This window comes from Camellia sinensis, chromosome 5, assembly GCF_055761805.1.
Source record: "Camellia sinensis isolate YWXY chromosome 5, ASM5576180v1, whole genome shotgun sequence".
Classification (NCBI taxonomy): Eukaryota; Viridiplantae; Streptophyta; class Magnoliopsida; order Ericales; family Theaceae; genus Camellia; species Camellia sinensis.
Window position 1 is genome coordinate 26,399,298 of NC_138965.1, and position 72,089 is coordinate 26,471,386.

The 72,089-nt window shown below is 37.0% G+C and overlaps 1 protein-coding gene across 11 annotated transcripts; it reads right to left on the reverse strand.

Annotated features, from left to right (window-relative positions):
• Positions 1-3,541: 3,541 nt before the first annotated feature.
• LOC114297348 (protein SEMI-ROLLED LEAF 2) lies at positions 3,542-56,504 on the reverse strand. Of its 11 annotated transcripts, none has more exons than XR_014329258.1 (7): positions 56,026-56,504; positions 49,429-49,478; positions 10,899-11,039; positions 10,487-10,624; positions 9,505-9,549; positions 4,581-5,013; positions 3,583-3,966 (listed from the first exon to the last, which is right to left on the reverse strand). XR_014329258.1 is itself a non-coding variant. In XM_028241780.2 (7 exons), exons 1-7 carry the CDS (start codon positions 56,050-56,052, stop codon positions 3,937-3,939), a joined length of 537 nt encoding a protein of 178 aa, XP_028097581.2. In that variant the 5' UTR covers positions 56,053-56,490; the 3' UTR covers positions 3,583-3,936. The 11 variants fall into 11 exon arrangements, 10 of the variants coding, with proteins under 10 accessions (XP_082724570.1, XP_028097581.2, XP_028097630.2 ...); XM_028241780.2 differs by lacking the exon at positions 4,581-5,013 and adding an exon at positions 49,668-49,773 and having other exon boundaries at positions 56,026-56,490; XM_028241829.2 differs by lacking the exon at positions 4,581-5,013 and adding an exon at positions 49,668-49,773 and having other exon boundaries at positions 9,505-9,559; positions 56,026-56,490.
• Between the last annotated feature and the right edge of the window lie 15,585 nt (positions 56,505-72,089).

Below are 72,089 nucleotides of genomic sequence, written 5' to 3' on the forward strand. Positions count from 1 at the left end.
CCGTTCGTAAAAGATACGACCGCCAGCTCCTGGTTGCACCCTGGTATTCAGTTAAACACCTCATAATACCTTTTGGCATAAGCCCTAAGGCCCTCACTTTCGCCGATTTTCAAAGCCGTCAGGCAGTCTACCCTCAATTGTTGCAACTTGTTTGTGACAAACCTGGCCACAAACATCTCGGCCAGGCCTTCCTAACTTTTCACAGTTTCTTTCGGCAACTTGTGAAACTAATCTGAAGCGATTTCTCCAAAGGATGAGGGGAACACCTTGCAAAGCAATAGTTCATTCCCGGTATACAGTGCCATTGAATTCAAGTATAAACCGACGTGAAAGTTCGGATCGGACTTACCGTTATATATCTAGAACCTCGGCATATAGAACCTTTTTGGGGCCTCAAATCTATCCAACTCGACTGAGAATGGTGTTCTCGGTTTGACGGGTGATGTTATCTTGGCGTTTTGCCACTTTCTCTGGAGGTAGTCCCTTAAATCCTCCTTAGTGCGACCAAGAGCTCGGCTGTCAACCGATTTCAGTCTTTTCGGTGCGCTGTTACCGGTGTCGTTATACGTCCTCTTGGACTTCTCCTCATTCACTGTATCAAAGCAAAGTTCCTTCCCCTAAACATGCTGGTGTTCCTTGACATAATTTCCCTTAGTATGAGGTGTCCTCTGAGATTCTCCTCTCATTGACTCTGTTCGTCCGGCATCCCGCAAAGGTCGATGTGAGCGTTCTTTTACTCTATCATGCTGAGGGACTACTCGGAATACTTTATGCCCCCCTTTCTGGGCGTCGTTCTTGGCCACTGGAATCGGCATGTCCTTCAATGGAAACGGTGGCTGGATGACGTTATTTTGCATTATGAAGTTGACAACCGATTGCAAGTCTGCCAACTTGTTTGACATTTCCTTTATCTCGCCGTCCCTCTTTATGCATCTATCGTTCCATACCTAGAGGTCGCTTTCGTTGTAATACTCGTCTCGGCCTGACTTCTTCGGTGCATCTGTCTCTTGGCCGATGTCCTTCTCCCCGGGATTATGATCCCAAGCTCCTTCGTTATGGTTTTGTTCCTCTATGTTTGGGTCGACATGCTTACCACTCCCACTTAGGATGTCGTCCCCGTTCTTTTCTTTTGCTCATCGTTGATCATCTATTCTCCTTACATTTCCCACAGACGGCGCCAGATTGTGGGTGTTGATTTTTGACCACACAACTGAACAGGGAAACTCAGCAGGAGAGCGCCGGTAGAATAGATTAAGCCCGAACAACCTGTTACAGAAAGATAAGAATCCGGCAGTGGTTCATCCACCCAGGGACACTCCGACGATCAAGTCAATAATTATCTCCCAAAGATAGACAATAGTGCTTAACTCACTAGACAGAGCATAAAAAGCATACCTTAGACCCACGAGGGTGCCTTACCTTTATAGCCAGTACTAACCTGATCTCTGTAGAAGCCTAACTTCAATGGACTTTGGCTCAATACTTATCCCGGACTCCCAGCTAGATAGAGACAAACTCCTTGAGAGTTTTATCTTTATCCAAATTGAGGTCCTCCTCTGTTCTAGGATTCTTGTCCCTTATCCGCTGATCTCGAATTTTGATATCTCCGCAGATAATCTCGGCATTAGGATCAGGCCACATGGCACCTCGGCTGACACTCTGGCGTCACTTTGACCACGTGTTGTCATTCATGAAATATGTCCCCACAGATGTCAATAAAAATAGATATTATAATTTATACTTTTTTGAAAGAAAAAAAAAATGTTGGAATATATCTTTAACCCCTTAACGTTAAAATCTCGAGGCCACAATAGATTATGAAAAAAAGAAAAAGAACGAGTACACCTGAATTTAAGATGCGATACATATTATTAATGAAATCTTGGGTCCATCATTTGATAAAAAAAAAAAAAAAAGTACCGAATTTAAACAATGATATAGATTATGACCATGGAACATTATCGATATATTATATAATAAAAGCGACACCTTCTATGTGAGACAATTAATATGTTATCTATATTCAACTCTTGTACAGTAAATTTTACATTTAAAATGAATAAGGCTTAATTTTTTTATTTTTTAAAAAAATCAAATTAAATAATTTTTTAATATAAAAAAAGTAATAAAATAATTTTGATAATACATAATTTTCTTATATGTATTTATTAGTGATATTTGACAATTTATTTGATAATCTTTTGATTATGTTGAGTTGGATTATTATCCCAAAAAAATATATTGTTAAGTTGTTATATTATGTTCAAAATTTGTAAAATTTTAAATTGCAAAATCGATTCGCATTCATCCACTAATCCGCTCAATTCGGCGGATGGATGCAGATTGATTTTTTTCAATCTGCCAATTCGGTGGACAGATGACGGATTAGAAGTTTTCCAACTGTAACTGAATCGCGAACACCCCTAAGTGAAATGGAATGATTATTCCATGAAATTATCCGTTCTCATGTTTGGTTAACTGAAGAAAAAAAAAAATATGTTGCAAATGAAATTGTCACTCATCAGGGAATGATCATTGCATAGCAAGTGAGATTGAGCTCGGAAGAGTTCAAGTGCAAGTAATTAAACTTTTTCTATATTTAATGCTGGGAAGAATGAGCTGATTATAAAATCTTTCAAGATGGCTACCATCAAGTAGTGCTGAAAAGAGTTCTTGATGCGTTTTTTTTGTTGGTTGGAGGTGATCGATCTTGGAGTTGAAGCTAAACTTGAAGTAGTAGGAAAATCAAGAGTTAGTGGTGTCATCGTTTCACATTGTTAGTGAATTTCATTGATATTGAATTTGCAAGTTGAAACACCCCCCTTATGGAGTGCACATCATAACATTTTCCATCTCTGTGTCTATATATTAACTAGCACGTGCAAGCCTCAACTTTAATTTTTTTTTTTTTTTTTTGGTAATGTAATGCTGACTAATTTTATGAACAAGGATCATATTATATTTTTGTAATAAATCTACACTTTATGGTTAACACTGAAATTTAAATTAGACCAGACAAACACGATGTATTGATTTATTGTTTTAGAAGTGACTGTATCAAATAAGTATGCATGTTTGATTATAGATGCATGAATAGATTTTAAAGGATTTTTTTGTCCATGTTTTATTTATATATTTTAATCTATATTATGAATTTCACCCCTGTTCTTCACCATTATTTATTTTTTTATTTGTTTTCTAAACACACTTAATTACAAAAAGGTATTACTCACTCTAAAACAAAATAAAATCTAAAGGTGATTGAGTGATTGGAATGAGATGAAATGGAATTGTTATAACTTAAAATTTCTTATGGAATGATCATTCTTTGATAAGTGGCGATACCATTTGCAATGCAATTTTCATTATTATTTTTTTCAATCAACCAAACATGAGAAGGGATATTTTCATGGAATGACCATTCCATTTCACTTCATTCCATGGAACCAAACAGTAACCTAAGTTTATGTATCCAGAAGAATTTTACCCATAAAATATAAAATTCACCATACAAGAGTTGAATATAGATAACATATTGATGGTCTCACATAGAAGGTGTGGTCTTTATTAAATAACTGGGTGTGCGGGTAACGTGCTTTGCACAATGGCTTGTGCCCATAAATTGATGTAATATGTAATTTGGAATAATGTCATTAAATGACAGTAAACTGAAAAATTAATCCCTACCTAAATAAGGCATTGGAAGCCTGCATAAACTGATTCAACAAATAAGCCCTCAAAATGTTAATTTAAGTTGAAATCATAAACTAAGCTAAACGTATATATATCTGCCTATGACTTTACAAGTTATATTAACAGACACAACATATAGCCAACCTCTTCTTCTAAGACCAGGCTGCTCCGAGAAAGTTGTCAAAAGGGTTGGCTGGAGGCAGCCTCAGAGCCAAGCACTGATCCATCAGCAGCATTGCTCCCTCAACAAATCCACCTCCACCAGTTTGTTTTCTACGATGAACATCATCATCCAAAAGAAAATCAACATAGAACAAGATATGTAGGCCTCGTTTGGAAATAGTTCTTGGGCAGCTTTTATTAGTGGGCGGCTTTTTTTGGTCTTACTCGAACTTGTGCAATTTTATAATTCATCTTCTAAACCTTTTGAGGGACTCTCATGAGAAAAAAAAAATTCTGGTTAAAAAAAGCATGTTCCAAACGAAAATTTAGAAAGAGATGAGATTAATGTGTTTGAGATGACCTCTGGTTCACCTAGTTTATGCTCTTAGCACAGTTCAACTATAACAAATGCAAAATGCCTAGATCAACCAAGACTAAATTAGAAAATCCAGTAAAACTCACACACCCATCTGCAGAAGATGCTGGACATCGTTTTTCAGCTGTTTTGGTGTAATGACTTTCATGGATCGTCAAACAACTCGAAATCTTCTTTGTTGTGCATGTGCCAAGAGCTTCACATTGACTGGCCACAGCACTATATGGAAGGGGTGGTGTTGATGTGAAAATATATTGTGTATATTCTAAATTAGTCATGCTTGTGATTGTACATATTAGAGGCATGATTGTACGTGATTGTATTTTCATTTTTGGTTCAGGAATCTTACATGATATCAAAGCTGTTTGCAAAACCCTAGCGCCGTTGGTTGAAGAGTGTTGCAGTCGTTGGCCATGAGTCTTCTCCTTGGCTCGCGATCTCTATCTCTCTCTCTCTCTCTCTCTCTCTCTCTCTCTCTCTCTCTCTCTATGACCTGGTTGCCGATTGAAGCTTCTTGCTTCATTGATCATCTGGTTCGTCTAGGTCTAGTTCGTCTGATTCAAGGCTCATCTGGTTCGATCAAAGCCCCTCTCTCTTGTTGATGATTGTTGGTCTTCTCTCTTGCTACAAGACTCCCCTCCGACGAGGTTTGTTTCTTCTTTTGCTGGTTCTGCTTCTTTTGAGGGGTGACCCATCAGTTCGAAATCATCTGGTTCTGCTTCTCTTGGTCAACTTATCTGATTTATTCGAAGTTGACCCACTGTGAGGGTCATGACCTGGTCCTGAAATTCCCCAGTTTTCTTTTATTCTTGTTTGGACCAAACAAGTTCCTGATTATTACAGTTTGACCCTTCAAATTTTGAGTATTACACTTGAACCCCTAGTTTGGCTATTTTATTTGATTGCCCTTGAACCCCTCAGTTTTCTGGTTACTATAATGTCTCTGGCTTCTGATGAGTGTGCTTTCTGACATCAGAAAGGCCATTGGAAGTATCATTGTCCCAAGAAGGAATGTTTGTTTGCTTTGCCCGTGTCTGTCTCGTCTTCTCAACAGTTTCTGATCAAGTTCTGCACTCCTTCTTTGAGTACCGTTTAGCCTCCCGCCGGTTCTACTGCATCTGCTCCGGCTTCTTATCCTGACTTGGCTTCCTTGACTGCTCGGATTAGTCAGCTTCAGCATACATTGTCTACCTCCTAGCTATCCCCATCTGTCTCTATTGTTTCATCTCTTCATTTAGGTTTGCTTGGGTCTTCTTTAGGTATTTCTTCGTCTATTTGGCTTTTTGACTCTAGTGTCTCTCATCATATGACTCACCATCTCTTCTTACTTCAAAATTGTACTCCTCCTCCCTTTCCTATTATTGTCAATGCTGCTAGTAGGTCTGATATGTCTGTTATATCTGTTGGGTCTGTCCTACCATCTGCTATGTCTGCTATCTCTATTATCTGTCCTTTATGTTCCTCAGTTATCTATCAGTTTATTATCTATCAATCAGCTCGATGCCTCTGGTTTTGATGTTATCTTTTCTTCTTCTATCTATTATATGCAGGATCGGATGTCTAAGCAGCAGATTGGGACCGGCCGTAGAGTTAGAGACCTCTATGTGGTGGAGAGCTTGCATCTGCCTATGGCAACCTCTATGACTGTCTTTTCCTCTTTTCAGTTAGATTCTCTATCTAGTCATTTCTACTTGTGGCATTCTAGATTAGGGCATTTGTCTGCTGATTGCTTACTGTCTTTAGCTTAGTCTGGTATATTGGGTAAAGTTTCTCCTAGTGAACTTACTAAATGTTGAGGGTGTAAACTTGCCAAAATGACAGCCTTACCTTTTCATAAAAGTACTTCTATATCTAATACACTGTTTTATTTAGTTCATATTGATGTTTGGGGCCCTTCTCCTGTTCTCACCAAAAGGGGTTCTGCATACTATGTGTAAGTTGTTGATGACTGCACCCGTTACATTTAGGTTTATCTTATGACTCATAAGTCCGATTTCTATGAGATATACTATACCTTTCAATCTATAATTGTTACTCAGTTTGGGTTTACAATTAAAGTGTTACGATCTAACTTGGGGGGTGAATATTTTAAAAATTAGTTCTGTGAGTATTCGGCCAATTTAGGTACCATTCACCAAACTTCCTGTACAAATACACGTGCCCAAAATGGTCGAGCCGAGAGTAAACACTGTCATCTCCTTGAGACAGCTAGGCCTCTTCTTCTCTCTGCCTCAGTTCTGGCTCCATTCTAGAGGGAGGCAGTTCTTACTGTTGTTTTTCTTCTCAACCGCATGCCTACTCCCCTTCTTTCTGGTCGGTCTCCTTATGAGGCTTTGTTCTCCCAAATTCCTAATTACTCCCTTCTTCGTGTGTTTAGGTCTGCCTGTTTTGTCCTTCTTCCCCGCAAAGGTAGGACCAAACTTAGTACCCGGTCTGTCCTCTGTGTCTTTTTGGGTTATAATCCTACTCAAAAAGGTTATCGATGTTACGCCCCTGTTTCTCGTCTTTATGTCTCCTGTCATGTTTTTTTTCTCGAATGTCTACCTTACTTTCAACTTCCTCCTCTTACTGCCCCAATTTCCAAAGAGGATTTGATTCATATTGATCTGTTTCCTTCTGAGGTCCCGTCTGATGAGTACATCTCCACAGTTCCTCCTGAGCTTGTTCCATCTTCTCCTCCTGCTTCACCTCTAGCTGCTTCTTCTCCTCCTCCGCTGTTAGTTTATTCTCGTCGCAAGGCTCCTTCTCCATCACTGTCTTTGCCCCTACTATTGATCCTCCATCCTGCTGCACACCGATATCCTACTCGAGCGCATCATCCTCCAAACAAGTTGAGTTGGTCTAATACATGTTTTTTGCTTCCTATCATACTTTTTTGTCTATTATTCATTCTTTTTCAGAACCTCAGTCTTACAAGGAGGCCTATCAGGATCCTCATTGGGTTCAAGCTATGAAGGATGAGTTGTCTGCTCTACAGAAAACTAGTACTTAGAAGTTGGTTCCTTTGCTTGCTAGTAAGAATCTGGTTGGTTGCAAATGGGTCTACAAAGTCAACACTCATTCTAATGGTTCTCTTGAGCGCTACAAAGCTCATCTGCTTGCCAAAGGTTTTTTCCAAGAGTATGGTATTGATTATAAGGAAACATTTGCTCCTGTTGCTAAGATGACTAATGTTCGTGCTTTGATCTCGGTCGTTGCTATTCGTTCTTGGCCTCTTTATCAGATGGATGTTAAGAATGCTTTACTTGATAGCATCTCACTGAGAAGATTTACATGCGTCCTCCCCCTGACCTTCACCATTCCTTTGGCCAGGTTTATTGTCTTTAGTGTACTCTATATGGTCTGAAGCAGTCTCCTTGTGCTTGGTATGATCGCTTTCAGACTACTGTTACCGAGCTTGGGTTTCATCCTTTTGCTTCCGACTCTACTTTATTTCTGAGACATATCTCGGTTGGTTTTGTTGCTCTTTTACTATATGTGGATGATATAATCATCACGAGCTTTGACTCTTCTGCTATCTTCGAGGTCAAGTAGTATCTCTTCCGCACCTTCGAAATGAAGGATCTGGGTCCACTGCAGTATTTTCTTGGGTATTGAGGTTGCCTCTTCTCCAAAGGGCTATTTTTTTGTCTCAGGTTAAGTATGCTAATGAAGTCATTCACCGTGCTGGTCTTACTAATACTAAGATTTCTGGTACACCTATTGAGTTTAATGTGAAGCTCAACTCTACTGATGGTGTCCCTCTAGATGATCCCACTTTATATTGCGAGCTTGTGAATTGTGTAGTTTATCTGACTATCACTCGCCTTGATTTTGCCTATGTTGTTCATGTAGTTAGTCAGTTCGTTTCTGCTCCTCACTCTATCCATTGGGCTGCTTTGGTTCGCATTCTTCGCTATCTCAGGGGTACCATCTTTAAGGCTTACTGTTGTCCTCTACTTCCTCTTTGGACTTGGTGGCCTATGTTGACTCTGATTGGACTGGTGATGTTACTGATCACAAGTCTACGTCTAGTTTTTATCTATTTCCTGGTGATTCCTTGATCTCTTGGAAAAGCAAGAAACAATCAGCTGTTGCTCGCTCTACTGCCGAAGCTAAGTATCGTGCTATGGCTCATGTCACTGCTGAGATAGTATGGCTTCGTTGCCTCCTGTCTGATTTGGGTGTCTCTCAGTCTCCTTCGACCTCTCTCTATTGTGACAACCACAGTGCTGTTCAGATTGCCCACAATACTGTCTTCCATGAACGAACGAAACACATTGAGAATGATTGTCACTTTGTTCGCCAGCATCTGCAATCTAGCTCTATCTCACTTCCTTTCATCCCTTCGACTTTACAACTTGCGGATTTCTTCACCAAGACTTACACTGCCGCTCGGTTTCAGTTTCTTCTTAAAACTTTCAGTGTTTTCTGCTAAAACACCTTCAGTTTGAGCGGGGGTGTGAGAATATATTGTGTATATTCTAAATTAGGCATGATTGTGATTGTACATATTAGAGACGTGATTGTGTGTGATTTTATTTTCCTTTTTGGTTTAGGAGTTAGGGCTATATAATCTAGGGGTGAGTATGGTCCGGATTAGAGTAAAATCAGGACCAATCCGTTATCTACAGATCCTGAAAAATTGGAACCAATCCAATCCGTTTAAATCGTGGAACCAATCCGAACCAATCCATTTAAACACGGATTGGATCGGTTTAGAACTACGGATTTACATAATTAAACAACAAAAAATATATATATAACACTTTAATTTCATAAAAATATAAATATAGAACCATATTAGTTTCATAATAACAACATGTCTTTTCGTAATAGCGACAAACTGTTCTAAAATTTAAACAACCATAAGAAAACTAGTTCCACTATAAACTTAGACCATTACAAATTAATACTAAAAACTAGCAAACAAAAGTAATAAAAGAAGATATTATGCAAGTTTAGGTTTGGATTTAAGTTTTATATGAAATAAGAGAAGATACTATGCAGAAGAGTATATAATAAAAATATAGACTATTTGTATACGGTCCGAATCGGTTCCAATCCGGAACCGTGGGGTTCAATCCGGAACCAATCCATGAACTACGGATTTTTAATTTTTCAATCCGGAACCGAACCACGGATTCAAAAAACTAATCCAAACCTACTGGATTGGACTGGACTGGATCGGATTACAGATTTCACGGATTCCTTGCTCAGCCCTAATATAGTCTAAGGTTTGATTGTAATCATTGATACAATTGAATATACAAAAAAGCTTTCAGGAATCTTACAGTTGAAACAGATGTTACAACCACTTGATCAGCTACCTCGAGCGCCTGAAAACAACTACTTTTTCAAATGCACGATAAAATAAAACCAAGATAGTTTTCATTTCACAAGCCAGATTGAAGAGATAGGCATGAGCTATACAATATAATTCCCGTAAATGATTAGAAGATTGACAAATCAATAATTAACATGGTGAGAAGTACATAAAATGCGAATGATTGGACACTAATACTCGACAATGAGAAAAAAAAATTCTAGATTTTGAGCAGCAGTAGCAATAAGTTGAAAGATCTTAGACTATGGTACAATAACCAAACCAAACCAAACCAAGCCTTAAGCCTTAGACTATGGTACAATGATTAACTAAATTTAATGGAGTGCTATTATTGACACTTTGGTGGGAAAAACTAAACTGTCCACTTCTTTGTTCTATTTCTCTTGTTTTAAATTATAAAAAATGTTTGAAGAAAACAAATAGGAAAAAACAATACGACGAGCTTTTTCATCACAAAGAACTTTGGAATTCAAAAATCAAATTCAAATCAGCCAAAAAAAGGTCAAAACTTGGGATCTTCAATGCATTGTCCAAGAACTGGAACCACCACCATCTATACGATAGAATATTGAACGTTTTATCCATTATGTGTTTAGCAATACGAGAAATTCGCATGCCATATACACCCTTTTTCTATGTCAAATATTTATTGTCATCCAATTCATTCATGTTGGGTATATACTATTTTAGTAAAAAAGAAAACATTAAAATTAAAAATGGCGCATGGCATGTCCCAACATGTCCCCAGTGCGTCCGATGCATGTCTGACACCAGAACGTGAACCTCTGAATTGGTGTCTATGCTTCATAGCTACTCATGAATGAACTTATAAACCTTGAAAAGTTTGAACAAATAACAGGCATTCATCTTGCTTTGTTTTAAACTCATTTGCAAACATGCATGCACGCATTCACAGAGATTGGGATTACCGATTCAACAAGCTTCCCAACACTAATAATGTGACACATGGAAGGCACTGCTGGCATCTTGGGAATGAATTGAGAGAGGTCAGCAACAGAAGATTCACTCGTCACATCATCCTCGGCCATGAAATGTGTTGGAAAATCCTGCAGCATGAACAACAATAATATAACACACCTTCTATTTTGCATCACTATCAGGAAATGCCAATTAGGTATAAAATTTATGTAATGATATTCTAATTGGACTAATTGACTCAGTAAATCAAACCCAGGAAAGAAAAGAAAGAAAGAAAGAAGGAGAAAAAAAAAAGGAGCGAATTTTGTTAAAAAATGTAAGTTATTTAACAGGTAAAAGTACCCCCATCAAGCCCATGAACAGACACATAAAAAACTAGACCAGAACCATAAAAGAGCATACCCCATCAAAAGGAAGAGTGTCTATGAAATTTGCAGTTGTCTGAATGTGATCCAAATCAAGTACAGAACGTGGACCAAACATGAATGCATCGTCAGGTGTGAATGGTTCTGAAAGCTGCTTAACTAAATCATCTGCCTCCAGCTTAACAAGCAGAGAAGAAAAAAAAAAACATGGAAATAAGCCGATACAGACTACACACGTTGATAAAAAAGTACACACACACAGAGAGAGAGAGGTTATAATGTTGGAAAAATGGTTTGTGAAACCATAAGTTTTGGCAGGTTTGTGAAACCATGAATTTTGGCCAGCTTTGAGCCAAATTTGAGATGAGATCCGGACACCAATTGAGGCATGTTCAAGTAGAAATGCGTTTTTTCCCAGGCGGTGATTCACTTCGTGTTTATGGTTGTTCAAACCATGTTCTAAGTGAATGCGAAATTGACTCTGAAGAAGGCTTCGGTAACATGGTAGTTGAACGAATTTAAATTTGAATTCGTCTTTGGTTTCGTCCAGAAACTCCGAAGTGTTCTAATGGAAATTCAATTTCAATTGTGATTTGGTTTCTCCTTCTAGGAGCATCTATCAAATTCTTGATAGAGGTTCATACGGTGAAGGTCGATTTTACATTTGAATTTGGTACAGTGTGTTCACCGCGTTTCAGGCGTATTCTCGAAGATGAATCACCGAAATTTGAAAATATCTGAGGCTGTTCACACCGCCATCTTAGAGTCTACAAATACCCCACTTATCCCGAGTTGTAGGAGATAGAAATTCAAATCGAGTTAAAGAGTTTAGTCTATTCAATTTTGCAGTCCAAAATTGCTCTCTGTTCTTGGTGTTTCTCATGTAGATTTCTGCATTAGAGTCTTTGAGTCTTGGGGAGAGTACAACAAAAGTTTGATTTGTCATATCTAGGATCGTTGTGCTGCGGTCTTGGATTCTAGTCGTTGTATGTTGACGCCAATAACCTGAGCACCTTGGTGGGGGCAAATTAAACCTCAAGGAAATTTTGTCCAATACAAGCCTAGACTAATTTCAGTATTGTATTGTTTTGTGTTATAATTTCCAGTTTATATTTCCAGTATAATCTCCCTGCATATTTGTTTGAAGTATCGTTGTTATGGTTTATTGCTCTGTTTCTTTCTGAAATATTTTCAATATTTTCTTTCTCTTTTCTGCTCTGTTTTGATTGCAAGCCAAACCCACTATCACTGATTCACACTTTTGCCCACTTTGTAAGTGAATTAAATTACATCATTTGTAATAACTTCCCCAACATATAATACAAAAGTCTGTTGAAGCACTGGTTAAACAATTACAACTCGCAAACCACACCTCAGTAATGCCAGACAAACTCTGAACTAAGATATCCACAAGAATCTTGTCCGTTCATAGGTTTTGTTCCATAAATCAGTCAGTAATGATGTGTCCGCTTGAATAGCAGCTACAGAACCATATTCCCTCACATCTGCCAGATGTTTCACATATACTTGGAAGTCATCACCGATGTCCACATAGAGATCAACCTGAACATGTCTTTGTTTAGTATATGCTAAGGAAATTACATGACGTAGGACAAGTAGCGACAGCGCTAGATTTTGAAAACTGAGGTTATTTGAAGGTCTAAACAGTGAGGAATTTAGGGTTTTAAGGGCTGAATTGAAAGCTAATAGGTAGGGGAAGGGAGTAGGGTTGATTTGGGGATGATTGGATGGAGTTTTGAGGTTGAAAAGTGCATTTTTAGAGGGATAGCAAATTGAAATAAAAAAGAAGAAGATAAATATAGGAATCATTCCTAGAATCCCTTAGGCTACACCTAGGGTTTGATTACATCACACAATCCATAAAGAAGCTTCAAAACTCTCAAATTTTTATAAAATATCAACTCTAATAAATTATAAGCATTACATGAGTTTATATAGGATTAGGAGACTTCCTAAACCAACTACAACAAAAAGAGGAAACTAATAATATCTTTTGACTTCCAAAACTAATTTAAGACTAAATAAGAAACAAAAACAAAAGCTAATTAAATAACTTGACCCACAAGACGACCCATGGGCGACCCACAAATTACCAAAATAGCCCTAAGCTTAAAGGCTAGGGTTTCGCAAAGGGATCACAAGGCAGAAAACCAAGAAGAGAGTACTTCGGGTGAGATCGCAAGCCTTAGATGACTCGAACTAGAATCTCATAATGAACTATAGAGAGTCAACTTTGACTTTGAGATTCAAAGTCGAAACAGAGGGTGTAGATAGGGCATGACTCCGATGATGAATCAGAGGCAGAGATCGAAGCCAGAAATTGGAGTTTCGGTTCTAGGGTTCAAATGAAGGTGGCTTTCATACCATGTAAGATTTTTATATGAATAATCTGTATATTCAATTGTTTTTGTAATACAAGGGTACATCAGTTTACATAACAATCTAACCTAGGATTGAAAAGGAAATAAGAATATTTACTCAATCCCTAATACCAAAAATAAAAAAAAAATGAAGCCCAAATAGTACACATTAATGTGTGTTTGGGAGGAAAAAGATTGGGTACTCAATCCCTAATATATACATAAAACTGAATATTCTCACTGGATGATGGGGCAATTCACACTTAGATCAATTCAAGTGTTCACCTTCTACTTCAATTGATTTTGTTATTCTAGAGAAATTTAGCTTTAGAGTTGAAAACACCATGGGGCTTTTTTGGTTTGTATCTTAAGATACAATTTTCGAGAAAAATTTTCAAAATTTTGTTTGGTTCAGATATTTTGAGACAAATTTCCAAAATCACTCTCTCTCTCTCTCCTACATATCAATCAATCACATTTTCTCTCTTCTCTCTCCTTTTCAATCTATTTTTCTCTCACACACATCTATTCAACTACAACAAAATTCCAAATCATCCCAAACTCCCAAACTATTTTCAAAATATACAACCAAACAAACCAAAAAAAAAAATTCTAAACTCTCTCCTCAAAATTTTTTTTATAAATTTATCTCAAAACAGAAACAAAACACACCCCATATTGCTTCCATTGCTACGTCCAATGAGGAAGAAATGATGCTGCCAACTTTAAGATTTTAATGTGAAGCCATGGATGCAATTTATTCTTGTCTTCCAACGCTTCAAAACTCGAGGTCGAGTTTTTTTTCCAACCAAGGGAGAATGATGCAGAATGTAAGAAACTCAAGGAAGGCTAAATTCAAAGAGGAGATGATATTTGGACATTGGCATGATTTCATAGAGAAACTGATAGCAATCTTTTATAATTATGTTTCTAGTATTATTAGAGTCTTATTTTATAATTATATTTATGTTTTTTAGGATTTTTTAGCTTAGGGGTATTTTGGTAATTTGCAGAACAAGATTTTCAACATCTTTTTTAAAAACTTGTTTGGCAGCACTACAATTAACTCTTAATAAAAAATGTTGATTGAGAAGATCATCCAGAAATTTAATAATGCATTTAACAATAGAAAAACATTCTTTTGGTGCACCCTTCCATAGGGGTGCAACTCGGGCAGGTTGGCTCGAGTTGGAGGGTTGCCCAGGCCAAGCCCGAATTGTGTTTGAAAGTGCGCCCAAGCCCGACCATCAACCCGAGCTTGGCTACCCAAGTCCGGATTGAGCTACATAATCTGAGCTCGGGTTAGCCGAATTGCTCGAATTTCCCAATTGAATAGATAAAACAAAACAAAAAATTCATACCGGAAGTGATTCAATAACAATCATGTACTAAATAAAAAAGAAGAATAATTCATCTTCATCACACCCAGATAGAATTAAATCATAAAAGAAGGAAATTTCTAAACAATCCATTAAAAAATTAAATCATACCTACATGAAAATTTGCCTAAACTATCTGTAAGTAAACCATTACTTCTATAAAATTGATCTTTTAGTTTCTGCCTGCAAATCCAGTAAAACAAGCATAGAGAAGCTGAGGGATTTAGTATGGAACCCAACTCAACACTCTCTTTCAGAAGGAAAAAAAATACAAATTAAATCTACAGAAGGATACATCAGATGCCTCATGATCTTGTTCGTAAATCTCAAGGGGAATGAGGGATCATGTGGGTGAAGCTCAAAGCTTGAACTTCAATGGTGGTTAATGAGAGAGAAAGAAAGGGAAATGACAACAATGAGGAAGCGGGGGCTGGTCTCTCTGCCCAAAAGAAGACAAAGTGAAAGCAAATGTGGTTGCCTACTCCACAAAGCAAAATTCCATTTATAACCTCAGAAGCAAAATTCCATTTATACTCCACAAAGCCCATACTTATACATATATTATATAATTTTTATAGTACACAAAATGCAACTCGGGTTCGAGTTGCTCGGGCAACACACAACCTCAATCTAGGCCCAGCCCAAATTACAATTGGGCATCAAAAATTTGCCCAGGCCAGTCCAGATTACAAAATATTGATAAATTTAGAGAATACCAGATTAGGGAATGATGAGGATATCATCCCCTATTTATATTAATGAAAATTAATAATTACAAGGGAGCCTTAAAGCATAGAATAATTACAAAATAAGAACCCAAATAATAATATATTATTCTAATACTCCCCCTCAAGCTGGTGTGAAGATATCTCGCATGCCCAGCTTACCTAAGATGTCATGAAAGGGCTTACTCTCAACTCCCTTGGTGAGGATGTTAGCAAGTTGTTCACCAAACTACACAAAGGGAGTACATATCGTGTCACTAGTGAGTTTCTCCTTAATGAAGTGGCGATCAACCTCAACATCCTTTGTCCTGTCATGTTGAACCACATTGTGAGCAATGTTGATAACAGCCTTATTATCACAATATAATTGCATGGAGTCCGCCTGATCAATACCTAAATCACTCAACAATAACTTGATCCATAAGAGCTCACACATCTCTTGTGCCATAGCTCTAAACTCAACTTCTGCACTTAACCTGGCAACTACATTCTATTTCTTACTCCTCCAAGTAACTAGGTTGCCTCCAATAAAGGTGTAATACCCTGAAATCGATCTCCTATCAGTTACTAATCCAGCCCAGTCAGCATCTGTATAGGCTTCCACACGAAGATGATCATACTTTGAAAAATAAAGACCCTTACCAAGAGCACAATTCAAGTACCTCAAAATTCTCATGACAGCCTCGAAGTGAATCTGATGAGGAGCATGCATAAACTGGCGAACCACACTGACAGCAACAGCAATATCAGAACGGGAGTGAGATAGGTAAATGAGCTTACCCACTAATCACTGATAGCTCTCCCTATCAACAGTTGCTCCTCCTTCATCATCCCCCAATTTCTGATTGGGTTCCAGTGGAGTGTCACAAACCTTGCAGCCAAGCATACCAGCTTCCTTCAATAGGTCAAGTACATACTTCCTTTATGAGATAAAAATCCCATCCTTGGAACGAGCAACTTCAATTTCCAGAAAATACTTCAAGCTTCCCAAGTCTTTGATTTCAAGCTCACTCGCTAAATATTTCTTCAACAGAGGTATTTCCTCACTATCATCGCCAGTAAGAACTATGGCATCTACATAAACAATGAGTGTTGTAATCTTACCACGTGAGGAATGTTTCACAAATAAAGTGTGATCTGCCTGACTCTGTTTGAAGCCATATTTAGACCATCTCCAATGCATCACCAAACTTGACATCAAATTTAAATTTTGGTGAAAAAGTTATTGTTTGGTGCTCCAACGGTTGCACCAAATCGATATCAAATTGAGAATTCACTAAACAATTCATCAAAGTGAGAACAGAATACAGGTCTCACCAAATTGTTGTGCGTGACCGTTGGAGGAGACCAATCGGTCAACTGGTTGGTTGACCGGCCGGTTGACCAACTGGTCGACCGATTCCCTTTCAAATAAGTAGGTTCAAACCAGTCAAAAAGGTTCAAACAGGTAAAAAAAAAAAAAAATTTAACTTACCGGTTGACCGGCCGGTCAACCAACCGGTCAACCCACTAGCAAACTTACTAACTTATGCTTCCTCTTTTCAATTTTCTTTACAGAAAGCATCTGAAAAGTACTCCATTACGCGAACGGAACTCAAGGGAGGGTAGGTAACCTGGTTTCATCATTGAAATATTCTAAAAAATTTACATGGTTGAAGGAATCCTTTCATCATTGAAGGAATTTACATGGTTGATCCTCTAACTGACAAAACAAATTTAAGAAAACAATTGCAGCCGGCAAAATTGTTGTCTGTAGAAGGATTGAAGAAGGCTTTAAGGTTTGTCCAATTATCCTGGTTATCTTGGCTCATTCTGATGCACTTCGATTTCACCACTTAGACTGTGAGTCTGGATTCAACTTTGACAGATTCTTAGATCTAGTTCTTCAATTTTGGGATTTAGTTGACTCTAGTATACCTTAATCTTCAAATTCATCTTCAATCTCTGTTTCAAGTCCAGATTTTTTGATTTAATTTCTGATCAGTAACTCTTGGATCTTTGATCTGGAATGTGGCCTTACCGGTCGACCCGCCGGTCGACCAACTGGTCGCCCCTCCCCCTTTTGATGCTCACCTTTTGATGCACCGTTGGAGCCAGCGGTATCAAATTGAGAAAATCGTTATTTTTTTCCTCAGATTTGATGAAAAAAGAAGTTCACCGTTAGAGATGCTCTTAAGCATAGCCTGAGTGAATCTCTCAAATCAAGCCCTTGGAGACTGTTTGAGACCATATTATGACTTCCGAAGCCTGCATACTTTGCCTTCTGTCTTATAATCCTCAAAACCAGGAGGAATGTCCATATGTACCTCTTCTTCGTAGTCACCATGAAGAAAGGCATTCTTTACATCAAACTGATGAAGTGGCCAGTCTAGATTAGCTGCTAGAGAGAAAAGTACTCTGACCGAATTCATCTTAGCCATAGGTGCATAGGTTTCCTGATAGTCAACGCCATATGTCTAAGTGAACCTTTTTGCCACAAGTCTAGCCTTGTAACACTCAATAGACCCATCTGCTTTATGTTTCACAGTATACACCCATTTGCATCCTACAGATCGTTTGCCCTTAGGTAACTCGGTCAATTCCCAAGTGCCATTCTTTTTAAGTGCTTTCATTTCTTCAATCATGGCAAGTTTCCACTTAGAAGTAGCAAGAGCATCCTGAAAATGGTTAGGAATGCTAACAAAGAATATGTGACACAAACGCTCTATAGGAGGATGGTAAATGGGAGTAGGACACAAAATTTAAGATAGGATGTTGAGTACAAGATCTCACATCCTTTCTCTTGGCAATAGGAACATCAAGATCAATGGACTCAAGAGATTCAAAGTTACCTAGACTTTCATCAGAAACAGGAGATGGCTGTGGAGGAGCATAAGTGGTCTCTTGTATTCAGTTAACTTTCTGTCTGTCTTTGTCCCTGACATAAACTTACCTTTCTCTATCCTTGGGGACATTGGGTTCTGTAGTCCCAGTAGCAGATGGTGGTGCAAGAACTGGTTCCACCATAGGAATCACTGGAATCACTTCACACCAAAGCTCCCCCTAAAGGGAGGACTGTGACATCGGAGAGGACAAGAAATATGATTGGGACTCAAAGAATGTGACATCCATGGACACAAACCACTTACAAAACGGAGGGTGGTAACACTTGTACCCCTTTTGAGTATGAGAGTACCCCAGGAAAACACATTTGAGGGAGCGAGGGTCCAACTTACCACGAGTAGGAGAGTGATTGTGGACAAAACAGACACAGCCAAATATTTTTGGCAGAATAGAAAATAAGGACTTGAAACCTAGGAGGATTTGAAGGGAAACTTGCTTTGGCAAGACTTGGGTAGGAAGAAAATAATAAGATGGGCAGCGGTAAGAACAGCGTTGCCCCAGTAGGACTGAGGCACACTCATAGAAAAATACATGCACCGAGCCATGTCAAGAAGATGACGATTCTTGCATTCTACAACCCCATTTTGTTGAGGGGTATTGGTGCAAGAGGTCTGATGGATAATGCCATGAGCAGAAAAATATTGCCCTAACCCAGAATCTATGTATTTCCCCCTATTATCAAAACGGAAGATTTTGACAATGGCCCTAAATTGAGTACAAATCATCTTATGAAAATTGTGAAATACAGAGAAAACCTCACTCTTATCTTTCATGAGATTCACCCAAGTAGTACGAGAAAAATCATCAATAAATGAAACAAACCATCGATGACCTTTCATAAACATAACACGAGATGGACCCCAGCTATCAGAATGTATTATGAAAAAGGAACTAAACTTTTATTAAAATTGGGAGCAAAAGAAGCTCTGTGTTGTTTTCCAAGTTGATGAGACTCACAAAGAAACTCAGACACATTATTGTTTGCAAAACCAGATGGAAATAAATGCTTAAGTAAATAAAAAAAAGGATGCCCAAGACGCCGATGCCACAGCCATAAATCATCTTAGGTAGTAGGACTCGTGGTGGAAGAATAAGAAAGCTTGTCAGGTTGATCCAGGAAGTAGAGACCATTTTCTGCACTACCACTGCCAATCATCCTCCTCGTGACAAGGTCTTGAAAAAGACAATGATCAGGAAAAAAACGTCACACTACAATTCAAATCCTGGGTAATACGACTCAAGGATAACAGGTTAACAGAAAAATTGGGAACATGGAGAACAGAATATAGAGGTATAGTAGGAGTGACATGGACTAAACCTTTCCCAGAAATGAAAGAAACAATACCATCTGCAATCTTAACTTTGTCCTAACCTGAAGAGGGCTTACAGGCAGAGAAAACATCAGAGGATCCAGACATATGATCAGAGGCACCAGAATCAATAATCTAAGGCAAACACTTATGAGACAGGAAAACACAAGGAGAAGAGGCTAAGTTACCTGAGTAGGCAAACAATGAGAAAGATGTACTGAGAGCAGTAGAAGACTAACGATCTAGCAAGTGACGCAGAACATCCTCAAGCTCAAGAGTAGTCATGCCAGAAAGATCATCAGAAGGCGGGCCAACGGAAGCAGAAGTAGAATCAAGTGTATCAACGGTATTAGACTGATGAGCCTGTGGATGAGAACCCCATCCTCTAGACTGGCCTGACCGACCTCCTCTAAAACAAGACCGATCACCTCGATCTCCGGATGGAGGCCCATGAAGCTTCCAACATGTCTCACAAGTATGTCGCGATTTTTTACAGTAATCACAGAATACAGATTCCTTGGCAACAAACGGAGGGATGGGAGTCAGGCTAGGGCCATCTCTAGGAGTAGACAGTAATGCGGAGTGGTCAGTAAAGACAGGGGACATCATAGCAGACCAGCGACACTCCTCATTTTGTACATAGGCAAATGCCTCCTGAAGTGAAAGAAGAGTGTCCATACTCAGAACCCGACTTCGAACCGAATCATACTCCACATTGAGCCCTAACAAAAACTTGAAGACCCTTTCCTGTGCAATAAACTTCCTGTACCCGACTGAATAAGCAGCGCAAACAGGCTTATAATCCTGCAGGTGATCAAGACGTTTCCAACCGTTGGTGAGGAAGGTGAAGTACTAAAGAATCGACTGCTCCCCCTGAACAGAGCTCTCAATAGAGTGGCGTAACTCAAATGTCTAAGAGAAATTCCCTTTGCGGGAATAGGTAGCGGCCACAGCATCCCAAACATCCTGGACAGTCTCCATAGACAGTAGCCCTCGCCAATGTCTGGCACCATCGAATGAAGAAGCCAACCCATAATCAAAGAGTTGGTAATCTCCCATTGGTCATAACCCAGGTCAGTGGTGTTGGGTGCCTGTATCATGCCATCAACATGCCTCATCTTCCCTCTGCTCTTCAAAAACATAGTCAAACTCTGCGACCACGCTAGATAGTTCTGACCATTGAATGGAGAGGTGGTGATTTTAATACTAGGGTTAGGGTCATCATTCATAGTAGTAGGTATAATGGAACTCACACACTGGTGGAATCTGCCATAGATACTGTACTACTGAACCCTCAACAAAACTAATGCTAATCACAAACCCGGAAGGGGGTGGTGGAAGAGAAAAACAAACACAACGACCACTATGATAATATAAAGAATTAACAACCCATAATTTTCCTTTTTTTTTTTTAGAGTTTTGGTTCTGTTTCAAGAGCAAATCAATACACTAGTTCTGTTTCAAGAGCAAATAGATACACTACTCAGCATTAGGTTCAAAGACATTATGAAGTGAATACTCTCAGAGAAGTGACGAGAGACGACTGAGGGTGATCAAGAGATGACTGCATCCGGGAAGTCGACTGAGGCAGAGGGACTACCAAGGGCAGTCGATTGAGCAAATGACACCAGCAGACGACCAACCCAGGTAAGTTTCGAACCCTAGGGGCTTTCGTTGCTAACTTCGACCAACAAGGGTGAGTCGAAACCCTAGACAGTCATCAACCCACCTAAAAAAAAACACTTGGGTCCTTCTCGGCTTGATCCGAAGCCCCTCAGGGTAGAGGCGGCTTGAGCCGATAGAGAGAGGACCTGCCTCAAGTGGTGGGTGGTGGCTCAGGTGGGTAATAAGAACAGTATGGGTAGATGGGTTTAGGTTTTAGGGTTGGGCTCTGATATCATGATAAATTTAGAGAATACCAGATAAGGGAATGATTAGGATATCATCCCCTATTTATATTAATGAAAATCAATAATTACAAAGGAGCCCTAAGGCATAGAATAATTACAAAATAAGAATCCAAATAATAATATATTATTCTAACAAATATTATTGCCCAAGCCCTAAAAAAACTCGGGCTAGGCATGGGTTGCTTGGATTGAGCCCGTCCAAGTTGCACCCATGCTCCAGATGTGAATCTTAACAATTCTTCTTTTTGAGTTTTGGGGTTATGTTGTTTGAGAATACCTCCATAACCTTGATTAGATGCATCTGTTTCAACATTTTTTTGCCATTTGGGATTCGGAAGTGAAAGACAAGGCAATTGCTTTGCTTTTAATTTAATTTTTTGTACGACTTTAGTATGCTCATGAGTCCAAGGAGATGGATTTTTCTAAAGCCTAGTATACAGAATGGCGACATCCTGTGCTAAGTTCTAATAACGTACAACATAATTAAGACTGTCAAGAATTTTTGCAAATTCTATTTATCCTTGATTTCATTAGGGAATTTGGATGCGAACTCAATGCTTCAGTCAATCGGAATGATAGTGCCATTATTTATGTTGTGGCCAAGAAAACATGCAGTTGTTTGAAATAATTTCATTTTTAGTGCAGATATGACTAAACCATTTCGGATAATAATATTTTTGAAAATATGCAGATGTTTAATATGCTGATCAATTGAATATGAAAATATAAAAACATCATTAATATAACAAATTGAGAATCTCATATAAGGAGTAAAAATATCATTAATGATATGTTGAAATTCAGATAGGGCATTTTTTAATCCAAAGGACATAACATTTCATTTATAATGCCCAAATGGTATAGTAAAGGCAGTTTTATACCTATCCTGTTCAACAATTTGAATTTGCCAATAACCAGATTTTAAGTCAAATTTAGAAAAGATGACTGCATCCTGAAGTCGATCTAAAAGATCATTCTTATTTGGAATTGGATATCTTATCCATTTGAGAGCATCATTAAGAGGTTTAAAATTAATAACCAATCTTGGCACACCTCTTTCTTTTTTTGCATTTTTATTAACATAAAATGTTGTACAACTCCAAAGGGAGTAGCTAGGGCTAATGAGCTTTTACTGTAATAGATCAGTTTTGCATAATTCCAGATATTCAGATTTCATTTGACTAGGTCTAGCCATAGTCGAAATATGGCGTTCATCAAAATCGGGTTCATACGAAAGGGAAACTACGTGTTTTTTCCTATCCCAAAATGTATTAGGGATGTCACTACAGATTTCAGATTGGAATTCTTTTGAAATCTTCTTAATATGTTGTTGGGTGCTAAATTGTTGTAATTTCTGATCAATTGTTAAATAAAAAACTTATTTTTGAAGAAAATTCAGTTGTTTTTCTTTGAAATTGACTAGATCCTTAATATGATTTAATTCCTTAGTATACGATTCTGTAATGAATTCAAAAACAATTGATTGATTACTGATAGTAGTATAAATTCCTATTGAATCAATTTTGTCTATAGGCATTAATAGTTTGGGACATATTTCTAATAAGAACAAAGGATGTAGGAAGACAAATTCCTTGGTTATAAATTAAAACTTTGGGTAATTTATATTTTATTATCATTCTGGTTCCATTTACACTAGTGAGTGATTGTGTTGTCTTTTCAAAATACTTTGTAGAAATTAATCCTTCCTAGATACAATTCATGTTAGCACCACTGTTCATAAGAGCAATGGCATTTTCAAGAATGAATTCTTTTTTGATGAAAAAAGTAATTCCGATATACCATTTTTGATAGGTAACTTGATTTAACAATAATAAATACGGTTCAACCTTTTCAAATTGTTCTTGGATTTCAGAATTGATTTCTTGTTCGTCTTTCTTTTCCTCTGTAAGAGTCGAAAGTTGTTGACTTATTTGAATAATATCTAAAAGGGATTTCTGATGAGAAGATTTTAAATCTTTTAGTTATGATTTTAGCAAATTAATTTTTGTCTTTAAATCTGTAAGTCCTGCAGGTCTTGTTTCAGATTTGGAAGTGGACTCAAAACGATTCATGAGCTCTTTCATGCTGTAGATATTAGTTGGTAATAAATCTTCGGATTTAGGTTTCTGGGCATCAGAATAACAAACTTCTAACATTTTAAGCTTCATTTCTATCAATGACTTCCAATATTGATTTTTGATTATCAGAGAGGACATTGATGCTTGGTCCTCCCATATTAAGACCATTCATTTCGACAATGGCTTTCCAATAATTATTTTTGGATATCTAATTAATATTCAAGTAGGGGCAGCTGAGAAGCACGGACACGAACACGGACACGTGACACGACACAGATACGACACGAACACGTTGACACGCTAATTTTCAAAAAAATACAGAACACGATACATGGGGGACATGCATGAAATATATAATTTTATATATTTATTATATATTATATATATAAATATATCATTCAAATATAATATAAAATGCAATATGACACTAATTTCTATAAATTTATATGGGTTTTGTTTTATTATTATATCTTAAATTATTGTATTCAAACTTATAATTAGTTTCACATGTGTCTAATCGATAGACACGTGTGTTTAAGTGATTGACACATGTGTCCTCCAAGTGTTCAAAGAGTGCTTGGATCTTTAAAAAAAAATTAAAAATAGGACACGTTTTGAAGAGTGTCATACACGTGTCCTAAGAGTGTCCAAAGAGTGTCGGTGTCCGACACAAACACAACACGGATACGTCACCTTCTTAGAAGTGTCCGTGCTTCTTAGAGGGGCAGTTTGGTTGTTCATCATTTTCTGATGATTCGGTGTTAGAAAAAAATTCAATTAATTCTTCATCATTATCTGAAGAAGGTGCAGATTCAGAGGAATATAACATGATTTTGTATAATTGTTGTTTTAATCCTTCATCAAGGTTTGGTTCTGTAATTTTCTGTTTGCTTCTGCATTTATTGGCCAATCCTGTCACACTTGTAACATTTTATTGTTGCTTTGTCATTTTTCTGTTTTGTGGTTACACATTGCTTTTTCTTGTTTTTCGGATAAGAGAATGAGGATTTTTTCTTAGGACAATATTTCCTTTTTCTTTTATACTGTTTTTTATAGGATTTCATTTTTCTGTTGTTTGATCACAAAATTCACCTAACTCTTTTCATCCTGTTTGCAAGACCTTCCTAGATGACTATGGAAATTAATTGACCATAGTTATATTGATGATATGCTTAGGCCATCATGTTTGTCCCTAAGCTTTTTGCAGATTTTTTTCAGCAAAAAAGTTTGGTATTCCAATTGGCGTCGGATCGTTGCATGACTTTCATAAGAAAGACATCCTTGTACCAATGAAAGTGAATGAGAGATGGGCATCCCAAGTTTTGTAAAAGTTCACGACCCCTATCGATGTCAGCAACTCCAGGTGTAAAATGATGTAAAATAGCATGAGAGTATATAAATAGCATCCTCTGTAGTCTGGTTTAAATGGGTAAGAGGATTGACCTCAACTTTGACAGCATCAAGGATTTCAGAATGTTGGGCTTGGGTGAGAACATTATCCCATCATCCTTTTAGGATTCCGATAAAACCATTAACTATAAAAGAGGCTATAATGTTGGGCTTGGGTGAGAACATTATCCCATCATCCTTTTAGGATTCCGATAAAACCATTAACTATAAAAGAGGCTATTGCCGATCAGAATTATCATTCTTCTTACAGACACAAGCATACATAATGTACAATTTTCAAAGATCTGATACTCAGATTTACCATCTATGTTTCATTCATAGATAGTTTTTCCATGGTAAGACTTTTGAGAATGAGGAAAGTCTTCTTCATACAGAATATCCTGAGGGGTTGGTCTTTGGTAATTGAGTCTTTCATATCTTGAAGACTGCCAAATTTGAAATATTTGAGTAGCATCTAAATCAATTTCAGATTCTGAAGTAACTTCAGGTTGAGCGGATAAAATATTGATATTGTTTTCAGAAAAGAGATATTGATGTTCTTTATTCAGTTAACAATATTATCTAGAAATTCATCATTCTATTTAGTAGATTTTAATTTAAAATTTGTGATTTCAGATTGGTTTTGTGAATAGGTTCCGTAGGTTGTCCCTATCCTTATGATTCTGCTCAAGATTCTGAATAGATTCTTCAATTTGGATTAATTCCTAACCTACAATTTGAAAACACAAATTAGAGTAATTATTCTATTTGCTAACTGAATTAAGATGAGCTACAATAACAAAATCAGTTGTTTTAGTATGCTGAGGGGTTTAGCGTAGGCTGATATAACCAAAGGTTCAGATGAAGTTGAAGAAGAGCTAGGAACGAAATCTAAAAATTTGGGTGGAGTATGAATAGCACTGAGGCTTTTACCATCTACAGTTTTCCAATTCCTGTAATAATTGTCTGAAGTATTAATTTGTTTTTCAGATAAGTTCTTGTAAGATATGATAAAATCATAAAACCATTCAGTAAAAGGTATAATTTGTTGTACCCTATTCAGATGTCCATAGAATTGATCTTTGAAAAAGATTAATTGTTTTAGTGTATGGTGCTTGAAATAACAATTTCTAAATTCATTGGTTGATAGAATTCCTGATTAATGGATTTTCGTAATTTACTATTTGGTGTAAAATCCATTAAGACAGATCAAAATTCATATCATTGGCTGTTAGACTATCATTGTCTTGTCTACAATAAACTCCATGCAGTATTTGGTTTTCAGATACGAATTTCTCTAAGGTTTGGGTCTACAACTGGTGTAGAATACCTTGAAGGCAGACTGTGATAGACTGATTCCAAAGGATCAGGAAAATAGTGTTGAATAGGAACCCTCCTAATTTCGGATTCAATAGGATCAGATACCAATTGTCTAGAAGAACTAGGTAAGTCTACTCTATAAGGAATAGAGCTCCTACTAGACATTCTTCGAGGAAGTGAAGTTCGGAAGTTGAGGAAAACATCTCCTCCTTGTGTCTGGACTATTTGATCTATAGTGCGGTTGACTATAGGTTTGGGTGGAATAGCGTTAGGAATTTTCCATCTTTCGAGAAAGGTGATCTCATTCCAAGGGATCATTCTGGGTACAACACTAGAATTGTACAGGTTGGTGCCAATACTGACAATTTTTCCTGGTTCACTCCACTGTTTGATATAAGGATTTAAAGTTGTTTAAACTTCAAAGTGAACTCTTGAAATAACAGATATTGGGGGAGATCCTAGTAAATACTGATAACTTGTAGAGAGAACACTGAGTTCTAAGGTTTCTGATATGTTGCGGTCATGAATAGAAATACTCAGATTTGGATAAATATCAAAATATACTGGTTTCTATTGCTTCCATAAGTGATTGTTGCCAATATAAGCACCTACCATCACGTAAAGTGCATTGGATACAGGTAGTTTCTCCAAGTAAGGTTAAAGGCTTAAAAAGGCTTAAAAGTAATTTGAACTAACCCTGTAATGGATATACTGATATTTGTTGACAAAGGGAATTAAATCCTTAGCATGCAGTAATTAAAGATTGCATCATCATTGCTAAGGGGTTCAACTTTTTCTAGAGTCTTGATTAGATACCTACTGGTAAAATCTAATGCCTTAATTTTGTAAATTGTTTCAGGTTTGACTTTAGGAATTATCCATTTGTTCAACTTCTTTTTATTTTCCTGAAAGGCTACCAATTCAGATGCTGATACAATGGATGTAGATGTAAGCAAAGATTCTTTTACTTCCATTTTCTTATGGTGATCATATATGTATAATCTATAAAGATTACAAAATTTGTATATGAACTGATAAACATGGCTCTGATACCAATTAGGTGTTCAGAATGGAGGTATTCTCAACCATCATAACCCCAAAACTCAGAAAGAATAATTGTAAAGGTTCACATCTGGAGCATAGAAGGGTGCATCTCTTAATTATTCCACAATTAAAAAAGAATGTTTTTCTATTGTTAAATGCATTCTTAAATTTCAAGATGATCTTCTCAATCAACATTTTTTTATCAAGAGTTGACCGTAGTGCTGCCAAACAAGTTTTTAAAAAAGATGTTGAAAATCTTGTACATAAACAAATTTTTGCAGCATGGCAGAATTCTTTATCTGCATTCGATTTTGACATTTAGTACATAAAAGGAGCAACTAATTCGCTGCCTGACTTTCTAACCCGTGAATTTTTGTAGGGCTTAGTAAATGAGTAACCGTAGTAAAGGCTGCGGTCAGTGAGGCCGTGGTAGAGGTAATTCCTCTAATCCGCATCAAAATATCCATCCAAATATATCTGAATCAATAAATCCAAGTCATCCGCATCTAGTGCTTCTACCTTGACTGAGGTGTCTAAAACTGTTAAAGAAGAACTATTATCTAAATCTGATCAGTATCTTCAAAATAAAAAACTTGAAGAAACTGTATTCTACATGGAGGATAAAGATGTGGGTTGGATGGTTGACCCATTGGAGGCTAAAAAACTATGCCTTGCCACCCAACACTTTCCCTCTCACAATGATGTGTATCGTTGTCTGTACGAAAATATGTTACTTAAACTTCATCAGTCGAATTTACTCATCATTTAGTTGATATCAATCAGAAGCATGGCGCTATTCGTTATAGCAAAGCTATCATCCGAAACATTATCAAAATTGATAAATGGGGACTCAATCCTCTTACTTCTCTGCACTTTATCCCTACATGATCAAAAATACAATTATTGGAATTATATAGAAGCTTTTACAACAATTTTCTACTACCAAAATTGTGACAACCGAGTTGTGAATAACATTCACGCATGTTAGGAAATCCTCTTATTTAATTGCATTATACATGCGATATGTTCGCTAGAAAATCCAAGTAGCTTGAAGAGGTTGAACTTGAAACTTTAAGATAGGAAACTTGGCAAGTATTGAAAAGTTAGGGAAATTATTTGAATTGGAGAATTGAAAGCCTAGATGATTTAGAAAACCTTAAGTGAGGAACTTAATTATTTTAGTCTAATGAATAGAGCCTAATGAGTACTTAATTAGAAATTAAGCGGGATTAGTAAAGTTAAGCAAGATTAATTAGGGCCTAAGTAGGATTAATTGGACTAATGAGGATTAGAGACTAAATATGATTAATTAGGGCTAAGCTTGGTCAATTAGGTCAATAGAGCAATTAGTGACTTAATCTAATTACTAATCATCAAACAAAAGAAAGAAAGATGGAGAAAGATGGAGAACAAAAGAGAGAAAACTAGAGAAGAAGAAGAAGAAGAAGAAGAAGAGGAGGAGAAATCAACCAAACTCAAGATTTAAGCTAGGAAAAATCAAGGAAAAATCAAGGAAAAATCATCAAAAGGTGAGAAACTCAACCCTTTACCTAATATTATTGCTTTAATATACCTAGAAATTCATTTGAACTAAGATTTGGACGGGTTAAAATGAAGAAAAATGGAGGAGGTATGAAAACAAGCTAGATTAATGAGTTCATGGATTGAAACTTGTTTTTAATTGGTGAAGTTTTCAAATTTTTGCATATAAATGAGTTCTCCTAGGTTTTGCACCATTAGTTCATGATCTGAAACATTGAACACTATGATTTGAAGTATGAGAAATGAAGAGGAAGAGTTTGAAAGGAAATGAATTTTGAAGGATTTTTCAAGAAAAACCGTGTTTTGATCCTTGAAATTTTGAATTCAATGCATAAACATATTTTTCCATGTATATATATATATGTTGTTGTATCTTAGAAATCATGTTTTGAGGACTGAGAGTGAAGGAAATCAAGTTAGGAGCTCAAGAACCCGAGGTGTGCACAAAACTAGCCATTTCCGCACGTGCAGAAGTGATTCCCGCACGTGCAGCCAAACCAACCCAAGCCCATTCACTTATGAAATAATTGCATGTGTGGCCCGTACGTGCCCCAGCCCCTGCACATGTGGAAATTAGGGTTTTTGTCTGTTTTGTTTTCTTTTCGATTCTTTTAACCGTTGGACAACCTTGTACATGTTTTGAACCAAAATTAAAGTAAATGCAATTAGAAACAGACTTGAATTAAGTAATTATAAAAGAAAAGCTAAGTTAAGATCATTTAATTGTTTTAATTTTGCTTCATCAGTACTTGTATTTGTGTTATGCAGGTCAAAACTGTAAAGAAGTAATTCCAAGCATGTGCCGTTGTGAGTAATATTACAATAACGTTATGTTGAAAACTAGTTTTGGAAACATTAACAATGCATCATGATTTTGTGAAATCTTTATTTTGATTCCGAATGAATGAATATCCTGTATTCTGTTAAATCTAGTAATGGCATCCTTAGATCCAAGCCATTGGGGGACGGTATTATGGACCATGACTTTTATGAGATCTCATCAGCCAATTTGATTATGAGTTATTCTTATGAAATGTTTGAATGATTGTAAATGCAATATGAAGTGACTCTTTGCAAGTGAGTTGGGATTCATTCATTTACCTTTACTTTGTTATTATTTACTGGGTCGTGGCTCACCCTTTATTATATATGTAGGTGATCAGAATGAGGAGCATCAATAGAGGTCATGGACTTGAGGAACCTGTCTTGAAAGTCTTTTTTTTTATTTTCTCTATTGATACTTTTGTCTTTTTGGAATGCAAGTTTTGACGAGTCGTGTAACAGTTGGCAGGTCTTTGTACTTTGTGGATGTAAATATGTGTTCTTTTTATAATCTATATACATGATGGAAATTATTAAGAAGATAAGCAATGAAGACTGTGTTTCATTTTATATACTTATGCACTGCTCTATGGACTTAATGGATTAATTATGGAAGTTTCCGCTTAAAGCCCCATTATATCTTAGTCCATTTTGAGATTGTCAGATTAGGCTTTTGGTAATTTAAGATTACTAGCCGGTCACCTCACCATCTTGTAGGGCGGGATGGGGTCGTGACAAAAATCCCATTCATCCGCATTCTTGGTTCATCAAGGTCTGCCTGGATACTCTCTGCACTAGCCTACCCAATTGGTTTTATGTTTGGTGGGCTAAATTTGGTCCTTCTTTGGATATTCTTCCTGATCCAATCCGCACTAAGTTCAATCTCTGGCAAACTGCATACTCTCATACCAAGGGTAATTTTGAAATTTCCATGTCCAAATCCTTTGTCATCTTTTTGATACATTTCAGTATTCCCTAGATTTGGAGGTGGGATTTCCAATGTGATTATCAAAATAAGCTTCCCCATTTAAAAAGAGTTTTCTTTTATAAATGGTGGACTAAGGGCATGGAGCCTAACCAAACTGAATTAATACAGCAAATCAAGGCCAATACCAAGGCCTGTTGATCCAAAACTTGCACTCAGAGCTCAGAAGGCCATCTCTGAAAAAGAATTAATGGCTAAATCTATGGACTTCATGAAAAAACAATTCCTTCAAGCCATTAATACCGACTTCAGAGACGATGTCTCCATGAAATCCGCAACGCCAATGAAGAAACCAACACTTAGTGACTTTTGGGATTCTCTTACAGAAATAATTTCAAAAAAAATAGACAATAACAGGAAGGGTAAAGATAAGGTTTGAATCTTTTGAACCTTGGAACCATTTGCCCCAACTAAATACATCCGCATTCCATGACGCATGCCATGACGTTTGTGCATTAAGCCAACTGTCTATCACAGCCAACGCATCAAGACAAAGGCCAGTTCAGGCCTGTATCCGAAGTCAAAAGAGGAATATCTCCTTACGTAAAGTATTTTTTATCCTTATCCCCCTTCAATCACTACTTCGCCAAAATCAAAGAAAAGCTAAGGGGATATCTTTTGTCGCCACTGATCGAATTGACAAAAGGCGGATCAATAATGTGATTAACGATGGGGCTCACAGTGCACTCGACATTATTTTCAACTTTTACTGATTCTTTTGGTAGCCAGTCATTTTACTTTTGAGTCTATAAATTGGGAGCCTTCACCCTTTGTTGAGGCACACTTAATTTTTCAGTAGTTTAAGTTTCTCTTTCTCCCTTTGTAATACCTTCAGTTTGTAGTTGTTCCAAAATCTGCAGATATGTAAGTATTTCTTGTATTTAATTATAATGTCTTACGAATAATGAAATTGTTCTCAGTAGATTTTATGTGTTAACTCAACTACATAGATATCAGAAAGAGTTACAAACATTCAATCAATTTGTATCAGAATATTTTGGATCAACTAGCATCTACATAATCGATATATGAGATCATATATGTAATAATCTGTATTAATTACAATAATTATATATGAAAAGATATTCCTGGATTTGTGCTAAGTAGGGATTGAATTGATTCAACGTCACCCAAGTCTCGTATGGGGTTACAACCATTTTTGCATTAAATTGCTCCTTGGCATTTTCCCAATAAGCCGTTGACAAACACGTGCTTATCTTCAATCCATTCTGCATACCTATTTAGTATCAGGTGTGCCTCAACAAAAGGTGAAAACTCCCAATTTATAGACTCAAAAGTAAAAGTTGAAAATAATGTTGGGCGGTGCATTGCTTACAATGTTAATCACATTATTGATCCAACTTTTGTCAATTCGATCAGTGGTGACAAAAGATATCCCCTCAGCTTTTCTTACTTTTGGAAAAGTAGTGATTGAAGGGGGGACAAGGACAAAAAACTTTACATAAAGAGAGATTCCTCTTTTGACTTCGGATTCAGGCCTGAGCTGGCCTTTGTCCTGATGCGTCGGTGTAGACACCCCATTTTGACCAACCTTAAGACTTGGGCGCTCTATTCCAAGCACCCGATGATGAAGTTGCAATGTGCAATCTTTTGAATTCCTCGGTAGGGAAACCAAAATTCAAGCTTTAATCCCAACTATCTCAACCTACACCCGCTTTGGCCAAACCATTTTTGCCTCTCTTAAAACCATTTTTCAAAGTGTTTTGGTTAAGTAGTTCAAAACATTTCTATAATGTTCCGAGGCTTGAGTTTTCGAACTCCAAACATTGTCTTTTGAGTGGACTGAGCAAAGGACGAAGTGGGAGTGAATGGAAGGGTGGAATTCTTTGAAAATACTAGTTTTTTGTTTCAAGTTATGCTAGCCTTACACTATTGATTCAGCGGTACATTTTTCTCACTGGCCATATAACTACTTATGGCCGGATAAAAAATGTGGTCAGACGGATTAATAATGATACGGCCGGCTGAATTGTTTGGGTACAGAGTATTTTCAGGAAATTCAGCTTTTTCTCTGACTTTTACACAAATATCTTAGATATTTTCATCCCAAAACTCTATGAAAACATGCCTTTGGTTCATTTCTTAGCGTTACAAAAATTCTAAAGGCCAAGAGACTTATTAAGGAGCCATATCCTACCACTTCATCTTCAACCTCTCTTCTTCTTGCTTACACTACCTAAACACCATCAAACCTTGGATTGGAACATCTTGTTGAGTTTGATAACCAAGAAGCTCACTCTCTCTTCAAGAGGTGAACTTTTGACCTTTTCTTCAACTTCTGTCTCTCTCACTCTTTCTTCATTTTCAAGCTTTATATTTCATTGTTAGTGTATTGTAATCATGTGACCTTGTGGAGGGAGTTAGAAAGTACCCACCCATCCACTCCACAAGTTTGTAGTGTAATTTCTTCCATTTTCATACAATTTTTCATCACCTCCCTCATCATCCAAGCATGTTGGTTCATGTGTTTCAATCCATACTCAACTTTAATGAGTAGTCGTGATTGTTGCAAGGAGGTAGTTGAATGATTCTTGAGGTTTGGTGTTGAGAAAGTTGTCGGTTTTCATAGTTGTTATTTTCCTGGAAGTGAAGTAAGAGCTTTTAGGTCAAAGGAGTTGAAAACTCTCATCTCAATCCAAGTTGAGCATGGAAAGGGATGTCACATCCTTATTCCATGAGTAGGAAGAGGAGTCTTCAATCATCTTTGACGAATTTCTTACTTTGAAAAGCTTCCACCAAGAAATGGCGGCAATCTACTCTCTCCTATTAAGCATGGATTTCAGGCCCTTATCCACAAAGAGATGAATACAGGTTTCCATCTATTTCTCGGGCTTGATTTCTTCCAACCTCAATCTCTATTTCATTTGATGAACTGTTGTAAATATCTGGTTGTACATAACATCTTGTGTTGTTAATTGAGGACTGGAGCCTCTCTACCTCTTCCTTAAGTGTTTCTGTGAGAGAAAGAGGTAGAAGGTGCATTGTTGTTTTGTTTTGGCTCTGCTGTATAGCAAAGTTCCCTCGGATATTTTATCCAGCCGGCCAGGAAACAATCCAGCCAGCAAATATTTCATATAGCCGGCTGGCCTTCTCCAGGCAGAACAAAGCAATTTCTGAAGGGTGATCTCCTTGGGTTTTGAGGCTGCCGTTTGCACTTTTGTTTTTTGTTCTCTTATGATTTGTTAGATTCAGCTTAATTTGGTTGAATCAATTCATTGTTGTTATAACTTCCAAACCCACGTCTTTTATTCATTCATTGTTGTAATAACTTCAAATCTCACGTCGCTCTATCCCTTTTATTTCTATGCTTTCTATGTCTTTTGATAAGCATCATGTTTTATTCATCATATCCATGCCTTGCATCCACTTTTCATACGGGGTTCAGCTCATCTGCATTTGTGGGATTTATCATTTGAAACATGATTATGTGCGCTACCTCATGCCTTGAGATGATTCACATGTCAAGTATTAGTATCTGAATCCCTAGTTGCATTTTGTGTATGTATTACATTAGCTATTTGCATATACGATCATGCACATGTCTATAGCATGGAATTTTTGGCTTACCATAGATGAATACTAGGTGAGCATTTCTGGTTTTAGCATCCTAGTTGTGTATGTATTGCATTATTACTATGTCCACTATCTTAACATGCAGCTACGTGATTAAGTGATATATCTCAATAAATGCCAGTAGATGAAGGTTGTGTTGCTTGGGTTGGAATGATGTTAATTGTTTAGCATGTGGGCTCAGTTTTCTTTGAGTTGTGCATTTATTCAAAAAAAAAAAACCTTTCAAAACGCATGGAATCAAAGCATCCCAAAATGAGTAACACAATCTATACTTGCTTGCTTCACATAGTAATGTTAGCTTTGTTAAAACTCATAGCCGATCTTTTGATTGGTGAGCTGGGGTGCTCAATCCATGACGGACAGTGGCCTTTAGCATGAGTCACAGGTTTCCTAGTTTTTCTAAAATCTGGCAAAGGTTTTGTAATAAAATGGATTTTCTATAAAAGTTGCTAGATTTAGACTCTCATTCACGTTTCACATTGTGAGACTAGATTAGGAGATCGGGAGTCTGAACTGTTGGGTGTGCTCGAGTACCCCCCGAAAATATCCCACAGTCGACTATAGCTGGCTCAATGCAGAAATATCATGGCATGCATCATGGAATTCGGCTAGTGCAAAGGATTCAAAGGTTCAAAAGATTCAAACCTTATCCTTACCCTTCCTGTTCTTGTCTGTTTTTTCTGAAATCATTTTTGAAAGAGAATCCCCAAAATCACCTAGTGTTGGTTTTTCATTAGGATCCTGAGATTCTCTAGGTAATGCAGAGAATGCATTATCATCTTCCTTCTGGCTAGCTACGGATTTCATGGAGACATCGTCTCTGGAGTCTGTATTAATAGCTTGACAGAATCGTTCTTTCATGAAGTCTATAGATTTAACCATTAATTCTTTTTCAAAGATATTCGAGTACTATTCTTTCACGAAGTCCATTAACATTTTGCTATTACTTTGTCATTGTTCTATCTCGTGGTTACAGATTGTTTTTTCTTGTTTTTCAAATAAAAGAAAGAAGATTTTTCCTTAGGATAATATTTCCTTGTTCTTTTATACTGTTTTTTTATAGGATTTCATTTTTCTTTGTTGTTTTTGTTTTTTCGGATATTCAAGTTTAGTGTCATAAGCAAATTGATCACAAAATTCACCTAATTCTTTTCGTCTTGTTAGATTTTGTTTTTTCATTTGATACTAAAGTTTAAGATCATTACAAAGTGCAAGTCCTGGATGACTATGGAAATTAATTGGTCACAGTTATATTGATGATATGGAATGCTTAGGCCATCATTTGTCCCTAAGCTTTTTGCTAATTTTTTTAGCAAAAAGGTATATGGTAAGCCATCGATAAATTTGGCCTTCCAGTGTTCACTATTGGCCTCAGATCGTTACATGACTTCCATAAGAAAGACATCCTTGTAACAACAAAAGTGAGTGAGAGATGGGCATCTTAAGTTTTGTAAAAGTTCAAGACCCCTATTGGTGTCGGCAACTCCGGGTGTAAAATGATGTAAAATAGCCTAAGAGAGTGTATAAACAGCATCCTCTCTAGTCTGGTTTAAATGGGTAAGAGGATTGACCTCAACCTTGACAGTATCAAGGATTTCAGAATGTTGGGCTTCCGGTAAAACCAATAACTACAAAAGACACAAGCATACATAAGAATTTGATGTATAGTTTCAAAGACCTGATATTCAGATTTACCTTCTATGTTCCATTCATAGATATTTTTTCAATGGACAGACTTCTGAGAATGAAGAAAGTCTTCTTTGTACAAAATATCCTGAGGGGTTGGTAATAATACCTACTAGGCCCTGTAAAAGCAATCCTACTAGTCTTTCATATCCAGACGACTATGCCGAATTTGAAATATTTGAGTAGGATCTAAATCGATTTCAAATTCTGAAATAACTTGGGGTTGAGCGGCTAAAACATTGAAATTGTGATATTGATGTTCTTTATTTGGTTAACAATATTATCTAGAAATTCATCATTCTGTTTAGTGGATTTTAATTTAAAATTTGTGATTTCTAGAGGTGGTTTCAGATTGGTTTTGTGAATAGGTTCCTTAGGTTTGTCCCTATCCTTATGATTCTGTTCAAGATTCTGAATAGATTCTTCAATTCGAATTAATTGCTGACCTACAGTTTGAAAACACAAATGAATTAAGATGAGCTACAGTAACAAAATCATTTGTTTTGGTATGCTGAGGTCTAGTGTAGGGTGATATAACCAAAGGTTTAGATGAAGTTGAAGAAGACCTGGGAACTAATTCTAAAGATTCAGGTGGAGGATGAATAGCACTAAGGCTTTTACCATCTACGGTTTTCCAATTCTTGTAATAATTATCTAAATTATTAATTTGTTTCGCAGATAAGTTCTTGTAAGATATGATAAAATCATAAAACCATTCATTAAAAGGTATAATTTGTTGTACCCTATTCAGGTGTCCATAGAATTGATATTTGAAAAAGATTAATTGTTCTAGTCTATGGTGCTTGAAATACCAATTTCTAAATTCTTTGGCTGATAGAATTCCTGATTAATGGATTTTCACTATCATTGTCTTGTCTACGGTAAACTCCATGCGGTATTTTGTTTTCAGATATATGAACTCCTCTAAGGTCTAGGTCTACAACTGGTGTAGAATAACTTGAAGGTATACTATGATAGACTGATTCCAAAGGATCGGGAATAGAGTGTTGAGTAGGAACACTACTAATTTTAGATTCAATATGATCAGATACCGATTGTCTAGAAGAACTAGGTAAGTCTACTCTATAAGCAATAAAGCTCCTACTAGACATACTTCTAGGAAGTGAAGTTCAGAAGTTGAGGAAAACATCTCCTCCGTGTGCTTAGACTATTGGTGTCTGGACCATTTGATCTATAGTGAGATGGCCGATGTTAAACCCTATCTATGCAACTAGTGGTGGATTCTTTACCCTAGAATTTTTCCCAAATCAATTTCATAAACCCTAATATTTATTGCTAGTTTAATTTTGTATGTTCGTTTTAATTCTCAATTCTCATCAATCTTTTTATCAAAATTAATTTAGGAATCTTGCAAGTTAAATTAGTTTAATTTTTACATTAGTCCATGATACCTAAACTTGCATTTAGGTGTATAGTTTAGTTTTTATTTTTGGTGTGCTTAATGACCCATCAAATTTTAGAATCTGGTGCGCCAAACTACACCGCACGTGCAGTGAATTTTCTGCATGTGTAGCAATTGCCCAAAAAATCATTTTGCTTAATTGCAGGTGTGCGGACTGGGCTAATATAAGGCAATTGCATGTGCGACTAGGACCCCGCACGTGCAGAAAACGCTGAACAAAAAACGAAACAAAAAAAAACAAAAATTCTGATTTTGAAAACCACTTACCCCATCGTTTATCACTTTCTCAACTCTTGACCCAAGACCACATTACCATCCATCTTCATCAACCTTCACCCAAACCTCACCATCACCGCCGGCGCACCACCCGACCAAAACTCCGGCGACCTTCTACCCCACTGTTTTTACCATATTTTAACTCTAGCCATAGAAAATCTGTAGATTCATGTTAGTTTTGTAGTGTTGCTCCATATATTAAAAAAAAAAAAAAAAACTAGCTTCCCGCACGTGCGGCTTCACATTCAAAAAAAAAAATTATTTTAGTTTGATTTCCTCCATTCAATAGTAGTTCACCACCATTTGAGCAACCCCGAGATGAGTGGGCTCATTGTCCGATCCACAAGCTTACAAAGTTCAACATTCGGTATTTTCAGGATGACCTGTCCGCTCCCACCTACCCGTGTTTGGTTCAGCTCTTTTATCAGAATATGTACAAGGAGCCCATGATATCATCTCCGACTCTCTCTTCTACTATTGATGATCATAGCATTACAGTCACTTCCTAGATGATACCCTCCCCATACCATGATTCAGGAGCATTTTTCGGGAGCACATGGTGATAATTCTTTCACTTGACTACACCGGTAGCAAGCTCCCCGCATGACTACTATTCATAGACTCAGTTCTCCACAATAATGCCCTTCCACTATTCCAAAGGGTTCGTGTAAGTCTTACATCTGGTTGATCTTCATCACATCATTTGGGTTGATCTTCATGTACATATTATTAATGAACTTTTTACGGACTGATTCTTTTTTAACAATTAGTACAAAGTTCATTAATTTCAACTAAAAATCTACCCTTTAAAAATAAAAATACTTACCAAAAATAAACTAAAAAAAACCTATGTGAAATGAGGGTGAAATAGCCACTGGTGGAGATAGGAAAACTTGCACCTTGTTATGTGGGACCCTTTGAAATTATGAGCAAGGTAGGAGAGTGGCATACCGTTTAGCACTATAACCACAGCTTGCAACGGTGCACAATGTTTTTCACATCTCAATGTTACGGAAGTATGAGCCACACCCTTCCCATGTTATCAACTGGGGAGAGATTGATCTCAATGAAGTTGCCAAGATTATGGATCGACGAGAAAAGAACCTGAGAGGCAAAGTTATCCACTTGGTGCGAGTGTTGTGGCACTTGGGAAAGAGAGGGAGCAATACGAGCCAACTACCCTCAGTTGTTTGAAGATAAAGGTACGCGTTAAAATTTCGAGGATGAAATTATTTAAGGGGGATAGGATGTAAGAACCTGAATTTTTAGACAACTAGTTAATTTGTTAATAATAATATTAGGTCAATTAATAGTGATTATTAAATTATTAAATTATAAAGTTAATAGCATCATGATTAATACCAATATTAAATTCCTTTACATAAATTTATTTATCTTTCTATGATTAAATTTCTGTATCTAAATACAATTGTAGAAACTAAATGAGTTAAATAAATAATAACTAAGGGAGAAAAACATCTAGTGAATAGGTTAAAAATACATTGATTTTATTTTGTACACACACCAAAAAAAAAAAAATGAAATCAGATTTTTGGCAGAGGATTTCAGCCACCCTCCTTCCCAAGGAGGCTGCAAACTCAAGGCCTAGGAATCAAGCATGCCTTATAGATCCCAAGTCAGGGGAAAAAATATATATATATTTGCCAAAAACAAAATATGTTGCCTCCAAACTCCTACAAATAGAGCACTATTTCAGCCCCTCTTTTCCTGCACAAACACAGCTGAAGAGAAGGAGAGAAACAGAGGAAGAGAAAGAGAAGAAAGAAAGGAAAGGAAGGGAGGTCTCAACACTTAGCAAAAATTTTGAAAACTCTTGAGGTAAGAATATTAACTATACCCATCTTTAGATATATCATTCAACACTGATAATGTATTATTATCAAATTACAAGAATGTAGAAGCATGTTAAAATTGTTTTAAGCTATCATATCCTTGTTCAGAGAATTGTTTTCCAGCACTTTTAAAATTTCTCATGCAATTAGAGATACTCAAATAAATTCTACAACGCTTGTTTTGAAAGTCTGAAGCTACTGGGATCTTTCAAACATGTTCCTTGCATGGTCAAATTTTTACAAAGTCGTTAGAGAGCATTTTATACCAAGAATAAATTGTGCTTTTCAACTGCTGCATGCAACTCAGCACAAACAGCCACTTCAAATATCCGTCATTTTTTTTACAGAATTTATTTTTATGCAAAACAACTTGGGATAGCTAGATATATGAGTTATTTTTCATTTGCCGCCAATTTCACAGAAAATGGATAAGTTCAAGAGGAGAAATTGCAGTTTTACTAAAATGCAACAGATTCTGTCCAACTTTCTTAGCAAAATTATTTGACCATCTTCCATTGGTTTTTAGTCTTCAAGCTCCCTGTAAATGTGTTCTCAACTCAAAATCTAGCAAAACATTCTGCCTTTACCTCTTTTTTGACAACGTTTGAGGCCCCTTTTTATTTTTTAAACACAGATTTACCTTTTTATTTTTGACATCATTTTAGTTCACTGTCCCAGAAACCAATTTTCTTTCAAATTTTATTTCTCCGCCTTAAAATCATTTCTAGCCTAGACTTCTCTCGAAATATTTTCCTAACTCAATGAACTAGCACCAATTAAAATATTGTAATAATTGAACTTCGTTTGGTATGGGTTTCATTATTTTTAGTCAAATAATTCAATGCTGAAAATAAGAAGTGTGCTGACATCACTATGGTTTTCAAACTAAAACTCACGCATGTATCAAAATGTGAATTTGACGAAGTAAAGCAACACGAACTTAAACCGATGCATTAAAAGTTAAAAGTGATGGGGTGAGCCCGGTTCAAAGTCTTTTGCAAGTGAGTTGCGAGCCCTAACATGGCAGGGGAAGGTATTTTGGCTCTTATCGGTATAGGCGATATAAGGTTGGTGGTGCGTGTAACCCTGGTGCGTATAGATCGTGATGTCACGACTCGAGTATGTAACCCTGGTGCGTGGGCATCATTGGTAGTTACAACAAGTAACATTTGAATATTTGATCAAGGGAGAGTCAGAATTGCCCGTGCTCCGCTGGGAGTTACTTTGACTCATCTGATAAACTAAACCTATGAGAATTCAAATGAAAAGTTTGGCATTTTCCTTACGATGAATTACTGCTTCCGCCAAGGTTGTTAAAATCGGGATACTAAGTAGGATCGGTGAGAGGGTCTAGTGGATCGGACCGTAGGATCAGATCGAGGATCATAAGATCCTACTTTCTATTAAAAAACAGATAAATATTAAAAATAAGGTGAAAAATCATAAAATCTACGATCCTACTTGCGATCCTACCATACGATCCTACACGATCCCATGCGATCCTACACGATCCTACTTGCAATCCTGTTATAACATCGATCCTACAACGATCTGGATCGTTTTGGCAAAGTAGGATCGTAGGATCGTACGATCCGGATCGCGATTTTAACAACCATGGCTTCCACTTGCCATTGTTCTGGTTATCTATTGTTATTATTTCAACTACTAGCATTCCTGTTATGCTTATTTTATTAAACGTTGCTTGATACTCTGTTACTACACAGTATTCATTATTTGTGAGTATTATTGGGGTGGGTATTTTCAGGTTGTAGTATCTTATTGAGCTCATGAACCTCTTTCCTGAGTTATCTAGTTTTCTCTAGCTTTTCTTTTCTTTTCTTTTCTTTCTTTTTTCATTTCCTTTTTTAACCAAGCTTTAACTTTGTTTTGGAATTGTAATTTAAGAACTTCTAATTTCTATTTTGTTAATTAATGGATGATGGCAAACTTGGTAGCAACAATGATTAAAAGTTCTTAATTAAGAAAAATTGATTTTAAGTTTTAAACCTTATTATGATGTCCTCAAATTTTGGAGCGTCACAACTTGGTATCAGAGCCTAGGTTGAGAAACCCTTGAAATTTTGATTTTTGTAGATGGCAAACCAAAATCAGAATGGATGGTTGGAGGAGGAACTTGAGATGCTTTTAGAAGATTGGGAGGAGGATCCAGAAAAAAGAGCGAGAAAAGAACTTGGAAGAGGAACCTATTGAATAGGGAGCGGCTTTGAGACACATGAAGGTGCCGCTTGTCCTGCCATATGGAAAGGCAATGTTTAGAATGTGCTATTGGAGGAGCTCACCAAGAATGGACGAGTTTATCGGGCCCGTCCAGATAAGAGAATATCTAGACAACAATTTCTATCGAGTATAGAACCTACCACCGCAGTACGTCGCAAACAAGGGTGATGCGTTTCTGCTCCAACATATCTAGACTACCCAACCTTCTTTCGGTCATGAGATCCCTACTTGCGTGATTAGGTGAATGATGTGTCAGAATGGGGTGCGGATGGTCCTTGTCCGCTGGGACTGTTATGGGTTACCCGATGAGGCATAGGAGTTGGAGGAGACAGTGTGTCAACGTTGTGCCCACTTGCTTGGTTAGGAGATGGCTAGTGTAGAAGTTAGGACAACAACAAATTCTGTAGTACTTAATTGTAATAGTCCTAGTTTCTAACTTATGGTTTCGGCGGAAATACAGCAATGCGATGGGAAAGGGCTAAAAGGTGCTACGAATGTGGCCAAGAAGGGCAATAGTTAAGAAGACACTGTTCTCTATATTAATACAGAAGATATCCAGTGGATGAAGGATCCTTGGGAGATCAAACGAAGGTATCTGACAACTCAGCACTCTCCTCCTCATTTTGATCAATATAGGTATATTTATGAGCAAATCCTTACAGAAACTGCTTCCATTGATTTCAAGCATACATTGGTTGAACCCAATCGTACTGCTAGTCCAATCAATTACAGTAAAGCCACCATCCAGCATATTATGCCCATGGCATCTTGGGGTATGCATCCCCATGTTACCAGATCTCTTGAGATTCGCAATAAGGAGTCTTGATACTTTTATTGGGATTACATTGATTCTTTTTCTTTTGCTTTTTATTATCAAAATCCCCCTCAGAGCCACTCTTGGTTTTTCCGTGTTCTTCCCGACGTCTTACAAAACGATCTCCCCAACTGGTTTCTCGTTTGATGGGATAAGTTTGGTATCCAAATTGACGCTTTTCAAGAACCCATTCGCCAGGCATTTAATGAATGGGGCATACAGTCATCTTTCTGCATGTAAGGATATCTCCATATCCAAATCTACAGTCCACTTTGTCATCCGTTTTGGAATCCCATGGATTTGGAAGTGGGACTTCCAGTGTGATTTCCATAATAAAATTCCTCGTTTAAAAAGAATTTTCTTTTATAAATGGTGGACTAAGGGGATGGATTCTCCCAAACAACAACAGCAGCTTATACAGAAAATTAAAGCTCATTCTCAGGCTTGCTGGGATGCCACTTTGAAATTACTCCCAACCACTCCAGTTCAAAATCCTTTTGTCCAAATTCAAAATGAATTACGACAAAAATATCCCGCCTTATCTGAGCAAGAATTAATTATTAAAAGTATGGATTTTATGAAAGAACAATTCTTGCAATCATTCTCCATAGATGATACCAGCATGAAGTCTGGTTCCAGTAGCCATGGTGGTCCAGAAGAAGACGAACATTTTGATCCACTCTTGGATGAAAATGAATTTACAGTCCTAGCAGGAGAATCTCAAGACCCTACCGACAACGATCCCAACTTAGGTGATTTTTGGGATTCTCTCACTGGCTTTATTGCCGAAAAGATGAGCCAGGATAAAAAAGGGAAAGGCAAAGAAGAATAATTCTGTCTCCCACTCCGCTCCAGTACCTTTCCAGCTCCACAAGGCAACAAGCAACTTTAGGTTAAAGTAAGATGCTTTGTCTGCCATTCCACAGCTATTCAGCCAGCTGTCCTTTGCCGACACTGGAAGATAAGGAGCTACGTCAGCAGCAATTTGAAGAGGATAAGGAAGATCAACTCCATCCATCTAGGACACGCCACCTGTCCTCCTCATCCTTATCTTGTTTTCTTTTCTTTTCTATTTAAGGGATGCCTCACCCTTGTTGAAGGCACGGATATTGTAAGTTTAATATTTTAAAGTTTCAGAGTGTTTCTCTCTTCTCATCTCTTCTCATCAAGTGTGTACTATCCTCCTTTGAAGTATAATAAAATACAAGTACTGATTGTAAGTATTTCTTCTGTCTTCTGTACGTATGCCCCCTGTTGATTTACTTGTTATTTTGAATGAATTATTAGAATTTTATATCGAAGAAAAAATAGTACTTTAAACTTTCTTTCCATCTTCCCTAATGACCCTTGGGGTCTCTAGCAATTAGAAAACCATAATCAACATATAATTCGTAAACAGAATCAAATATAGGAACACATAGTAGCGTGGGCGTCTGTTCGAAGACCACCACCTCCATTACAGTAGATCATGAGACCATGTATGGCATAATTTAGTTTTAATATAAGAATAATATGATTAAGTAATATTCCTGGGTTTGTGCTTAATGATGGGTAGAACAGTGTTAGGGTTAGTGGGACGTCACCCAAATCGCGTAGAGGTTAGACCGTTAGTAGTGATTGCGGTTAGGTCAGAATTCTCGTAAGCCGTTGACAGACGTGCCTAATTGATTTGTTCCTAAAGTGCCCTTCCCATCGCATTGCAGTATTTCCGCCGAAACCATAAGTTAGAAACTAGGACTATTACAATTAAGTACTACAGAATTTGTTGTTGTCCTAAATTCTACACTTGCCATCTCTTAACCAAGCAAGTGGGCACAACGTTGACACACTGTCTCCTCCAACTCTCATGCCTCATCGGGTAAACCAATAACAGTCCCAGCGGACAAGGACCATCCGCACCCCATTCTGACACATCATCCACCTAATCACGCAGGTAGGGATCTCATGACCGAAAGAAGGTTGGGTAGTCTAGATATGTTGGAGCAGAAACGCATCACCCTTGTTTGCGACGTACTGCGGTGGTAGGTTCTATACTCGATAGATATTGTTGTCTAGATATTCTCTTATTTGAACTAGCCCGATAAACATATCCATTCTAGGCGAGCTCCTCCAATAGCACTGCCTATCCATATGGCAGGACGAACGGCACCTTCATGTGTCTCAAAGTCGCTTCAGGGCCATCCTCTATCGAGGATTCAGGATCAGACTCCTCCACTTCCTCATCAGAGTCAGACTCAGAATCGGAATCATCCTCAGCTCCTACTCCGAAACTTCTTCCAATAATGCGTTTTCTAGCTCTCCCTCTATAGGTCGCTGTTCAATGGGTTCCTCTTCCAAGTTCTTTTCCCACTCTTTTTCTGGATCCTTCTCTAGATTCTCCTCCTAATCAATAGGTTCTTCTATAAACATCTCAGGTTCCTTCTCCAACCATCCATTCTGATTTTGGTTTGCCATCTACAAAAATCAAAATTTCACTTAGTAACTTACAAAAGTGCTTACTATAACCACTAATAAGTTGTTTAACAAGTACGCTTACGGTTTCCCAAGGTCCCAAGGGTTTCTCAACCTAAGCTCTGATATCAAGTTGTGACGCCCCAAAATTTGAGGACATCATGTTTAAAACTTAAAATCAATTTTTCTTAATTAAGAACTTCTAATCATTGTTGCCACCAAGTTTGCCATCATCCATTAATTAACAAAACAGAAATTAAAAGTTCTTAAATTACAACTCCAAATCAAACTTAAAGAATGGTCTTAGTACATTCATGACAAAAAAACACAAATATAAAAAATAAAAATAAAGAAGAAAAGAAAAACTAGAGAAAACTAGATAACTCAAGAAAGGGGTTCATGAGACTAGGGCACACCTCAAGTTAACCAAGGTTGAACGTCGCCTTTCCAAGACCTCGGTGTTTCCTTCGGTTCCTAGCATAAAATGCCAGGGCAACGGGAATGCCAATGAGCGATGAGCTCAATAAGATACTACAATCCGAAAATACCCACCCTAATAATAATACTCACAAATAATGAATAGTGTGTAGTAACAGATTAACAAGCAGCGTTTAATAAAATAAGCATAACAGGAATGCTAGTAGTTGAAATAATAACAATAGATAAAAGAATATTTCCAGCACATGCAGGCCAACCTCAAAAAGCGTGCCAAAATTATGAAGTCACCTATTTTGCTAGAAAAGTATAAAAAGAGGAAGAGTTACGGGGCGTAAAACAAAAAAATAAAAGAAAAAGTAAGGCCATTCCATATCGACAAAGACCCACACCCAAGTTCCATAGCTTTTGGTCCGCTATCCCGATCATGAATTTCCTACCCCTAGAGGGAAAAAGGCTATTCTAGGGTTCGAATATATTCTGACGAAAGAAAAAAGCTAGGGTTTTGAGAACGAAAATGTTGCAGCTTCAAGGTTGTCTTCCATAGCGGCTTCATCCTCTACCTCTTCCCACTCCTCCATAAGTGGCTAGTTCTCTTTTTTCTAGGGTTTTGATGAAACCCTAGCCATATAAATACAGTTTTAACTAGGTTTTGATTATTTGAAAGGTTTAAGCAAGTTGTATGAGTGTTTTAGAAGTTTTAATATCACGTCTTCCTATCTCTTTTAGTATTCTTTTTGTGACTAAATAATGCTTTTCATACAATAGTTTTCTTTGTGTTGTATTCAAAGTATGAGATGAGTCATGCTACAAGAGATGAGTCATGTTGCTACTTTAGTTTAGGGCAAACAACTCGTACTACTTGAAATGATTCGTGCCTATACGTTGAACGCAACAACAATCCTCTTGATCAATGTTTCAATGTTTCAATGTTTCAAACTTGTAATTATGAAACATTGGGTAGTTCAAACCGGATTGCAATTAATGGCCGATGTTAAACCCTATTTATGCAACTAGTGGTGGATTCTTTGCTCTAGGATTTTGCCCAAATCAATTTCATAAACTTTAATATTTATTGCTAGTATAATTCTCAATTCTCATTTTTATCAAAATTAATTTAGGAATCTAGCAAGCTGAATTAGTTTAATTTTACATTAGTCCCTGTGGATTGATACATGGACTTGCAATTATTCTAAAGAATTTAGGTATAGTGTTTATTTTTGGTGTGCTTAACTACCCATCACAATCTAATGACCATCTTATTCCAAATATCATTGACCAAGGTCACTGCTATGATGGAACAAATGAAAACGAGAACACGAAGATATACATGTTCTTGGCTATAAATCTACGTCCGCAGGTGAAGAATTGAAGGAGAAACTACAAAGAGCGGTTCTCTCTCTCAAGGCCGTCTGTAATAAGAGTTCACTCTAATCTCATAACCCTAATCACCGAAATAAACCATAATAAATACTGAGATCCCAATACAACGAGAATTGGGTCAGACCTCGGGTCATGTGGGTCACAAAGTGGGTCATAAGCACAAACCGGGTAGGATATGAGACACCCACAACAACAAAACCGAAGATTACAAAATTCAACACTCATGGGTCATTCATATCCTTAATAAGGGGTCTATACATGTGACTTAGTTGGACAGTGTGCAAGCATTCTCTTTTTTCTATTGATTTGAAGAGACTCAACATATGACTGGACAAGAGACTTCGCATCACAAGTTACAACTCACAATAATGACTAATAGTTGTATCTATGGGTCACAATGTATGTTTTTTACACGGGGATATATTTCCCTAGACTACTTTGCATTATCATGATTAAGCAAACCCGTATCGTTGGTTTGTTTGATAAATGCTTCTCAGCCACAAAATCAATAGAATAATTGTTACAAATTAATTTAGAATTTATGTTACATATGTTAGAAGTTTGTATTCATGTATTAGAGTCTTGGGATTTGTAAGAGTAATGTGGTTAGGTTCACAATGTATGCATATGTGAAGGTATATGTAATGATCTAATGTTTGAGAGTCTTAATGTATCCAAAAAAACTCTATCTTATACAAGGAAGAAGAAGAAATTTAGCCATCTCCACAAGCCTCTACTTTAGACATAGGTTTGTTTTGAGTTTTATTTATTGTTAGTGCCCAATATGTTTTGCCAGCGTCCAAAATGCTATGATGAGTTCCTAGGAGGAATGAGTCATTATATTTTCAACATGATATCAGAGCTACAAGGATCCGAGCCAACAAGTCTAAAAGTTGTGCACAATTGCTAGAGCAAGGACCAACCACATAAGATTACTCCAAAGTGAGAGAGAAACCATGGGCTGTGGGGAAGGGGCCCATGAGTTGGTCATGAGGCTCATGAGTTGGTCACACAAAAAAGTGACAATTTTGCAAACCATTGTGGAGTTGAAAGCAACGGTAGTACCAGAGAGCTCTGTTATCAGAATCTTACCAAAGGCCTTCATCACCTCATGGAAGTCTACTGCTACATTGTAATGTCAAAGCAACATATCAAAAGAAAATGGTCACCCTATTCCATGACATGATTCTAGGCAACAACTTACCAGTATTTCAAGATTGCCGAGATTTTGGGTTGGGAACCCAAACAGAGTACCCATAGTTTCATTTTTCAATGGATGGTGGCTTTTCATTGAGTTGTTGTGTCTTCTTCTCTCTCTGACATAACAATGAGAGTGCGTGAAGACTTTTGTGCTGCAAATTACAGTGTTGTTCGATCATCCTAACACACTACACCATGAATCATTTGTTGCTCATTGTCAGAAAAATAATTTGGTGTTCCCCAAATTAGTTGAGTCAATTTTTTTTATTCGAAAATTCTTGTGTAAAAATTAAATTTTTTTTTTGATGTTCAAATGACTTTTCTCTTCATTAACTGTAAGGACAAATATAAAACATCACAAGAACCTAACTTCCCAAGTCCTTTTGCTAACTTCTTTAGTTTTAAAATCTTCAATAACTCTATATTTTGCTTTCATTGGTCGATTTAACCCTGATACTACATCATTGAAGGGGTAAAACACTACATGCAGTAAATTTCATTGTCAACCACTGCTGCTGTAAACCATATCCGTTTAACTAATTGCACACACACAGCGTGTTCAAAGTCGGATTGACAGAAAGAGACAGTGTATCTCTCCAAATTTATGTCCCATGAAAATTGAGTGCTTCCTGTTTGGGAAGGAGTTAATCAAATACAATATGTGAATGAACCTGTGACAAGAGAATTCTTGGGTTTCAAGAAATAATCTCCTTGGTAATTGTACCAAAGGTTTGGTTTGGGCATAGGCCTTCATAAAGTGGTTAAGTGTTCAAGGGAGGTCATCTACAAAGAATTGATTTAAAAGATGGTATTGTTGATGATATTTGTTGTGTGTTAAGCAACAAAGATGAGGAGAATCACTATCATATATTCTTTGAATGTATGTTTTCCAAACATATTTGGAAGCAAATGTTGGATAGGAATCAGATTATGAGGAACCCCTTGAAGATGGATTAAGAGTGTTTTTGGGTAGCCCACCATAGGGAAAGAACAGTCCTTTTATCATTCAATCAGCAAGTAATCATTTTGTTGCCCCTATATATCATGTTTGGATTGAAAGGAACACCAAAATTTTTTGGAGGAATGAATAGGCATAATTGTAACCTACGGAAATTTCTTTTAAGGTTCTGTTTGTCTTTATTGCTTTGATTAGATGGTTTCTACTCGTTTTCTTGTCTTGATTGCTTTTAAGGTTCTTTGAGACTGTTGTTTCTTTGTTTGTTATGGGGTATGCCTTGTTTTGTTGTTTTTGTGCAATAAAACTTATAAAAGTAATTTACCAAATAAAAATAATCCATTGTAATTAAGTTTTACGTTGTTCAACTAAAATTTGTAAAAAAAAATTAATTGACTATTCTCAGAAACTCCACAACCATTCTCAGAAACCCTATAGAGTCCAGCAAGCCATTAAATGGCTTTAAGTAACGCAGGGAAAAAATTACTAACCTCATCAAAATCAACAAAAAAATGTGTGAAAACCCCGCCATAAACCACACCTGCAAGGGGAAAAAGCTAATCATTAAATAGAATTACATCTAGAAAAATAGAAAGGAAACAATAAACAGTTTTAATCGAAGGATATAGTGAAGGAAAATTTCCAAAATCTGGTAGAAGAATTCTTTTACAAAATTGGATCACTAATTGCACCACGAAAAATAAATCGAACTATCAAAGGCACTGCAAACCTGATGCCCTCAAGCAACTTTTTTCATGTTCTTCTGTGGTCTCCCGAGCTAGTGTACATACTTTGTGAACCAAATTTTCAATATTATGTGTGTAAGTTCCATCTACCTATCCATATGCATCAGGTTAAAAACAGATAGTATAAAAGAAAAATTACAAATCGGTATGGCTTAAAGATAGGGTGAACAACATGCATGTCCAAGTAAGAATAAACATAATGCAGAACATTCTTCTTAACTGATGTGTTTGATTTTGTACTTCGATTTCAACTGCATATTTTCTTTTGTGTCTAGTTACTATACAAATAAAAGAACTACTTAAAATAAAAAATCAACAGCATGTTCTTTAAGTTGTTCAGACTTCTATTTCCCAATCCCTGCAAGGCTGAGCCCATTAAAAGCACCACCCATGCACCATAATGAACACCAGAATTTATCACTGAATATGGAGAGAACTCCAACCCTCCAACTATTTGCAAAATTTTCCAAAGTTTATTTTCCAGTGGTCTACTGTTAAGCATTAACACAATCAACAAATGACAAGATTTAATTCCCAAAAGACATAGTGCCCTAGTAAACATCCAATGTAACTGACTTTTTACTTTTACTTAGAAAGCAACACACTCATGCAGGTTTTCTTTGAATCATTTAGGTAACAGTATCAACAAGTAAAACTAAAACTGATATATTGAGAAATTCTTTTCTGCCATTAACACTATGTTTGAATCTTGGATTTGTGGCTGGAAACAAAAGGAAAGGGAAAAAAAAGCTAGGAACATAAAATGAGGTAAATGAGTAGATATTTGTCAAAAAAAAACTCCTTTTTCTTTTTCTTTTCTTTTTTTTTTTTTGCTTACCCATAAAAAATGAATATACAAATTTGATTTCCCTTCCATTCCATTGTCCAATCCCTTGACAAATCCAAGCTCAAAACATAGCATAGCATAAAAGAAGAAACAATCTGATATGTAGATACATGACAAAAAATTTCAGCTCAGATTCTTGGTATTGTACCACAGGTGTCTAATGTTGGAATCAATGTCACATCATATTCAGCATAAAATCACAAATGTTCATCAAGACACCTATTCACGTACTTCGACAATAGTTGGGCCTTTGCACTGTTACGGCGCCCACTTATCCTCGTCTGGTACGGCTCTTCTACCAGAACATGTACGAGTCGCTCACTAGTGTAGAACTTCTGTCCATTATTGATGGCCATATCGTCAACATAACAGAATCCATGATTGAACAAGTGTTAGGCTGAGGGTCGACAACCCATACACCACCTCATCTAAGAGTACTTCCCGAGGGCCCACGATGACGCAAGTTACACGTGCTTGCGCCCGAGCAAGCTGACTGGCCACTTATTATTCATTGACTCAGTAATACATAAGAATGCCCTTCCACTTGGGCATAAAGCTAAGAGCCTAATGGAGTTTGTCCGGGTCCTACATGGTTATCAGGTACCCGCTTGAGCACATGATCTGGATGCATATGTACAAATTATCGCTTGGCCCCTGCCATTTGTCAACTTGCTCACACTTCTCTTCGAGCTGAATGGCCTACTAATTGATTTGACTGAGGAGATCGACACTGCTTATCCGACTTTCGGGCAGCAGGAATGGCAGCATAGCTTATCCCGCATCCCGCAACAAGTTGGTGCCCCGGTTGATGAGGCTCATGACCGCATGCCTGACCAACCACCTCCCTCCTACCTCCCTGTGCCTCCCAAGCGGACCCATTATACATGACTCGCGAGGAGTACTTACAACTTCAGCACTGTGGATCAGGTCCACAGTACCATATCACCACCAGATCCTCATAGGGTTGCTGCCAAGATTCTGAAAAGCTGTTGCGGTTGCCGTAACGGTGGCGGTGGAGCGGTTGCGGTTGCGGGGTGTAAAGGCCGTAACGTAACGGTTGCGGTAACCGGAACCGTAACCGTGAATTTTTTTATTTTTCGCACAATTTGAAAAAAACTTACCGATACGCATATTTTTTTCCATGATCATATTTATTGGGTTTTAAAATAAATATTGATTAATTTTTATAAATTTTTTAGTTTGATCCAATATATTTAATATTTTTAAATCATTACAAACTGAGTTTTTTACATTTTATTTTAATAATTAATGACTTTATATTATACAAAAAAACAATCACTAACTATTATATATAAGATAAACAATGACAAAAGTAAGAGAATAAATAAAAGCCTAAATATATATATATATATATATATATTAATCAAGCCAAATAGATAATGACCACACTTATTATTATTATTATTATTATTATTATTATTATTATTATTATTATCAAATAATATATAGATAGACACACACAAACGAAATAGTTGAATGATAGCAGCTAAATATAATAGTATAAGTCTTACAGCTTCAACAAATCAATAACATGTTCTTCATCTTCCCTCTTCTCTCTCTCTATCTCTTGTTCCTCCATCTTCCCTCCTCTCTCTCTATCTCTTGTTCCTCTATTTTCCCTCTTCATCTGCCCTCTTCTCTCTCTATCTCTCTTCCCCATTTTCAACTTTTTTTTTTTCGAAAAAAGCAATTCGAAACCGTTACGTAATGGTGCGTAACAGGCCGTTACGGCCGTTATGGCACCGTTACGACTGCTATAGCAGCCGCTACAGCCGATACACCTGTGAATCTCAATCACACCGCAAAAGCAGCCGTAACAGGTGGCGGTAACGACCACAACCGTTACGTAACGGCGTTACGTAACGGTTGCGGCCGCTTTTTAAAACCTTGCCTGTGAATCTCAATCACTGCAAAAGCGGCCGTAACGGGTGGCGGTAACCACCACAACCGTTACGTAACAGCATTACGTAAGGGTTGTGGCCGCTTTTTCAAACCTTAATTAGAACATAAAAAATACTCAAAATTATATTGACAAATAAATGACATTGCAAAATTAAAAAATACGTTTTCCCGTAATTATTCATCAGAAAGCAAGGGAAAATAGTAATTTTGGGTTGCTAACATGCGTGGACCACTTGGCGGAATTCTCATTTATGTACATTATGTAATATGCTTTCATCTAAGGATCCAAATGAGAAATGTCCGTAAATGTTCTTCCATTTTGATCTCTAGTTCTCTCATCTCCTGCACATGTTCTTCTTTTTTTATCTCAAATATTTTCATCTCCTGCAATGCTTGAACCCTTTTTTCTTCTCTTTCAGTTTTTTTCATTTCATTCTCAACAAGGTGTTGGTTAAATCTCCAACAAATTGTTAAATTTGTGGACTTTAGCTTCAACAACTTGACTTTTCCAAAGCAATTCTTTTGCAAATTTCCTACCCATAGGCCTTTATCCCTTGTAGAGTACCCTCGCCGATTGGATTGTTACCAACACTTAAACTATTGTCGTCTTCAAGAGAAATGCTCCATAGGGGATTCGGGGCTGAATTAGGGGAAAATGGTAATTTGAAAAAGAATTGCTTCGGAAAAGTCAAGCTGTTGAAGCTAAAGTCCACAAATTTAACAATTTGTTGAAGACATTTAACCAACACCTTGCTGAGAATGAAATGAAAAAAAAAAAAACTGAAAGAGAAAAAAGGTTCAAGCATTACAGGAAATCAAAGAACTTGAGATCAAAAAGAAAGAGCATTTAACCAACATCTTGCTGAGAATGAAATGAAAAAAACTGAAAGAGAAGAAAAAGGTTCAAGCATTACAGGAGATGAAAAAACTTGAGATCAAAAAAGAAGAACATTTGCAGGAGATGAGAGAACTTGAGATCAAAAAGGAAGAACATTTGATAATAACTACGGACATTTTACATATTACATAATGTGCAAAAATGAGATTTTCACCAAGTGGTTCGCTCATATCAGCAACCCAAATTACTATTTCCCCCTTGCCTCCTGATGAATAATTAAAAGAGAATGTATTTTTTAATTTTGCAATGTCATTTATTTGTCAATGTAATTTTGAGTATTCTTATGTTCCAATGTAATTTTGTTTTTGCAATGTAATGTTGACTATTTTTAGTGTAATTTTAATTTTTCAATGTTATTATGAAAAAATACATATATGATTGACATGAAGGCAATAAAGTTGCAAATGAAGACAATTTTATTAAAATAAAAACTTAATCTAACTCACCAGATCAGGACCACAAGTGTTCACAATTAGATCATTACGAATTGCATTATGGGCTTCAGTAGATCTAATACTCTAGCGATTCAACATAAATTGAGCATACTTCTGATTTGGATCGCGTGACACTTGACATGGGGTACTTCTGATTTGGATCGTGTGACACTTGACATGGGTTATTATTAGTAGCATCAATTTGCAGTAGTGCTGCACTGTGTTCATTTTCGGGAATATTACGCTCGTCTTCAATGATCATATTGTGCAAAATAATGCACATTTTCATAATGTAGTACAAATCATCACCACTCCAACCTCTGGCTGGAACTCTGACAATATTAAAACGTGCTTGGAGCACTCCAAATGCCCTTTCGACATCCTTCCAACATGCCTCTTGCATCCTTGCAAATAGTTGTCTCTTTAAACCTTGAGGTTGAGATATTGTTCACAATCGTTGCTCGATGAGGATAGATGATACCATACAATCAACAAGATAATATCCCATGGTGTACGCGTGATTATTGATGGTATAGTTGACAGCAGGGACACTCTAGTTAATTTAATAAAGGCAAGCTGTCAAAAACAGTAATATCATTCAGAGAGCTAGGCATGCCAAATCCATAAGTCGTAGGACGCGACTGCCTCGAGTACAACTGTTGGTTTGTGGTAGTCCAGTCTAAGCATTGGCTTGGGCAGTTAGACATTTATCCCAACGCCAGTGCATACAATCCAAACTCCCTAACATTCCAGGAAACCCGCGTTGCTTGCCCACTTGCAATAATCATTCATAGATAGTAACAATCGTTCTGGTAAAAAAATTCAAGGTGGCAATTGCAATAGTTTTGCCGATTCTGATGTACTTAACTACAGCATTAGCAGGTACGCCGTATTATAGGATCCGAAATGCAGCCATTATCTTCTGTACCCCGGATAATCCAGGAGCACTAATGGCATATTGGGTTTGGATGAAGAACTCACTGACTTGTTGAATATCATGTAAAATACTAACAAATAATGATCGTCTCATTCGAAAACGTCTTCGGAAAAATTCTTCTAGATAGATAGAATTATCTGCAAAGTAATATCTACAAATTTGTTCGTCGCCTTTGACCCTCTCACGATTATTGACGACCACTTATAGAACCAACATGTCTAGTTGGTTGATTTAGGTTTAATACTTGTATTCTTTGTTGTTGCACTGTTAATAGTTACATCATCATTATATCATCATCATTCATCAAAATCTCCATTCAAGACGGCTCTAGTGAAATTGTTTTTTGTGGGTGGATGCGTGAATATGAAAATTATAGATAGAAAATTTTATGGGTGGGTACAAAGAGTTTAGAAGATATGAAAATTGGTGGGTGGTTGTTGGTAAATGAATGGTAGATGAAATGGATAGTTGTTGGGTAGGTGGTTGTTGGTGAATGCTGGGTGAATGATGAATGATTGTTGGTAGGTGGTGGCTGGTGAATAAATGTTGGGTGAATAATAGATGGTTGTTAGTGAGTAGTTGGTAATTGTTTATTTTTTAATGTAGTTAATAATATGTATATTTTTTTTTTTAGTGGTATATTTTTTGGTGGAATGAATTATATTTAATTTTTTTTTCAATTTTTCAATTTTTTTTATTTTTTATATTTTTCTAGTCGGGTATAACGTAAATATATAATTTTTTTTAGAAACAGTTGAAAAAATGTAACAAAAGACAAAATTAAACAAAATATTTAAACAATATCTGCAAACTTGGAAAGAGTTGGTTAAGATTTGCCAAAATAGCATGTGACCATTGGAGCACCATTGCTATAATTTGGCAATTTTGCCAAATTATAGCAATGGCAACGTTATTATAGCAAATACCATTGGAGATGCTCTTAGCAAAAATAGCTCTCCAGTAGGCTACTATACCAGCTGCCAAGTTTTGGCATTGCCAAATCTGCCAGATCATCATCCCAAATGTTTTTCTTCCTCCCCTCTCCCTCCCTCCCTCCCTCCCTCCCTCCCTCCCTCATCCTTCCCCAGCAAAACTCCCCCAAACAGAAAATAATTTTTTTTTAACAAAATTCAAAAACAACAACAACAATCACTAGAAAGACAATAATCAGAAATAATAATCTCAACAGTAACACCAATAATCTAGCAATTTCAGACAAATTTCAATCAATCTCAAACAAAGCAAAAGGAATCTCAACTAATTTCAAGCAATTTCAGAAATATAATTTCACAAAAATAAATACCTTTAATGGGGTTTGAAGTTTCTTCATCTTCTTCACTCAATTTCATCTTCTTTCATCTTGAGAGAGAGATGCCCAGATTGTGAACTTCGAACCCAAATCCCGAGAGATGCCCAGATCCTGAGAGAGAGATCACCGAACCCAAATCAACATCTTAGAACCAGATTAGTAGAGGGTTTGAGTGAGGGTTTCGGTTTCAGATAGGGTTTTGGTAGAGTGAAGAGAGGGTTTCGATGGAGAGAGAGAGAGACAGAGAGAGAGCGAGAGCGAGAGGTAGATGAAGAGAGAGATGCGATGATCTGCGTCGAACTATGATGAGAACTGAAGAGGGTTGTTGAGGAAAGAGGAAAGACATTGAAGAGAGAGAGAGAGAGAGAGAAAGAGAGCGAGCGAGCGAGCGAGCCACTCCAAAGGTGGCCAATTCCCTGATTGTGGCATTTTGAATATTTTAGTCCTACCTAGGGTGCGTTTTCTACTTCATTCTCTATGGTGCGTTTTCTACTTTATTCGTTTTCTACTTTATTCTCAATATAAAGTGAAACGGGTTTATTAAAATCGTTTGCCTTAAAACGGATATAAAGTGAAACGGGTTTATTAAAATCGTTTGCCTTAAAACGGCATCGATAAAGTCGTCTTTAATGAATAAAAAAATAATAAAAAAAATTTTCATAAAATGGTTTTTTTAAAGTTATTTTTACTTAACATCTAATTAATTTTAAGTTTATATAAAATGGTTTTTGTAAAATCATTTTTATTTTTATTTAATTTTTTTTTTAATTTATAAATATTGTTTACTTAAAATAATAATTTTATCATAAATACAAAACGGTTTTCAGAAAGCCGTTTCATTATAAACAAAACCCATCCCCTTCTCCCTTTGAACTTACGAAAGCCGTTTTTGATATCTAACCCATCTTCTTCTCCCTCACTCAGCCGAACTTTGAAGGGAAGACGGACGACGAAGAGGAAGCAACGAACAACGGCCAACAGTACACCACCGGCAAAACGAGGAACACCTTCATCAAACACCCACATTCAGATTTGTATCGCATAAATGAGGGTTTTCATTTCGGATTTGGGATTTTAAATTTCGAAATTAGGAATTCAGATTTCGGATTTTAAATTTCAAAATGAGGGTTTGTATCACAAACACCCACATTTAGGATTTTAAATTTCGATTTTTTGTATCTCAGTTCACTGCTTTTTTGTTTATCATATAATTGTTATGATAAGGTTTTTTTTTATCGGGTTTTTTGTTATTTGTAAGATATAATTGTTATGATCAGGTATTTTTTTTTCCCATTAATTGTTGTTGTTTGTTACTTTTGGGTAGTACTTTGTTTGGTTTCACTGTGTGGGTGTGCATATGTGATGTCAAACTTGGGTTATAAATTGATGTTAAAGAAATCAAATGTGAGAGAGAAATGTGATAATTTTCCCGTGTTCTCTAATAGGATCAAAATTTCGTTTCAGTACGTTATTTCGATTAGGTTGGAAATGAAAATAGAATTGGAAACTTTTTCAAACGTTTTGAAAACATGAGAAATAACAAAAGGATTTGAAAGTGTAAGAAAATATTTGGAAAAAAAAAACAAAAACTTTTATTGATGTTAATAAATTCTCAATAGTTAATTAGTTGAACATGTTGAGTGTTATGAATGCTTAGTTGGATAAAGGGGTTTGCCATTTTAAGAAAAATATATTACAAGAAATTGAGAAATTCTTGTAACAGTAGGCATGGAAAAATAAACAATTGGTGCTTTGCTCCTTTATGTTTTGTAGACTACGAGCACAATTGGTAGCTGATTTGTTATCACAATAAAGCCTCAAAAAATCTTTTTTGGTTGGTCTTAATTCTTATGGTGATTTTTAGTCAAAAGAAGTTCAAAGGGTCTATGTGTCATTGATTTGCACTTGACTTAGCATCTGTTTGACTGGCATTTACTTTACCAAGTTGCAAACATAACCTCTTTATCAATGTAATTAGCCCAATCAAACGGAGTTAAGAAAACAAATGTTTATTCAACAATCCTCAGAGCTTCTTCTAAACTGAGGTGTTGTAACTCCATGCGTGAATTGATTAGCTGTAGCTACATGAATCTATTAGATTAGCGATTGACCCAAAAGCTTAATGTGTTTATGTTTTCAGAAGGCAAGATACTTTTTATTCTTCATGGAAAGTTGGAATTTCAATATTTTATACTATTGTTTCAGACTAAACAATTGTAGGCATGGTAGTTTAGAGTTTGAACTTGTGAACAATTTAGGATTTTCCTGTTGGAAGTTCTTGGGTTGTTATAATATGAAAAATTAGGGCTTGTAAAATTAGGTTCTTATAGTATGAAGAATTAGTTTAGTAGAGTTTTTCTGTATCAAAGGCCTATTGGTTATAATGTCTTACATGGATGGTTCAATACATGAAGATGAAATGAGAAATTATGGCGCGCACAGTGAGGTTGTGGGAAGAGTTCTTACAGTATGTGCATGCTATTTTCATAGAATGTGAAATTAAAAAAAATCAAAGTATGAAAGCAACTACACACGAAACACATGACGAAAACAAGTTTGATAAACCTGAACAAAATGTCAATTAAAGATATGGAAAAGGTTTTTTCAAAGCATTTGAAAACACCCACCTATGAAAGCCCCAAAAAAAGAGTTTTAATTGAAAAAATTATTTAAAAAAATAATAATAATACCAAAGGGAAAGCATGACAACATAAAACAAAGAGTAAAGGAAAACATAAGCTCGTAAGAAGGGATGAAGAAATCACGACAAATCACAACAAAAGAATTCAAATGTTAATTCATAATAATTGGAGAAATGATCCCACACATGATTTTTTGTTTAAATGTACAAATAGATAATCCTTCTAAATAATACAAGAAATATAAGTCATATAGGATGCTATTATATATGGAGCAAATAACTTTTATTTCCATGTTCACGTCGATATGCCACTAAAATATTTTGTAATACCAAAAGACCCATGCCTAAGGCACTCCTGTGTAATATATGTGGTGTTTGCTCTCAAATGTGCTTACTTTATTATTTTGAAATAATTGAGTTACTTTGAATGCAAAGTTTAGGTATGGAAGTTGTGAGCATTATGTTCTATTGGGGTGGAAAGATTTTGCGCAATCGCGATGAAGATGTGTCGTACGACATCGAACCTCAGGGGTTGTATAATGTGCGAAGGGGGATAACATTGGGCGAGTTGGAGGCTATGATGGTGCTGAAGGTTGGTACGCATGGGGAAATAATGCAATTAGAGTTTAAATGTAGACTCCCATGTCGGGGGAAGTATAGGTTGCTGCCAATCAAAGATAATGAGACCTTAAGTAATGTCTCAGAGCTCCCACATAAATTAGGCCCTAATTATTTTTTGGAAATCTATATGGAGAAGGAGAGCAATTTTAGTGGCACAAAGATGCCAATTCCGGTGGGTGGGACATTCACTCAAATGTTAACACAATCGCAATCCCTTAACAATGCACTTATACAGTCTGCACACATGTTCCCTGAAGATTACCCTCTATTCAATCATTCACAGAGTTACAATCAATTAAATGCATCACAGAACGTAGATGGTTATTACAGTGCCGGAGCAGGTCCAAGTGCTTCGACAACGTATAATCCGATGGTTCTTGTGTGGGTTATTTTCCGACCACACTGCCCGCTTAGTAACCAGCTGGAGAGCACTGGCAGAATAGATGGCACATGACTGACCTGCAACAGAAATATAAGAATCCCGCGGTGGTTTCGACCACCCGGGGCACTCCGACGATCAAGTCAGTATATTTCTCAAAAATAAATCAAGTACTAAACTCACAAGCTTGAGTATCAAAAACATAACTTAGACCTATGGGGGTACCTCTCTTTTATAGCCAATAGAATCCTAGTCCCAAAAGGAGCCTGGCCCTAATGGACTTAGGATTACTGCTAATCTGGGACTCCCAGTGGGATTAGGATAAACTCTCTAAGAGTCTTATCTTTACCCAAACTGAAGTCTTCTCCCAATCTAGGACTCTTGTCCATATCCAAGTTGAGTTCCCTCTTCATTCTAGGACTCTTGTCCCTTATCCGCTTATCTCGGATTCCGATATCTTTAGAGGCAACCTCGGCCTAGCCTAGATGACCTCGGCGTCACGACCAGGACACGTGGCACCTCGGCTGACACGTCGGCGTCACCTTGCCACGTGTTGGTACTCAGAAAATATATCCCCACAATTCTTACAACCCCATATCTGTCACGACCCAAACCCGTCCCTATAGGTTTAGCATCATAACCGGCCAGTAATCCTTGGATTACCGAAGGCCTCTGAACAGATTAACAAGATTAAGGGGCTAGCGGAAGCTAATACATGAATATAGTTGTCCAATGAGCTGTGCTAACTTATATGAAACGGAATATTTAAAAACTTTATATTCATAATCAAAAGTCATTCATACATTATACCCACACACATTAAAGTATCTTAAGTACAGCCAACAGAACAACCGAGTCTTATATATACAGAAACAACAGAACTTAAACACTTGAGACACTCCAGGAACCTCCACGTGAGGCACAATGGTTGGCTGACAACAGAATACAGATCCAGACAAAAACCTTCAGGCTCGATCTCCAGAATGCTCACCTATACATATATATACACACAGTGAGCTAAAGCCCAGTGAACAACATTAAGGTAAAGAGGTTAGTGAACGAATTCCGAACATATCATAAGCGTAAAACAGAACATAATAATGGTACATCCCATAGAACACATCACAGAATGTCTTCCGACTAGAGTAATCGATTTCGGATACCGATTAAACACATATCACCACAATGAAGTGGCTAACGAGATCTCGTAATTACTTGTATGTCATGGACCCGCATTTTCATGTCGTTTCCCATGACTTGGGACTATCTATGGATGCCATAATAGATTTCAAACATGGAATATTCGTTCACGAAAACAGATATCATTTCAGAAATCACAGCTTATTATATTTCATTTAGAACATAATTCATATGAACGTATCTTTACGATAACATTAGTCACAGTGGTTCCTGTACGCGGTCAATCAATCCTCGAGTCTTGACCTACAATCACAAAATACATAACACAAGCATGTCTTATCATTACACATTCAAGTGGTCATTAAGGCTTAGCTTTCATTACATTGGTTCTTATTTTTTCTTATCACATTGCCTAAAACACACACATTTGCAATCTCGGAACTTAGTACATTCTTGTTCTTAGTGTGTTTCTAATCCATAACCTCATTACTATGGCTTAATTAAGGCTTAGGAATGCCTAAGATGCAATGAGGATGCCAAAACATGCCTTGGAACACTTAGGAAAATTTCTAAAAATAAGGTCTACGCTCGAGCGTAGCTTTCCTCGCTCGAGCAGGCATGCAAAATTTAAATGGTCGCTCGAGCGCTCATTCCTTCGCTCAAGCGATCTGTAAAAGACATGAAACTTCTAGGAGCTTGCAATTCACGCTCGAGCGGACTTTTGGTCGCTCAAGCGGAGTGCACGCACTCAGATTGGTCGCTCGAGCGTGAACTCCCACACTCGAGCGTAGATGCAAATTCTGGAATTTCCAGATTGCACCTTTAAGCTCAAAACTCAAATTCCAACCTTCAAAACACATCTCTTGGGTCCCAAAACTTGAGATAACATAGTAAACTTGTAAAACATGAAGAATTACGGATTATTTCATAAAATCATGGCCCAAGAGTTTGTTAAAAACTCACAATTTCAACTTAAAACATGATGAATGTTCATGAACACAACATGCATGGGTTTTCTTAGTCTTGAGCTTCCCAAAACATGATTAAACACCACAAAACAACTTGAAACTTGATGATTTCCCCAAATGAAGATGAATTTCAAACATGCAAGAGAGGATTCATGGAAATCATGCTCAATTTGTAAAAAAATGTACATGCATTCATGAATTAACTCTAAATTCATCATCTTTGGTCCAACTCTTGTACATAATCACAAATTCTTCTTGAAATGATCTACTTGATGGTTAAAAGTCATAATTAAGTCTTAAATCCTTACCTAGAGTCTTGGATTACTCTTGTTCTAGCACAATCTTCGATCAATTCAAGCTATAGCCTCCAATTCTTCTACAATCTCTTCCTTTCTCCCACTAGAATTGTGCTCCCTCTCTCTCTAAAATGTCTCACCAGAATTTTCCACTCAAGAGATAAAAGAAAATGAGCTCAAAATGAGCTTAAGGGTTACATGTATAGCTATGGTGCTAAAATACATTAATTAGAACATAAGGCTTACCAAACGTAACTTAACGAATCAGACTGAATCAATTTTTAATAAAACTTGCCATATGGCTCTAAAAATTTCAAATAACATATCGATGTAGTCAATTTTGGTTTCAGATGCCGATAAGGCTTTCGATTTACATATTAAAGTGAAATTTCAAACAGATATTTATATAAGTAACAAATAGAAAGCCAAAATCGTACAAAGTGCAGAATAAACACATAATTTATTTTAATCCTCTCATTAACATCATTAAATACAGATTAGTGGCTAATTACGAATAGGGGTTGTTATAATATCCCCACTGGAATGAAGAATGTCCACCGGTTTGTAATGTTCAACGTACAACGGAGACGGCTGTCCAAAATTATGCATCCTCTGATGATACAGTGCCATTGTTTGACGAGGTTGGAGTAAGTGATGAAGATTCCGTGGAAGATGTGGATGGCGCATGGGAAGGTGTAGACAATGACTCCGGTGATGACAAAGTTGGAGGGCATCATGATATGCAGGAGGTATACCCAAATGTCCATATCCCTTTTTATCATAATTTGCATTTCGACAATGATGGTTCCATTACTAGCCGTGATGTTGTCGAACGTTGGCCATTGTGGGACTTCAAAACTGCTCATTTGGAGAAATGAATGATATTTACTGATAAGAAAAGACTAGTGCACGCTGTTCAGTTGTGTAACCTGAAGCGCAATCGAGAATGCAAGGTCGTAGAATCCAAAGGAAACAGTTTGGTGGCCGAGTGTAAGCACGGCTGCAACTAGAGGGTTCGGGCAACGAAGTTGAAAGACAAAGATTTCTTTCAAATTAGAAGGTTTGAAGCGCCGCATCAGTGTGTGTACCCTAGAATGAATAGGAACAATTGCAACCTCAAGTCCGAGGTCATTGCTCATTTCATTAAGGCACAAATTGCGGTAAGTGCCATGCTAGATTATTGTTTTTAGGATTTCATTATGACTGTAATGTATTCAAATATAATTTATATTTGCAGATATCACCAGAATCGCCTATTGCTACCATAATTGAGGTCATGAAGGAGAAGTTTCAGTTCACTATATCATATAAGAAAGCATGGCTTGCAAGGACGAAGGCAGTTGCAATGGTATTTGGTGACTGGGACGAGTCGTACCGAAGGTTGCCTAGATATATGGCTGCATTGCAGGCATTCAATCCAGGCACAGTTGTCATGTGGGACATGATTCCGAATTTGCACTCTACCTCAATCGGAACTGAAATGTACATGCACTATGTGTTCTGGGCATTTAAACCTGCAATAGAAGGCTTCAAGTATTGTCGTCCAGTGATATGCATTGACGGCACACACATGTATGGGAAATATGAAGGGAAGATTGTTGCAACCACTGCAGTGACTGTTGTAAACAAGATTGTACCTCTTACCTTTGCCGTTGTTGACAAGGAGATGATCGAGAGTTGGGGTTGGTTCATTACTCTGCTTAGGCAACATGTGTGTCGTGACTGAGAGGGGGTCACATTGATATCCGATCGACACTCAGCTTTGCTTAGTGTCGTGTCAAGAATTTGGGACAATCCAGCAGTTCAACCAAGAGGGTACCATAGGTATTGCTTGCGACACGTATGTAGCAATTTCAATGATAGATTTGGCAATATAGTAGCGAAGGATCTTGTGTGGAGAGCTGGTTCTGCACGGCAAGTGTGGAAGTTTAACAAGATTATGGACGATATCTACAAGCTCGAGAAGAATGCTGAACGGTGGTTTAGTCGGATGAACCCTATTCATTGGACATTGTGCCATGATGGTGGTTGTCGTTGGGGCATATTGACGACAAACCATATAGAGGGCTTCAATGGTGTACTGAAAGGCGCACGTAGTGTTCCCATTACAGCATCAGTTGAGATAACTTTTTATCGGCTCGTCAAATATTTTGACGAGAGCAGGACCATTGCTGAAAATGCGAGTAATCGGGGTCACTTGTACACGACTAATGTTCAACGATGGATTGCCGAGCACCAAGCTAAAGCGAATGTGCATATGTTGGTACCGATTAATAGGTAATTTTTATTGGATGCACCGAATTCACTACACATTAACATTTTGCACTCGTCGATCATTGATGTTAGTCTATATTTAAACATATATGCATATTAATCCATGTACATACATTTTTCCTGCAGGGGAATAGGGGAATATGATGTGAGGACAGCACCACATAGGATGGGTGGTGGTGCTCGGCAAATAGTTAGTCTCCGACCACCGAGTTGTTCATGTGGGAAGTACACATTATTTCACTTGCCATGTTCCCACATGCTTGCTGTGACAGCAGACTTGGGCGAGGACCCTTTTCCTTTCGTTGCACTAGAGTATAGGTTGGAAGTCCACAAGTGTATCGTCGCACAAAAGTTTAGGCCCATGCCACACGAGCAATATTGGCCTAACGATGATTACCCAACTTTGCTTGCTATTCTAGATCGACAATGTGAAGTTAAAATGGGTCGTCCTCAACATACCTGCATCCACAACGAAATGGATACTTCCAGACAAAGTGGATTGCACCATTATAGTTTGTGTTTGCAAAGAGGGCATGATAAGAGAAAATGTCCAACGAGAATTCGATCGATTCGACGGTAGTTTTTTGTCTTCTTTACATATTAGTTCCACGCTACTTTCTTTGAATTGGAGTCAATGTAATATTCAATGAATCAGTATTCAGTAAATTGATAATGTATTTACGACTTCAATTACTGATGACATAGATTTGGTCAAATGTGGCAAATCTCTTCAATTGCTTTAGTTGTTGCAAGTGTCCTTTGTGCATTGGATTGTGCAGACTTTGGTGCGTTGATGGTCGATTGTGTCCTGACCTCGATGGACACCAGTTTATCTAATGTTAGAAAAATGCAAATATTCACAAAATGAATTAATAATCACCAATATAAATGCAGTTTATATTCAATGTTTTGCCACAATTTGTTATGTGGGAAGTTATTTTTTTTTAATTTTTTTTTCAAAATCCATTACGAGGGTGAAGGCCCATTTTATGAATTCAATCATTTCTCGGACATTTACTACGTATTCGTATATACTTAGTTCTTGTAAAAAGTTTGACTAATGTATTTCAAATCTACATAAAACCCTCTTCAAACCTTCATACTTCTTTCCTGTCTAAATGACAACTCCTTTAAAGTGAAAGCACGTTTTTTCATGTCATGCAGGTTGACGTGACAACACACTGACAATAACTTTAATCACATAGGTACCATGTGAACCTTATCTCCTATGACAATAATGTCAGATGAATTACTAATCACCAATATAAATGCATGTCATATTTAATGAATTGCCACATTTTGTTAGGTCGTGAATTGTTTTTTTAGTTTCCAAAAATTCTTTACGTGAGGGAAGACCATTTTATCAATTCAATCATGTGTCTTAAATTTAGTACATATTGGTAAATGCTTAGTTGTTCTAAAAAGTTTGAGTAGTGGATTTGAAATCTACTTAAAGCATGGGTTTTCATGTCATAAAGTTTGGCGTGACAACGCGCTGACAATATCTTTAAACTAACATGTACCATGTGTACCTTATCTCCTATCACAATAATGTGAAATGAATTACTAATCAGCAATATAAATGCATGTAATGTGAAAATAAATATATGGGTTGTAAATAATTATTGAGATGGGTTGGAAAATGATCGTAGTTGGGGTACTGCTATTTATAGACACGCAGAGGATATGAAATGGTACTGATAATTGATATTAGGGGTTACTGTGGAAGAACACACTTCCGTGATATTATTTTTACTTTTTCATTTCATGCAACCCTTTCTTTTTCTTTTCCCTAACTTGTTGCAGTTTGTATACCTGTGATATACTGTCAGGTTGTATTATAATTTTGTCAGCATATGTATGTACTATTGTCAAACTTCTTGTTATCGGATATCGATTTCATATATGAAAACTTGTGCAGGTCTATGACTCATTTACCAGAGGAGATCCCAATATTGATTCATCAGCATCGAGCCGATACGATATGGCGTCAGTCGGTGTGAATTATTTACTTATAATCGATATTTGAATACTACACAAACACTGTAGTTGTTACATAATATTATGTGAAACTGTAAATGTTAGTCCATGGATCATCCTATTTGGACATTTCAATGGTTTAGACAAATTTCCCCAAGTGTAAATGTTAGTCCATAGAGAGAGAATAGAGAAGATTATATTAAATGGACCGCTAGCTTAACCAAAAAAAAAAATGATTAAAAAGTTGATAATCATCAAGTTTAACAATTACCCCAAGTTCACGCTTAGGAGAAAATAAACAACTTTTAAATACAATTCCTAAAATAAAAGAAGAAATAAATATCACAAACAAATTTTTTTTTTATAGAGGTTGAATTCATAATCTTATATCACAAAATAATACTATATAATCATCAAATCAGAAGTCCTAGTTCATCACCCATTACCTACTCAAAAAATTATTAAATAATCCAATTTTAGCGACTCATAGTACCATCGCAGTGTGGAAAACTAGATCTGTCTACTTTCTTACTTGAAGAACATTATTTCAATTGATAAATTTTAATAAATTTTTTTTAAAATAGGTGGATTTTGCCCTTTCAAAAATAGTTAAGTGTTGTAACAGTGAGAACCACCCGCTGGTTTTTGGAATTCATAGTAGGAACTGTTTTCACACTATTAACCCACATTGACTTATTTCAATTTTTATGAGACGATTTTCAGTATAATTTACATGAATTGTTTGTAGATTTTTTTTTAATTATAATTTGAGAGTTGCGTATTGGCCTGTTGGTGCAACTTTTATTTTTAAATAAGTTGAAAAAGTTAATTACCATAATGTTAGAGAAATAATGCTTTCGGCGTCTTTTTTATTACTAACCTTTAGCTTACAATAAACTGTACCAAATAAACACATGAAGGGGTTTGTTTCGGATGTGGGTTGACTTTTTAGCTTTTTAACTTTTTGGCTATTTTAGCCTGGAGCTAAAAAGCCTCACTTGGGATAGGCTTTTTGGCTTTTGTAAAAAAAAATGAAATGAATATTGTTTAAATGTTACATTTTGTCTTATGGGCTTTTTAGCCTATTTTGTCTTTTTGCCATGCCAAACGAAGGCCCAGTTGTTCATTCCTTGTCTTCTACCTAGTTAATAAATTGAGTCAACATTATTTCTTGTAAAAAATTTCATCACGTAAGTAGTTGGGAACATTAAATAAATAACACCACATGATACTCTAGGATGACTCAATAATTATCCTTGCTAGCTGGCTAATTATATAGTACTCTAGGAGAAAAATATGTTGATTCACTTTTGTTAAATAATTAATAAATAATAAATAATTCACTTAATACGTTATGATTTCTCATTTGTTGATTCATCAGTGAAGCGTTTTGCCAATTCCGAATAACATAATCTTCTACTTCCCAGCGATTTCTTATTTTATATTTTTACTGTCCAAAAAATTATATAAAATAAGAACACAAACAATTTCAGTTATTGACAAACTGACTATTTTAGCTTGTTCGTTTACTTGAATAACTTTTAACTTATTTCATACTACAACAACTTGCATTAATATAGTTCGAGCGACATTTTTCATTTCAAAATAAAGGACTTTAAGCTCTTCAAAATATATTCATTATATGTTATATTAGTCTGTAATATTTCATTGTATTTATTTGATCCCCAACTTATTTAATTCTTATCTCCATGATGAATGACGACTTACTTATTTTTTACGCCCTTCTAATACTAAAAACCACATAAACCCCCATTGCAGTCTACAGTGAAGGGTACAACCCAACTTCGTTAACAGGTGTACCAAACATTCTAAAACTTATATTAGTTTTGATGGAGCCTTTTATTTCTATATCATGACACTGCAAATCTGTGTCTGTATGTATTTATCTTTGTACATTTACAACACTTACGCACTATGCACCGCTAAAATATTGGTTATCTCACCCACTGTTTCAGTTAATAGAATATGGGTTCATTATGAAAATTCAATTGTCATTTGTACAAGCATTATGTCTCTTACACACAACGTTGTCTTGTGAAGGCGAAACATCAACCGAAATTGAAATGCCGACGATCTGATTCGGGCATATGGGACACCGCCTTGGACCATAGAGTCCTATGTTGCCTACTCCGTGCGGGGTTCTATGGGGTGTACCGGATCGGACCTATTTGATTGGACCACCATCTCATTACAACTCTCGTAGAGAGGTGGCGCATAGAGACGTGCACATTTCATTTTCCTATTGGAAAGTCCACAGTTACATTACAAGATGTGGCTACCATGCGGTCACTGGAAAAGACCCAGGAAATAAGTTGGATGATTTGATAGCGCTATGTGTGGAGTTGTTAGAAGCAGCACCTACACAACAAGACTTCATAGGATCATCGCTTAAGTTGAAATGGATATCAGAGCATTTCCGTCACCTTCCTCATGATGCATTCAATGAGACGGTTCATCATTATGCTCGAGCCTATATTATGTGGCTTATTGGGGGGGTGCTTGTCCCCGATAAGTCACAAAATATAGTGAAGATGATGTTTTTGCCACTACTTAGAGACTTTGATCGTATCCAGGAGTACAACTGGGGTGGTGCCACATTAGCATGTTTGTACAGGATGTTGTGTCGGGCGACTAAGGTTGATACAAAGGAGATAGCTGGCCTACTTGTGCTGTTACAAGTGAGTTGCAATGACTTGTAGTTTTATCTCATATTCTCAATTGCCATGTTTTCTAAAGTGCCTAGTGTAATAAATTAATAATGGCATTATTCATTATAGGTTTGGGCGTGGGAGAGATTGAGCAGGATCGCCCCTAGTCGGAAGTCAAACATTGCTGCTGGCGAGCGTGCCATAGGGGAGAGCGACCAGCTGTTACCACCTAGCCCGCGAGCTTGCAGGTGGAGGGTTCCCTTCAGCCATGAGGTGATCTCGACTAATGTCAGTGTCATCTTCCGGGACCAGTTTGACCGCATGATGGAGGAGGAGGTTTGTAATTTGTTCATGTCAATTTACCTATTTTTGTGTTTGTCAACCTCCGCTGTACGAATAGATCTCTAAATTATTGCATTGTTATTGCAGTTTATATGGAAGCCTTACGGGACGGAGGATGACATCATAACCAGCTTCCTATCGTATTGTACCGTTGGTCGAGACATATGGATGGCACGAGTGCCACTTATATGCTTCGATATCATTGACTGGCATCTCCCCGACCGGGTGCTTAGACAATTTGGACGAGTTCAAAGTGTGCCTGATCGCTTTGACGCCCACTTAGCTATGCATTTTAGAGATAGGCGTGGCAAAATGGCCATTGATTGGGCAAAGGAATACCAGACATTTATTAGTGAGTGGAACAACCGACGCAACACCATTGTCCATGCTGAGAGGAGCAATGAAGTGCTTACATCTTCGGACCCATACATGTTATGGTTTCGCCATCATACACGTCTAGTACTCAATAATCCGAGTGACATTGTTGCCTTCGGATACCAAGTCGTCGGGGTTAGTTTAGAGGGATTGGTAAGTTCTTTATATTCTCCAAAACAACATTTGCTTAAGTTTGTGTATGTTTGTTATTTGGCATTGATGGTTATGTAACACAGCTACCATTACATTATAGGTTCGTAGAGTTGCGAGGGCATATCACATGGCAGACGCTGTCCATATTACACGCGATGGTAGAGAGGGATTGGATGCCATTGCCGAGATACGGGAATTATTGTACAATGGTTTGCAACAGGCACACCGACGTGACCGACTACATTTCGGCCATTTTGGCGAGGATCCTTATATGGGGGTAGATATTACAGTGACATTAATGCCGCACCCGAATATGCCATCCACTGAGCCATCGACATCAATGCCTCCACCGCATCCTACCACACGTCATGCACATCAATCGGACTATTTCAATATGGAACACTTTGGTGAGGGGCCTTCCATGGGTCTGTCCCCTCATGGTCCATCTACAGCAATGCATACACCGCAAACTTCCGCACCTGAATATACCAATTACACATCCCAGTTTGCCCCTGAGGTAGATCCTCTAATGTCTGAACATACTTCCACACACCATGGCCATATATTGGACCCCTCCTGGTCACCACCCCATATAAGACAGCGGTTGGTACCCCGGTGACTCCCTTAGCACCACTGTCTACTACATGTCTGTCTACTATGATTCCTTCTGCGTTGACATTGACCGCACCCGACCCTTTCACAGTACCATCATCTTCTACCCCACCATCATCTCCTACACCACATATAACCTTCACCTACCATGTTGATCCACTCATTACCCATGACTTCCACATTGACGGGGAGAGGGAGGGCTAGGTCCATGCACCTACCAGAGGGACAGGTAAGGGTAGAGGTTGTGGCAGCCGTCGTGATGTAAGTAGAGGCTGAGGGCGAGGCTGAGGGAGAGGGCGACGCCAAGCAATAGACTATGACAATAATGCAGCAGATCATGGCGTTTCACAGCTTAGTGCCGTATGTGAAGCTTTGCCGGAGGTGGTATCAAATGATTGTACTGCACCCATTGGTGATGTGCAGCCAGCTGGGCGAGGGAGTTGTACGTGCAGCAGCGCAAGATATACAGAGAGTATGTAGTACGAGACCGAGAAGACAAACCCATGGAAGGGGTTGTGGAACAGGGGGAAAATTAGGACATTAGGAACAACCAACATTGGTAAGTATATTCAAACATTATCTTCAGGTGCTGTTTTCACTTGGATTAGTCTACATTGTTTAAGTTGTGGCTTATTATATAGTTCTGCCTTTTGGCTTATCTTATCTTGTAATTGTTTTGTTGCCAATAATGGGGTTGAGGATGTGAATTGTGCACATAATATGGGAATTAAGTCAGACATTGTTTGAACAGTTTGTTATTTCTTTGTATTTAACTGCTATTTGTTGCTCAGTTTGAGTGTTGTCTGAGGGTTGAGTGATGATAGTCAGTATCATGTGAGCTTAGTTTATGTTAGCTCTTATTGAATTGTCCTATTGATTTGTTGATTGCTTGGCTGTTTTTAGGATCATTTGACTGAATGATGGCATAGAGCAAGCTATCCGATTTGGTGGTTATTGTCCCAATTGTTGTCTGCTAAGATTCTAGATGCTGCTGCTGCTATTTTTGTTACTGTTTTGAAGGAAGGGGTAGTTGCTTGATGTGTTGCTGGTTGTTGGTTGCTGGTTGCTGGTTGTTGGTTGCTGGTTGCTTGCTGGTTCTTGATTCTGGTTGCTGCCGGCTGTGTGTTGCTGCTGCTGCCTTGATGCTGTTGTGGATGCTTCGTGATGGTACTAAAATACCGGTACTAAAATATTGGATTGTCCTATTGATTGTGCCGGCTTATTGAATTGTCCTATTGATTCAAGATATCAGTACTAAAATATTTTAGTCAATAAATATTACTTATTGGCGACTAATATTTTCGTTGCTGTTCAGTAATTTCACTATTGCTGGTCTTGTACTATTAATACCATTTTCTCAATTCCAGCAGATCGACTTGCAACTCTTTTGGCTAAAGAGAGAAGCCATTCACTGACTTACATTGGATGCATAAAGAAGGGACCTGTGATAACTGACTCTAAACTGAAGTGGTAGATAGGAAAACTTTTACCCCTTCCTCTCCTTTAAATATATATTTTTGTGTTTTTTTGTTTATGCAATAATGTATATATTTGATGAAGTGTGTATAACTATTCGCAACCTAATTTTTGAGTTTTTTTTCTATTACA

Coding starts and splice junctions, on each gene's coding strand:
- LOC114297348 (XM_028241780.2), bottom strand. CDS start 56,052: ATGAAGAAACTTCAAACCCCATTAAAG. Junction 11,040..49,428: donor TTTTTGTTGATTTTGATGAG/GTTAGTAATTTT, acceptor CTGCTTGTTAAG/CTGGAGGCAGATGATTTAGT. Junction 10,625..10,898: donor ACACTCTTCCTTTTGATGGG/GTATGCTCTTTT, acceptor TTCATGCTGCAG/GATTTTCCAACACATTTCAT.